This window comes from Neovison vison, chromosome 4 (genome assembly GCF_020171115.1).
Source record: "Neovison vison isolate M4711 chromosome 4, ASM_NN_V1, whole genome shotgun sequence".
Taxonomy (NCBI): domain Eukaryota; kingdom Metazoa; phylum Chordata; class Mammalia; order Carnivora; family Mustelidae; genus Neogale; species Neogale vison.
The window spans coordinates 164,608,806-164,669,753 of record NC_058094.1 but is presented as its reverse complement, the minus strand read 5'-3'; the positions used below and the strand labels follow the sequence as shown (position 1 = coordinate 164,669,753).

General features: G+C 41.2%; 1 protein-coding gene across 2 annotated transcripts; it reads left to right on the top strand.

The window, feature by feature from the left end:
- Positions 1–2,014: 2,014 nt before the first annotated feature.
- Positions 2,015–16,856, top strand: ASNS (asparagine synthetase (glutamine-hydrolyzing)). Of its 2 annotated transcripts, none has more exons than XM_044246087.1 (13): positions 2,015–2,117; positions 4,381–4,416; positions 5,001–5,272; positions 9,504–9,741; positions 10,912–11,097; positions 11,320–11,421; positions 11,868–11,995; positions 13,070–13,196; positions 13,733–13,839; positions 14,291–14,391; positions 15,471–15,552; positions 15,641–15,796; positions 16,512–16,856. In XM_044246087.1, exons 3-13 carry the CDS (start codon positions 5,024–5,026, stop codon positions 16,719–16,721), a joined length of 1,686 nt encoding a protein of 561 aa, XP_044102022.1. In that variant the 5' UTR covers positions 2,015–2,117; positions 4,381–4,416; positions 5,001–5,023; the 3' UTR covers positions 16,722–16,856. The 2 variants fall into 2 exon arrangements, with proteins under 2 accessions (XP_044102022.1, XP_044102023.1); XM_044246088.1 differs by lacking the exon at positions 2,015–2,117 and adding an exon at positions 2,464–2,743.
- The last annotated feature ends 44,092 nt before the right edge of the window (positions 16,857–60,948 follow it).

The following is a 60,948-nucleotide window of genomic DNA, read 5'->3' as shown; positions in this document are numbered from 1 at the left end:
AGGGTGATGTAGGGAAGTGTTTAATTACTATATTACACACCTGAAATAACACTGTATGTTAGCTAACTGGAATTAAAATTAAAACTTACACTAAAAAAAGAAAAACGGCTTCTGAGGACAAGTCTTTCCCTGTACGGCATAACAAATCTGAGGGCAATACTGGTACCAGTTCAACGATGCCTTTAAAATAGAGAGTTTTCCCTTTCAAATTCTCAGTGCAGGAAATAAAAAGGAGAAAGGTAATGATCCAATATAGGAGTGGGGATGAAATGTGGAAAAAGTATATTTAATCCTGAATATAAGTCATTCGTGTGTAGCAAAAATAAGAGAGGCTATGTGAGCTCCTTGCCCTTCTGTCAGTGTCTCTGGTTTGACGCAGTGTCTCTGGTATGAGCCAGCTTTTCTTGTTAATCTAGTCCACAGGCAGAATATGATTAGAAGAGCACATCTTGTGGATCCAGGCAAACCCAATTTCACATCCTGGATCTCCAAGTATTAGGTGGGTGAATCTGGATAATTCTAACTGGTGTAATGTAAAAAGATCCAGATTGCAAAGTTATTTTGAGTTTCAAAAAGACAGATTGATGTTGTGTGGAATGAAAAAAAATTTTCTTCTTGGGTGCTATGGCTCCAAAGAATGCTCATCACTTTAGTGTTTAGAATTTCAGCGCTGGAATGACCCCAGTAACCTCTAACTTCCTTTCAAAGATGGAAACCCAGAGAGGTTATAGGACATGCCTATGGTCATAGAAGAAGTTAGTGGTATAATTCAGACTGGAATTCCATTCTTTCCAGAAAGTGACATTTGTCAATGACAAAATAGGAGGAGGAATCAAATTGAACCGAATACAGGTTTGAGAATCTACCTAGTGGTATCCATTGAGCTGATGATGAGACTCAAAGGTGAAGTCAGGTGCCACCAGGAAGGTGGCATTCCAGTAGAAGGAGAATATAACCACATCACAAGTCTAACGATGATCCAACACAAAATACAAATACACTGAGCTGTCTGTCCAGAGGAAGGAGGAATTATGTCTGAGGTAGAAGACATAGTGAAATCTATATAGTAGTTAATAAAAAGATATCCTTCCAGCTCTTCTTGTCTGCCCCCTTGTTTATTAATAGAACAGATATTTCTTTATCCACATCTATGTATCAGATGCTCTCTTAGTAGTTAAGGAGAAACTAAAGTACAGGTTTCCCTGTTATCTCGAAGTAGAGCATTCCTAGGAAAACATTTGATAGGCAGAAATGACATAAAATGAAGAAGCAGTTATCATGAATTTACATGGAAAATTTGAGTTTTCTCAGACCCCAAAATCACATCTCTTAGGCCTTTCTGATACCTAAGGACACATCCTGCTAATGAATGCACAAAATGAACAGATAAAGCACGGATGCCCATAGACGTTGCTCAAGGCTACGGCCCCTTGACTCTGAGTGTAGTTCTGGGGAAGGAACGCCTCGGTGCCCTCCTTGCTGTTCCATCCACGGTGCCTCTGTTCTGGCTGGCTGCAAACTAAATGCTGAATGCTATTTTTGCTTCTTGCCTTTTCCCCCAAAGAAAAAAATCCTCTTTGGATTTCTTTCAGGTAGCGAAAACAGGTACTAATGTGGGTCTTTTGTAAAAGCAAGGTGGCATACCATGAACTTTAGAAAAGCAGTTGATACCTGGATGCCTAAAAACTTTGTAATTAACGATATGAGGGAGATCTGCTGCAGAGGGGCTGCTGCAATCAATTTAGTGATGATTTCCCCAAGAATGAACCAAGTGCAGAAGACCCCCTAATTGTCAGGGCAGCAGGTAAGGTCCTGGTCCTAGGTGTCAGTGGGGCACCTGGCTGGACCTCTGAGACTATCCTTCAGCAGGTGCACTAACACTTTAAGGAGCTGGAAAGCCGCAGTTCCTCCTTGGTCCCCGCTCCTCCTCCGCCCAGCCAAGGTCTGGCATTGTGGGCCACGCCCCTGCGCGCTGGTTGGTCCTCACAGACATGATGAAACTTCCCGCAAGCATTACAGGAGCGAGGCCCGTATAAAGTCACAGGAAGCCCGCCGCCCGGCCCGCCTCTGCAGCTTCTACCTGGCATCCCCTCGCTGTTCTCTCCGTCCGAGCCCAGGTAAGCCAGGCTCTACCGACCAGCGCAGCGCCCTCCCAGCGGGCCCCGGGGCCACCCCTGGAGGGCCGCCCCTGGAGGAGAGAGGAGGAGGTGACGCTGCAGCCTCGCTTGCACAGCGGAGGGCAGAAGCGGATGCAGGCGCCCGCCCGCGCCGCGGCTCCAGCGGGTAAAGGGGGCGGGGCCGATTGTTGCGCACCTGGGAGCTAGCCGAGAAGAAAGACTAGGATCTAGGTTTTCGGAGCGAGGGATCAAGTGAAAGACGGAGGGGAGGCCGGGCTGCGGCCCACTTTGGCCCCTATAAATTCTTACAGTTTTTTTTTTTTTTTTGTATTATATTGCGTGGAAGCCTGTGGAAATTTTCGCAGTCTGGGCGCTCTGCGGTGGACCCGCCAGAGGGTGCACGTGGCTGGAGCTCAGTTGGAGTTTCGCGCTGTCTCTTGGTCGGGGTCTCCCAGCGTCGGTCAAAGCCTAAGGGGTCTGCACTTAGCCCCTCACCTCTGGCTTCCCACACCTTTTGGCTCCCCTCTCCTTTCCCCGTCCCCCTACCCCAGACTACAAGACTCAACAAGTGACTTGATGAACCAACCCCACCTAGGAGAGATCTGTTCAGGGCGACGGGCGGAGCGGTATGGAAAAAAGCAAAAGAACTAACATTTCTTTCTCAATGGTATCCATTCTGTAGGGCTGGTTTCAGATTAATGTTACTATTTTGAAGAAAAAGACCGTTTTCTGCTGGGCCCTTGGCCTATATTATTCCTTCATGGGCCATTGTCCTGGGTGCCTTGACTTAACAATTTAAAAGCACTCATAACTCTTTTTTTCATTGATTGGCCACATTACTGTAAGATTAGTTAAAAGTAACTTAAGTCTTGAACTTGTGCAGGAGTTGGTTGCTGATACCTTAATGTAAAATAAAACAATATGGTGAAGTTTTTAGTTGGTAAGCAGCATGGAAATCAAATGCACGGAAGCAGCACTGTCCAATTCAGTCCGCATGTAACTATCGAGAACTTGAAATGCTGACTCGCCCGAATTAAGGTGTGTTAAGTGTAAAACACACCAGATGTTGACGACTTAATAAAGGCAATGTAAAGTATCTTGTCAATAATTTGTTATACTGATTATATTGAAATACCTTTTTTGGTGCATTGTGTTAAATTATATTTAAAGTTGTCTTCCCTTTTTCTCTTTTCTTTTTTAATGGGCCTACTGGTATTTTTACAATTCCATATTGGCTTACATTTCTGGACGGCACTGTTCTAAAAGTTTATGAGGAAGTGCAGAAAATTACAGGGAACAGGTAATAGCAGTAGGAAAAAACATTGTAAGTAGGACCTTTGCAAGTAAGCCCAAGTCCAACAAAAATAGGTAGTAGTTTTAATGTGCTTTTTCCTGCTGGGAAAGGCAAGTGTGCTTCACTAATGTGTGTTTCCCTTCTTTCCCCTCCGTTTTAGTGCTTAGTGTGTGTTCCTTATGCAGGTTTAATAATGGGATTCGCTAAGTGGCATTAGGAAGACTGGTAAATGATTCACTAATGACCTCTTGTGATTTTCAAAGCAATTTCTCAGGCCATTTTTAACTGGTATAGAGGAAAAGATACATGGCTTATCAGTCATCTCACTTAAATCTACGTGAATTTCTCAAATGTCTTATTAGAGCCTATTTGGCAAAGTGCATGGAAGGGACTGCATAGGACATTTCCAAGTTGTTTGAGTCACTATTAATTTTTGTTAGTTTGATGTGGTCTCATTAGAAAGCTAAACAAAGCTTTGGTTCATTTAGATGCAAACGCCCTGAGAGGATTACCCAAAGTGACTGATGTAACTTGAATATATGTATATATTTTCTTGAGAATTTTTGTCCCAAATTAGGTTTGCTGCAAATTTGCAGTCAAGATACCCAAATAAGTTTCTAAGTGTGAGATATTTTGGTAAAATAACTGTTTTGAGTTGGCAGCAGCTAAATAAAATGGCCCTTTATTTCACAGTTGAGAATATGAAATTGCAAGGAAATGTCCATCGGAATTGTTTGCTTTTTGGCCTATAGGGATTGCCACGTTGTTTTTCAGAGATGTCGGTGTTTGTGTCCTATCTGCTTTGCTTTCCTATGAACCAAGACAACTTTAAGACAAAATACTTGAGAACATTTGTGTCATTTAGGACATTTGGATGGTGAACATTACGTATTTCTGTCAACTTAAAATGCTTTTTGTTATACAGCCAAGATATCTGATATCAGACATGCCTTTCTTTTTTCTCTTTAGAATTTCTTTCATCACGTTTGAGTAAATCACTTAGAGGTAAGCAAGAAGTTGTGAAATGCTTATAATGGTTGTGTATCTTAACACTTGAGCAATATATATGATCTTTTTTACCCGCTAGACTCGATGTGCAGTTGGTATAGGTAAAGACAGGACGTTTAATTGTCAAAGAGACCCGAGAGGGGACTGTATTAGTAATTTGGGGAGTCTCTTGGATTTTTGAGGGCTTCTGAGGTTCTGAGATGGAGAGAGTGGGACGGGGATCTCTCACTAGGTTGGAGCCAGCCCGCATATGTATCTGACCTTAGGAAGTAAACCTCGAGTGTGGCCTCGCTCCCCCAAGCTCTAGCTGGCCAATTCCATGGTGAGAGAGATGCAGGCATTGACGGGGTGCCAGACTGCTACTGCTGGATGGAAAGATCATGCGTCTTTTCTGAATACTTGTATGTAAATTAAATCATTCTCAACTCCTCTGTGCCTGCCAACCTAGTGGAAAATTGCTGTAGACGAGATAGTTTAAATGTCAGTCTTTGAAGTGGTTGATACCAGTTTTTGGAATCAAGATTTAATACAGACTTGGATTGGGTATTGAATATTTAACTGGCCTGCTCTTTTCTCCATAGAAAGCCCATAGCCCCATTGCACCATGTGTGGGATTTGGGCCCTCTTTGGCAGTGATGACTGCCTTTCTGTGCAGTGCCTGAGTGCTATGAAGATTGCACACAGGGGTCCAGATGCATTTCGTTTCGAGAATGTTAATGGATATACCAATTGCTGCTTTGGATTTCATCGGTTGGCTGTGGTTGACCAGCTGTTTGGAATGCAGCCAATTCGAGTAAAGAAATATCCTTATCTCTGGCTCTGTTACAACGGTGAAATCTACAACCACAAGAAGGTAAATAAAACAAAACCAGAAGGTATCTGAATGTGATTAAACCTCAGAGCTAGTTGGTTATAAACTTTTATGTACTTCATGTAAAGCTTTTTACTTCTCCAACAATTTCCATGTTCATTATCTCATTTGCTCCAATTATAAGGATGATGCACTGAGACTCAAGAGGTCAAATGAGTTGGACACACACACACACAAATGAGGATTACAATTCTTTAACTCTCAGTACTTTTTTTTCCTATTATTAATTTGAATATTAATCAGAGCCCGTGTTTGGTGCTGGGGATACAATAGTAGGTATGAGAGGTAGTTCTGCACTCTGATGGAGCTTATTCCATTACCAAGCAAAGAAAAAAAATCCCTGTACCTATGACTGATATTCTGAAAATATGGATGATAGGGGAGATCCAGTGATCAGAGAAGACCTCTGGAGGAACTGCCACCTGAACCGATACCTGATGCACCATGATCAACTAGGGGGGCTGGGAAGAACTTCTCCTGCAGAGGGAATAGCATGTATAGAAGTCTGAGGAAGGAAGCAGTCCTGGGATTGTCAGATGTGAACAAGGGGTAAGGTGGGCAAGGTGGGGTGAGGGTGGACAGGACCCGATCAAGCAGGACTTGGTAAGGAGTTAGAATATCATTCTAAGAGCTGTAAGACAGGAGGACTTTAGGGCAGGTATAGAGTTCAGTAGTTGAGAGGTCATCATCCTTGTAGCTTTTATATGAGGCTGCCCTCAATGATATTTATTATCATAAGTGCATTTATTATCATTAAGTGCATACTGCACTTAAATAGAACGGCAAGACAGAAGGGTGGCCAGAGGAAACAGTGCGGGAAGTGATTTTCTAGCAGCATTAAAATTGGAACAGCTTTCTAATCTGGGGAAAGCTTACTCAAGATGAGAGTGGTAAGAGGGGGGAAATTCTGACCCCAGGAAGACACATTGGCTAAGAGCTTTCCAATCTGGAATTATTTGGCTAGTGTTTCATACATCTTTTAAATCTAAAATTTCCAAGTGATTTTTTGTTCGCCACCCTCCTCCCCGGCTTTTATTTTTGAGAATTTCAAACATATATTAAAAACAAAAAAACCCAAAAGTAAGAACCTAGATTGTATAACTATTAATGTTTTGCCCTATTTGACTTATTTTTCTCTTTCTGTATATACACCTAGGCATTAATTTTTTGGCTGAATCATGTTAGTATGCTACAAATATTGTGATACTTTACTCCTAAATATATAAGCACTTATCTCTTCAAAATTAGGGCATTCCTCTACCTAACACCAATATTGTTAAACCTAAGAATCAATACTATAATTTAATACTCAGTTCATACTAAATTACTGCGAGTTGGCCAAGAATTTCTTTTTTTTTTTTTTAAGTTTTTATTTTTTTGGCGAGGGAGGGTGGAAGAAGGGCAGAGGGAGAGAGAGAATCTTAAGCAGATTCCTTGCCCAGCAAGGAACCCCACATGAGGCTTGATCTCACAACCCTGAGATTACAACCTGAGTGGAAATTAAGAGTCTAGATGCTTAACCCACTGAGCCACCCAAACACCTCTGTCAAGAACATCTTTATAGTTGCTTTGTTTTGTTTGAAGCCAGACATCATTCACACTGTTTCTTGGTATTTTTTGAGTCTTGTTATGTCATGTCAATCATTCACAAATAAGGATTTACATTCTAGTCACCCTTTGGATGTTTTTATCTCTGGACAGTGGCTTTTGCCATTGTTGTCTGCTTATAGGAATAATCTACTTTTTTTTTTTAAGATTTTATTTATTTATTAGAGAGAGAGAGCACGAGAGGTGGGAGGGTTAGAGGGAAAAGCAGACTCCCCACTGAGCAGAGAGCCCGATGTGAGACTCGATCCTGGGATCCCAGGATCATGACTTGAGCTGAAGATCGTTGCTTAACCAACTGAGCCACCCAGGCGCCCAGAATTCTCTACTTTTAATAGGCTTCTCATTAGAGAAGTTTTATAGTTAACTCAGCAGATTCCTTTCATACATTTCTTAAGAGCATATTATACACAGGCATCATTTTTCTAGGTGCTTGGAGATGAAATGGTGAACAAAAAAGTAAGAATGGATTTCACAGCAGTGAGAGTTCAGGAAGGAACAGTTGACTCCTTTCTTACTAAGCCAAGTTAGTACCATACACGTGAGAATGCTGGGTTGGATTATGGCACTATTAACCTTTCACCTTAAATGACATAGGAAATACCTTGTTGAACTTGAACAACATTTCTGCTTTTACATATTTTATTTAGAAGTTAGAAAATGGTATTTCAAAAGTGTTTTTATTCTAAATTCATCAAATACGTTGTATTTTCAAAAGCATAGACATTCCATTACTTCTACTAGTCATCTAAGTGTATGCAGCGTGAGCAGCCAGAAATTAGACGAAAGAGGAGGATGGCCATTTTCGGTTTACGTAAAGTCTGCTGCAACGGAAACTCCAAAGCCCCTTTCTTTCTTTCTTTCTTTATTTATTTATAACAAAAAGAAAACTGACTCTTGCTAATAAAAGATAGCTAGAGGTGTGCTGGGCATGGAGGAAGAATAAATGAAGGAGAGGAGGACTCTGAGTAGAGGCTGGGGCAGGGAGGAGTCTCTGCGGGGAGCATAAGGGGCTTGCAAACAGCAAGTTGGAGGGCAGTGTGATATCTGTGTGGGGGACAAGAGAACGGGGGCTTTTATCTCCGTGCAGCTTTTACCGAGTGTTTTTTTCAGGAGACTGGAAAGCGGTACCTGGGAGTCATTAAGCAATAACTTTCCTGCAGGGTTTAGCTCAGGAGCAGTGCTGACTTGGTGGCAGTGGTGGGATAGATTGAGGGAAGACCTTGCTCACCAAAATCACTGACTGCTTTAGGGTATACTCATCCTTCAGATGCCTAAGCCCAAAAGGGTCCACAGAAGACTGCTTTCCAAGCCCCACCTGCTAGTGCCAGGGACTCCCCTGAGAGTCTCTCAGAGTAGGGGGAGGGCAACAGGAAGTGGCTCTGTAGTCCCTGGAGGCAGCCAAAGCCCATTTTGGGGGTCATTCTGAGTGCCCAGAGACAGTTTCACAAATCCTAGAGTATGTTTAATTGTGAAGCATGTTTATAGGTCATATGTAGACAAACATTTTAGAAATATGTTTTAAATATCAAAACGTACCTAGGATTTCCACCTTATTTTGTTCATGTGAACCTCTTCTCTCTCCACTGTCAGCCAAAAATAGGAGTAAGTTCACAGAAAGAGCAACTCCAAGGACTTCACCCTCACAGTTTGCAGTGGTGATGGAGAGCCACAGGGTCCGGGTGTCCTGTAATCAAACCCTCTCCCTGTGCACTTGGTGTGATCGTGACCATCACTTTGCTGTGCCTTTGGGGCATGTGGGCTTCTAATGTGCCTCTGTCATTTTGTCTCTCAGTGAGAAGTAGCTTTAATGCCACTGCAGTGGTAGGAGGACTGAATATCACAGTCCTCCCCTGGGGGCCAGCAGGTTTGTTTAGATCATGTGTCTTTATCATTGTGATGGAATCATCTATTTGCTGGGGATCATACAGACTATGTTTGTCCTTTAAAAAAAAAAAAAAAAAAAAGATTTTACTTACTTATTTGACAGAGAGGGAGAGAGAAAGAGAGCACGCACAAGTAGGAGGAGGAGCCAAGGGGGAGGGAAAATCAAATTTCCTGCTTAGCAGGGAACCTAACATGGGGCTCCATCCCAGGACCCCAGGCCAAAGGCAGATGCTTAACCTACTGAGCCACCTAGATGGCCATTTGTCCTTTTGCTTTCCATTTTCATAGGCAGGTTTTGGAGACTGAACTGGAACAACCTTAGCTGATACTCTGTTCCAAAGTCAAAGTATTACAGTGTGGAAGCACACTAAAAAGTGTCATGGCAACTGGGGGCAACCTATTTGCTTCAACTTACATATAAATATGTATGTATTACAGACATAGCACATATCTAAGGTGACTTTCTGTCCACGCATGACTCTTTGGATGCATTGCCTTCATCAGAATGTAACTAAAATTTTCACGGGTTTAGCTTTATGTTACAAAGAATTTGCAGAATTGTGACTTCAAACAAGTTATATTTTGGTAATGCCATGATTCTTCTAAATCACTGAAGTGCATGCTTCTAGAACGTAGAAATACTGAACCAACTTTGCAGTGAAAAACTATTTGTGAGTGCACACAGATTCTAACATGTTGCTTTTGCTGCTGTTTTTCAAAGCTGCAACAACATTTTGAATTTGAATACCAGACCAAAGTGGATGGTGAGATAATCCTTCATCTATATGACAAAGGAGGAATTGAGCAAACAGTTAGTATGTTGGATGGGGTGTTTGCATTCATTTTATTGGATACTGCCACTAAGAAAGTGTTCCTGGGCAGAGATACTTACGGAGTCAGGCCTTTGTTTAAAGCCATGACGGAAGATGGATTTTTGGCCGTGTGTTCAGAAGCTAAAGGTAATTAGAGAATTTTTCTGTAGGTTTTCATTATTGCTCTGGTTTTGTGTTTCCCTCTAGATCCTATTTGCAATTCCCTTGGTGGGCAGTCCAGAGGTTTTCAAGCAACTATTTGTCAGTGCTTTTAGAATAATGTATCTAAAACTAATCTGTTCATGGTATTCCCTGGTTAAAACTTTTTTTTTTTTTTTTAAAGATTTTATTTATTTATTTGACAGAGAAAGATTACAAGTAGGCAGAGAGGCAGGCAGAGAGAGAGAGGAGGAAGCAGGCTCCCTGCCGAGCAGAGAGCCCAATACGGGACTCGATCCCAGGACCCTGAGCTCATGACCTGAGCCGAAGGCAGCGGCTTAACCCACTGAGCCACCCAGGTGCCCCAGGTTAAAACTTTTTTTAATTAACTCCTCACCTCCCATAGGGGTTGTATGGCTCTGTTGCAGTCTGCTGGGTAGTGATGGGATCTGGGTCCAGTCTGGTCTTTGAATTCAGTATGACAGATTACTGGGCTGACACACTCAAATTGTAAATCATAATGAGTATTTGATAGGCTGTTCCTACTTAGAACAGAACATCGATTTTGTATCAAAGATCATGGTGGTGTCAATTTGGTTACTCACTGTGAAAATTTATTGAGGAAATTTAGATTATACTGTTAATACACAGTATATAATAACTAGTAAAGGGATAGATACCCGACTTAATGTCCAACTTTAAAGTACCTCATACTGGATTTATTTGCTTGTCAAAGGTCCAGGAACCACAGCTGTTTTCTTAAAATACCTCAAAGAAATGACAGCCAGGATATCGTAAAATGAATAATTTCAAGTCCCTCTCCTTGCTTAGTGTATCTTTTGTTTTTATACTTAATTTATTATAGAAAATAGGTTTTCTTGATCTGAAATTTCAGCATGGGAGAAGAAAGGGAACATTGGAGATTTTCCTATTGCTCTGAAATACTAGAAATCAGTGTAGCCTTGTTCAACATCTCTGTACCATTGTGATCTCTCTTGTAAGTAGATAGTAAGATTAGGTTAATTTTCCCCTGTTTTGCTGATATAATAGACATGTGTTTGTACGAAAAAGGGAAGTAGGAATTTAGAGGACAGTAAGTTACCTGTGAGAGTTAGTGTGAATGGTAGCATGAGTAAAATTCTTTTTTGGAATTTGTAGGCCTTGTTAACCTGAAGCACTCCACAACTCCTTTTTTAAAAGTGGAGCCTTTTCTCCCGGGACACTATGAAGTTTTGGATTTAAAGCCCAATGGCAAAGTTGCCTCCGTGGAAATGGTCAAATACCATCACTGCAGAGAAGAGCCTCTGCATGCCCTCTACGACAACGTGGAGAAGCTGTTCCCAGGTACTAGAGCAAACGCCCACCGGAAATGATACTTTCCTGTCACTAGAACGGGTCACGTGTGAAGAGCTATTTCCTGTTTCATGTGGATGTGGCGCACTGGGCTTTGGCAAAGTCCCCAGTTGAGCACGTCATCATGATAGATAGATGAGTGTGTACCTCGTTTCAGTAAATAATTCAGCCCAAGATTTTCTGGAACCATTTGCTTACTTTATGTGATTGTAGGTTTTGAGATAGAAACCGTGAAGAATAACCTGCGGATCCTTTTTGACAATGCCATCAAGAAACGCTTGATGACAGACCGAAGGATTGGCTGCCTTTTATCAGGTGAAGGCTGTTAAAACACCTAACTATACTGAATGTGTATTTAAGTAAATGGCTTGTAGCCATCCCTGAGATTTTGACGATAGAATATTGAGGGTTTAATCTTTCTCTCCATCAGAGGATGAAAATGTTTTACATAAGCTGCATTTAATAGTCACACTAATACAGCAACGTCTGCTTACATTACAATTACTGGGATGAGCGAGCTAATAAACATTCTTCAGAATCGTGTCTAGTGATTTTTTTTTTTTAACCAATTCAATTACTGCAACCATTATCTCGGGTTATATATATTAGATTGTTTTCTTTGATTAAAGTTGATTTTTAGTTTATAAAACTTGGGGATTTTAAATGGCAAAACTCTCGTCTTGGGGCTTCACAGGATTGTAAATCCTACCTGCTCCTCTTACACAAGGCAGGTAACCCGTGTACTTCCGGTCTCGCTACAGGGGGCTTAGATTCCAGTTTGGTTGCTGCCACCCTGTTAAAGCAGCTAAAAGAGGCCCACGTTCAGTACCCTCTCCAGACATTTGCAATTGGTATGGAAGACAGTACTGATTTACTGGCTGCTAGGAAGGTAAGACACTGTCTCTGCCCATTATGTAATTCAGACAGACGTGTTAGCATAACAATCAGCCCCATAATTAATGATTCTGTGCTTCTGCTCCTGTATTGACTCAGGAAATTATTTTAAATTTAAATATATTAAAATGGAATGAAATGCCTGTTGAATATCAACAGTGTTGCACGCTGTTCTCTAGATAATTCTACCAAGGCCCATGCAGGCCTCATAAAAACCTAACGATAATAATTCTTCTTGAACATAATGGCATGGTATAGTGGTTAGGACTGCACGCTGTGGAGCCTGACCACTGGTTTCAAATCCTACTTCCACCATGTAATTCCTCATTTGTGTAATGGGAGTAATAGTAACTACTGTGGGATAGTTTTGTGGTGAAAATGATGTAATTCGTCTAAAATGCATAGGATAGAACACAGCATGTAGTAAGTACCCTGTAAATGTTAGCTGTTTTTTTGTTTTGTTTTGTTTTTTAATAAAGCATCGTGTGTTAGGATTATGGGCAGGGGGGACCTTCTACATATTCAGTGTTTAGGAGACCTTTTTCCTAGTCTGGAAGAGCTTATGTAGAGTGGAAGAGAAAGAGCTAGAATGCAGTCTCAAGCAAGCTGATCAATGCTGAAAGAATCCAAAATAACCAAAGAAAAAAAAGGGGAGGTGGCATTTCCTTTAGGAATAATATCCTGAATGTAATATAAAACATTACTGGAGGGCCAGTGAGGGCCAAGTTTATAGTGGGGCCCTGTCAGACTAGAGAGAAAGGAGGGGGGTCTCTTAGGGGTGTAGGTCACACTAACTGTGCAGTACTCTGGACAGTTAGGTGGAAGTGTTGGAGTGGGAAGAGCTGATGGGCCGTCTGCCTCTTAGCTGAGTCGTGGCACAGACTGGAGGAGGCCAGGAAACCTGACTGGGGAACCTTGTATGCGGTGGCCTGGAGAATCATTGCCTCCTATTTTGCCTGGTTTGTTTTTCACTGTTGTTAACTTACTGCGTTGTGAACTACTGTCATGTTTCCTTCTCAAAGGCAGTTCTTTTAAGTCACAAGTATATGGATGTTTCTTAAATAATCAGGTGGCAAATCACATTGGGAGTGAACACCATGAAGTCCTCTTTAATTCTGAGGAAGGCATTCAGGTCTTGGATGAAGTCATATTTTCCTTGGAAACTTACGATATTACGACCGTTCGTGCTTCAGTAGGTAAGGTGTTTTAGGACATTAAAAAAATTTTTTTTCTAAAGATTTTATTTAGTTGAGAGCGAGAATGAGAGAGAGAGAGAGTGCACGCATGAGAGGGAAGAGGTCAGAGGGCGAAGCAGACTCACGGCTGAGCAGGGAGCCCGATGTAGGCCCCGATCCCAGGACTCCAGGATCATGACCCAAGCTGAAGGCAGTCGCTTAACCAACTGAGCCACCCAGGCGCCCCTCAAAAACATTTTTAATACTAAAAAAAAAAAAGGTATAAGGGTTAAAAGATTATTTTAAACAATAGTTTAAAACAAAGTACTTAAGAACAAATGCAAATAATTCTAGAATGGTTTTGGGCTATTTCATGGCAGCAGTACAGCTTCTACATTAGGTACATTAAAATGGCTTATAGATAAAAAGTCGTTATTTTGGAAGCCAGTATATAAATACAGAGTTTAAGTAAAACTCAGTAGCTTCTGTAAGCCAAAGAGAAAGCATTTTTGGTGGAGAGTTACGTTGATGTGAACAATTTCTCTCTCTCTTCCAAGGTATGTACTTAGTTTCCAAGTACATTCGGAAGAACACAGATAGCGTGGTGATCTTCTCCGGGGAAGGCTCAGATGAGCTGACGCAGGGTTACATATATTTCCACAAGGTAAGCGTTCTGAGATGGAGGGATATTGGTGCGAGGCTAGGAAAAGTGAACTGTTTGACTGCTTGCTGTCCTCTCTTGTCACTGTAGCCCTAACAGTGTCTTGTGATGTAGATGAGGAAACCGATTCCTGTCTGCTTTGTCAGGGGAGAAATAATCTGCATTCTTGGGGACCGGTTGAGCATGAGAATCACCGTTCTGATACTTGTTACTATCGTGCGGCAGCATGGTTATTGCCCACAGTGTCCGTTTCATTGCCTGACCTCAACCGTTTGGTGTGAAGGGGGGCCTGGTGTAGCAAGCAGGGACTCCCTTCCCCAGACCTTGCGTAGCTTTTTGTCTTACCGTGCTTAGAGCAGAAATGTGGGAGAGAGAGAGAAACACAGGCTGTTCCGTGAGCACAAAGCCAAGCTGTTGGTGTATTTGTAACTTCACCTGCTTGTTTGTCAAACAGGCTCCTTCTCCTGAAAAAGCCGAGGAGGAGAGTGAGAGGCTTCTGAAGGAACTCTACTTGTTCGATGTGCTCCGGGCAGACCGCACCACTGCTGCCCACGGGTAACTCAGTAGCTAAGAAGCAGTAGTAAAGATAGCCTTAAAAATCAAACAGTTCGGTGGCTGGTTATTTCTTTCAGTTGGTTAATATGTTGCAAAGTAGGACTTTTCAAGAGAAAATGAAGCTCTTCTCATTCAGAGTGTTACTGTGGTTCTGATGAGGGGACTGTAGGTTTAGACAGACTTTCTGCCTTTAAACACCGCCCCACTCCACTGCCATTGGAATGGAGAGGGAAGGCAGATGCAGCTCTTCCTAAGCCTTTTTAAGAGAAGTAAAAATTACACACCCCCATGAAACAAGGGTTGAGTGCCTGTTGGATGCTGTGTGGTCACAGGGCGGTCAAGATCCAAGAGGGCTGATTGGATTCCAGCAGGTTTCTATGAGACCATTTCTGGATGCCTAAAGTCGCTTTTTAGCTGGTCATGTTGGAGAATTCAAGACTCGTACTGTACATGATAGAAAACTGACATCAAATGTCTTAGTTGCATCTACCAAATCACACTGAGGCTGGGAAATAATAAAATACGGTGTGGGGAATGAACTGAATCCGTGGTTATTATCATATCCATTTGTCTTACCCAGAGTCACCAGGATTCAGGAAACATAATGCAGCCTTCGATGAAACACTGTAGATCAGTGGTTTATATTGAATGTTGTATGAAAACTAGTTATTTAGTAGTCAACAATTTTGAATTCTTACTGTTTTTAGTAAGATGAGAGATGGGCTCACCTATAAAAGATGTTGAGGCAGGAAGGTATAGGAAAAGTACATTCTCAACGATCTGGTCACTCATGATTCTTGCCTTTTTCTGCTTTTTGAGATGTGCACTTAGTTGTTTGTAGAAGGGAAAGTCAAATTATTGTCAGTTTGCCTCACTCCCTAGATAGTAAGCATCCCGTTTTGAATGAAGATTTTTGGGTTCACACAATAGTGTAGGATAATCAGGAGGACTGCAAAAATGACTTTATTGTCTTAACATTACTTAGAGGCTGGTTGATTTGCCAAGAAACTCTCAAGGACAGTCTGAACAGACAGGCATTAACTCTCCATTTTGATTTAGATTTTCTTTTTTCCTTTAAGCCTTGAATTGAGAGTCCCTTTCTTGGATCATCGATTTTCTTCCTATTACTTGTCTCTGCCACCAGATATGAGGATTCCTAAGGTAGGTGAATCAATCCAAGATAAAAAACTGTCCATTGATATCAAATATATTTGGAACTTTTACTAACAATCCTTTGTTTTCATGTCAGAATGGGATAGAAAAACATCTCCTGAGAGAGACCTTTGAGGACTCCAATCTGATACCTAAAGACATTCTCTGGCGGCCAAAAGAAGCCTTCAGTGATGGAATAACCTCAGTTAAGAATTCCTGGTTTAGGATTTTACAGGACTATATTGAACATCAGGTATAATGTCTTTAAAAATATTGTCTGGGGGCGCCTGGGTGGCTCAGTGGGTTAAAGCCTCTGCCTTCAGCTCAGGTCATGGTCTCAGGGCCCTGGGATTGAGCCCCACATCAGGCTCTCTGCTCGGCGGGGAGCCTGTTTCTTCCTCTCCCTGCCTGCTTCTCTGACTACTTGTAATCTCTGTCTATCAAATAAATAAATAAAATCTTTAAAATATATATATATATTGTCTGGAAGAGGACAGTGTGGAAATAGAATTGTAATCGCTGTTCATTTTGTGTTTAGCTTAAATGTTTTGTGTGTTGGAGAAATTCTCGGTAAACAATGCTTTTGTAAGAATTTCACAAGATTTACATAGCATGAAGGATTATGTAGTAACATCTAGAATTGAAAGAGCGAGAGTCTTACCCATTATCACTGACCTTCATTTACCACATCATTGTGTGCCTGCTGGGGGTCAGACATTAATAGGCATGAAAGAATAAAACTCAGAGCTACCCTCTGTTATAGACATTCACAAAAATGTTCTTTAAAAGTCACTGCAGCTGTGTATATTCTGGTATTTCAGCATATTCTAAGTGAAGGGTGATTCAAAGGGTCTCTTGGGCAATTACAGTCATGCCTTTTCATATCTTTGGTTGTTGCCATGAAGCCACGTTCAATATAAGGGTTTCTATGCCGTCTAAAAAACCTTTTTGTTTTTATGCTCTTCCAGGTTGATGATGCAATGATGGCAGCAGCAGCCCAAAAGTTTCCCTTCAACACTCCTAAAACCAAAGAAGGCTATTACTACCGTCAGATCTTTGAGCGCCACTACCCCGGCCGGGCCGACTGGCTGACCCATTACTGGATGCCAAGGTGGATCAACGCCACTGACCCTTCGGCCCGCACTCTGGCCCATTACAAGGCTGCTGCCAAAGCCTAGGTGCCCTCTGCACTCAGCCCTGCCAGGACACCTCCTCTTGTGAAGGGTTGGGGGCTCCAGGGCAGGAAGGGGAGTGGCAAGCATCAACCACTCGGGCTCATTGGGCATGAAAAAAATAAAAGTCTTAAATTGGAACCATTGCTATAGTTGCTTCTGCTCACGCAGCCCCTTTAGTAGAGGTAACCAGAAACTGAGCGGCTTTTACTGTTTACCAGTAAGGTAGAGAGTGAGCCTGGGAAAGGGGGGAGCTGGCTGACATTTGCAGGCATTAGCAGCTGCTCTAAGGCCGCTTTAGAAGACTTGGGCCCTGTGCCAACATGGCTCCCTTCCCATCCCGGCCTCCTCTTAGTGTGGCCTTCTCCCGGCCTCCCTCTGGCCTTTCTGTATTCCCAGCAGCTGGCCAGACGGCCTCTGCTGTGCCGAGGCCATCCATCCTCATCGTAGGCGGCCATGACAGCTCTATTTTATAAAATAGCAATTCTTACTTTCTGTTTTCTGTGGTGCCAACACCTTTTCTGCAGCTACTGTTCTAGGTCAGAGGTCAGCGGACTCTCAAGGGGCAGTAGGATTGCAAGCTTTGCAGACATCTGTTGGAACTGCTGGACTCCACGACTGCAGTGTAAAAGCCAGAGCCAATAGGCAAATAAGCGGGGATGGCTGTGTTCCAGAGTTCGTAAGCTCAGGCAGTGGGCTGGATTTGGCCTGTGGGCCCTAGTTCGTAGAGCCCTGTTGTAGAGAAACAACTCAAACCAAGCATTTGTGATGAAAGGAGAAAGCATTCTAAGCCTAAGCAAGAAAGAGTATAACAAGGAAACATTCAATGAATGGGTAGAAGATGCTCAGTTGAATGCTCATTGGTAGTGTAGGGATAACATTTTGAAATACATTATAAAGTTGGATCCCATTTAGTAGCAATTTTTTTTTTTTTGAAAGATTTTATTTATTTATTTGACAGATCACAAGTAGGCAGAGAGGCAGGCAGAGAGAGAGAGGAGGAAGCAGGCTCCCTGCTGAGCAGAGAGCCTGATCCGGGGCTCGATCCCAGGACCCAGAGATCATGACCTGAGCCGAAGGCAGCGGCTTAACCCACTGAGCCACCCAGGTGCCCTAGTAGCAACTTTTGAAGAGGTAAGTGCTGGCACGCAGGTCATCATAAAATGCTTGATGGGGGCGCCTGTGAATGGCTCAGTCAGTTAAGTGTCTGCCTTTGGTTCAGGTCATGATCCCGGGGTCCTGGGATCGAGCCCCGAATGGCCTCCTTGTTCAGTGGGGACTCTGCTTCTCCCTCTGCCTGCTGCTCCCCCTGCTTGTACATGTACTCTCTAATTAATAAAATCTTAAACTGCTTGATGGGAAGATCAAGCAGTCCAGGAGTTGAGCTTGGAAGTTGGAAGATGGGGACTGTCTGAGGCAACAGGCCCTCACTTATAATCTTCAAACATCTCTGGAAAGCTGAGGAAATGTCCTGAGTTAATACTGGGCGAGTCAGTAACAATCCTGTATTTGCAGGTGCTCCCAGTGCTCACACCTAGCATGACTGGGCTCTAGGCAAACCTATTCCTGGCCTAGGCACAGCCTGCCAAGCTAAGGGACACCAAGAGTGCAAGGGAAACAGGGTAGTGACTCGGCAGCATACATGAGGAGTAAGGGGTCCTGTAAACCATGAACCGCTAGTTTTTGAGCGTCGGAATTTGGTCCCTAGAGTCCCTAGAGAGCCGGCGTACACAATACCACCTGACAGGAGAGGTAGCTGGTGCGGCGAGCTTCCTAGGCGTGAATTTAGTCCTGCAGGTCACCCCTAACTACAGCAATTCGTTGGATGTCAAACAGATGCACAAGCTCCAGGGAAGGTTCTTGGCATGTGATATAATCTTTGCCTCTTTCACAACAAAAATTATAAAAGGTTGGAAGAAATGGCAACCTCTGGGGCATTTGCGCATGACTCAACAATTAGGTACCGGCCAAGCGGTCTGCCTGGCCTACCCTGATACCGGTGACTCAGGGCTAAGGACACATGTACTTTATAATCCACACAGCACTGCTAGCAACAGATAACCCAGTCCCTCACCAGAAACTAGAAGTTTTTTCACTCCTATTTGCTGTTTCAGTCTCGCCCAAGTCCCCTAGGGACTGATGTACCCCTTCAGAGGTCTGTTTCACTTGCCTTCATACATACTGAGACCGGTACTTGGAGTTTGGGACATGAGAGATTGCGTAGAAAAAGAGAAACCACCCAAGATCGAACATTGCTTCCAAGATCTTGCAGATCTCTTGCTATAAAGGCACAGTTGTACTCAGGCAAGTCTATGATCTTGGTTAAACAGGCTGCAAAGTTTATTAAATCCTCTACAGGGGAATGATGAAAGGGAACTCTCAGCCTTAGCCGACTGGTGTCAGACCATTGAGGGAAGGTCTTGAGCCTGTGGGGGTAGAGTGTGCTCCTTCAATCCTCCCGTCTTGGGGTTGTCAGAGTCTGGTCTGGAGTCTTGAGAGAACAGATCCTCGACTTTTGTCCCCAGGAGAGGGAAGAGCTGGCCACAGAAAGGTGGTTCCATAGGACTCTGGACCTGTACCGGGGATCAGTCACGAACACCAAGCACGTAACTACCAACTGTTCTGAGCACCTACTCTGAGTCTTCAGCTGAGGCCTCAGTCTTGGGATAAACCATTCCTACATGCTATGTCCAATTCCCGATTCATAATTCCTTCAGTGTAATAAATGGAGGTGTGACACCATTTCTTACATAGGTTCAGTAACTGGAACAGATACGCCCCGGTACCACTATTTTATACAGGTTAAATCAACTGCTCAGTCATTCAGCTAATCGCTAAGTGGTGGAGCTCCAAGTCATGGACGGACTGGCTCCAGAGCCTTTGTGGTGTCCATTGCTGGCTGTCAGGATGCAACCACAGCCCGGGTCTCTGCTGTGAAGTAGACTGAGGGGAAGGACCCCTCTCAGCTTGAGAGCAAGGTTACATTACACACAGGAAGCTAAGTATTTTCTAAAATGGGATAAATTAGATGATGATAAGATTCCAAATTTTCAGTGCGTTGCCACAACTGAAGTTTTTTCTTGCCGAAACCGTATGTTCATCCGGGTCTATGGGGCTCTGCTCGTCATTGAGGAGGGGTATAATCACTTTGGGACCCAGGCTGAAGGAGCATCATCGTGACACATGCTACCATGACCAGCAAGGCGGGGGGATAGGGAAAATGAGGAATCATGTACCAAAACTCGGAACTTCCACCCCGAAGTGGCATATTATTTTTTCTTACACGTTCGGTGCCAAAGCAAGCCATGTGGCCGCACCTGACTTCAAAGGTAGGCGTACCAGAAAGGAGAGCGGTGCTAATGACTCCCCAAATCTACCTCAGTCACCAAATATTCAGCTTGCTTCCTTTCCTATATCCACATATACTTTGAAGGGGGAAGGCTAATCGCCAGCAAAACAACTGATTTGACTCACACCATTGTAATGATGGCTACCCAGAACACTGACCAGCCTTCCTGGATCTGACCCATACTGCTCGAAAAGCTCAGTCAATCTTCACAACAGCCCTGTGAGTTATGTACTATTGAGCTGATCCAGCTTTGCGGACGAGTAAATGATACTCAGCTATTCTGTCATATGCCCAAGTTCACACAACTAATAATTAATCAAAGTGGGATATTTGTTCCCAGGTCCCAGGGTTGTACTTAACCCCTACTCTGTGTTACCTTTCAAAAGATTATAGAATTATTTGCATGGAAAAAAATCCTCCAAAATTTTTCTCCAGTTCTTTATTTTTAATGGGATCATATGCTCCATTTCATGAGTAGCTCATAAGTTATTTAGCACATCTAATTTACACATGAGAATTTTTTTAATTTTAAAAATGTTTGGTGAAACACAGCAGCATACATCACTTGTGTAACTGAAATCTTGTGGGATTGAGAGCTAATATGACTTAGATCTTATGTGAACTCTTACCTGATTTCAACCCTCGCGAGGCAGTAAAATGATGCCAAGAAATTAGTTCAGAGTCCTTTGGGCAACTTGGAGAATTTTTAATAATGCTAGAAACATCTATACTCAAATTGTTGGTGTATTTTAGAAACTGGTTGTTAACGGTAGAAAATATTTATTTGATTTTTGAGGACAAATATAATACATGACACCACAAGGTGGCAGCCGCAACACACTGATTTTTCTCTCCAGGCAATTTAATGCATTTCTCCAACGTAGTGGTGGGGACAAATTATTTTACTCCAAGTTAAAGAGATAACATGTTCACTTCATAAAATAAACCCCAGCAGGGAGCTCAACAATTTCTTATAGTTAATTAGTGAACAGTTGTAACTTGCTAAAAGCATATGACTGTTGTACAGGCCAGTAGGAGCTTATATATTTATTTTTCTGAAACTTTCACGTCCCTCCTTTGAGCCACCTTGCAAAAAATATGTCCTTAGAAGGAAAGCTCTTTTGTACAGTGAGAGGGAAGAAGGAATGAAGACAACCCCAAATCTGTTTTCATTTGCCTTTTGAATATAGTCAGTTTACACGGAAACTGTCATTTTATAACTGCCTGGGGCAGCGAGCCCTGAGTCTCTCGGTGTATTCTAAGCCAGCCCAAAGACAAAACCTTGTACTGAACACTATGTCCTGATGGCAGTCAGCCTAACACTGATCTAAGACCACACAAGGTCTCTACAGTAATCCTGAGAGGTACCCACTGCTGTCATCCCCATTTTATGGACCAAAAAAATGGAATGTACAGACAGCCTAGACCTTGAAAGAGAGGTCCACTTGTGCCCAGTGCAGTAATCTGTTGATTATAATGAATACCACAGAAAAGAGTTCTAGATTAGAGGCAACAAAAACTTGCTGAGCCTCATACAATAACCACCATGCCATGCAGGAAGTGACTTGGCGAGGTCTTACAAACCTAAGTAGGAACTTCTGTTCTCTAACTTTACACTTTGAGGTTGAGCTCGCCAGTAGAGGTTTTAGTGAGAATATTAGAAATTCTGGAGCGGGGGTTTTGAAAGTGGAAAGTTAAGGAGGAACTCTGGAGCTGTGCTTGTCTGTTTCAGGGGGTGAGAAGAAAACACAGTAGAAAAGAATGTTTCAGGGCACCTGGGTGACTCAGTTGATTGAGTGCCTGACTCTTGATTTTGGCTCAGTCATGATCTCAAGGTCATGAGATTGAGCCCCATGTCTGCGCGCAGCATGGAGTCTGTTTGAGATTCTCTGTCTCCCTCTCCTGCTGCCCCTCACCCCACACATGCATGCGTGCTCGCCCTTGCCCACCCTCTCTCTTTCTCGATTGAGTTTTTTTAAAAAGAAGGAAAAAAAGAATGATTCATAACTGGGTAAAGTGGCAGGGTTTCTGACGCTATGCATCAAGTGATCAGATCAAATTTTATGAACTACTGGTTTGGGATCTTTGCTAAAACACACCAAACGTAACATTATCTCAATCCTATTATGTTATCACTCAATGAAGCCTCATTCTGTTTTACTTGTCACCGGGGTGGTCTGGGTTGTATGTCTCGCAAATGGCCACAAGGTGGAGCAAGAACAATATTCAACCAAATAATCTCCCACAATATTTTGGGAGGAATTTTTTGGTCCATTTTAACTCTGAGTTCTATGTTCGTTGTGTGTACATATTTGTGGCTTAGCACTGTTTTGTGGGACTATATTAAAACCACAACCCCCAGGTAACAACCTTGTAAACATCTTTGTCATACTGTGCCATGCAATAGGTCCTATACCATCACCAAAATTACACAGTAGCTGAGAAGGAAAGTTCCTAAGCAGAACCTCTAAGTTTTCACCACAAAGAATTCTTTTCTTTGTAACTGTATAAGGTGATGGATGTTGACTAACCTTGTCATGACAATCACTTTAAATAGATGTATTTCAAGCCATGATGAAACGTATACATGTCGTGGCCAAACTTACACAAAGTTATACAATGTTGTATGTCAGTTATAGCTCAATATGAGTGAAAAAATAGCTAAGAGGAGCCAGGCAGGTGTTAATGGTGAAGCCAGTCTGGCCTGGGACTGGATTTCTGTGCCCAATAGCAAAGAAAAACCAGGCTCATGTACAGGTTACAGCTGCTGATGAAATTCTAGAATACACCTGAGGTTCGGTGGGGTGAGGTCTGGAGCCAACGACCAAGAAAGAATGCTTGAGACATCTTTGGTGCAAAATGGTGGTTTATTAAAGCATGGAGACAGGACCCGTGGGCAGGAAGAGCAGCTGCCCCGGGTTGTGAGATGTAGCAGGTTCTGTAGGTCAGGGGTGGGGGAAGTAAGGAAAAGGGAGGTTTCAGTAGAACTTTCTTATGCTAAAGGACACCTACAAGATACCGGATACCAGAGGCCTTGCCATTGCCAAGGTCGTTTTGCCCTCTAGCAAGGTATTAACGTTAAGATGGGTGGGAAATTCCTAAAGACTGTCCCAACCAGGAGTGGGGGTGGGCGAAGGTTGGAGGGTGTCAGCTTTTGCTTTGTCCACAGCCAGCCTTCTGTTCCTTCATCAGCTGCCACTTACACCCAACCATGCTATGGGCAATATTGCTGTTCTTTTCTGTGAGAGAACCAGCAATCTAGATTTTTAAATCTCTTGATGTGGCAGTTTTGATCTTAAATGGTGACATAGAAAGCTCCAGAACTCAGCTCCCACCAAGTCTACGGCTACACAAGGAACAATTCCCTCTGAAACAAATCTAGCTGAGAGACTCCTACAAGTCAGTTAAACAAAGGGGGTCGAAACCACTCACGTTGAAAAGGGTTGGAAAAGCTGCCCCAGGCTATCATCATAAGCGCCATCCAGCACAGTGACGTACAATTGGGAGGGAACTCACAACTAGGTTTCTTCCTGAGAGGTAGAGGCTTTGGGACCCACATCTGAGACCTCAATTTTTAAGGCTTCCACCTGAGGGATGGGCTCCCCAAAACACCAACTCTGAAAGTCAGTGAGGCTTGTGTCCATGAGACCCATAAGATTAGAGCAACTGAAGAAGCAGTTTTGAAATGGCTCATTAAGGCTCATCAAGGCTATCTCCACAGTGCTCAGCACAGAAAAAGCAGACACAACACTTGTCTCTCAGTCTTTTCCTAAAAGAGATATATTTGCAAATCTTAAAAAAAGCTGCAGCCTGAGGGTCAGGCTCCTCATTTAGCATGTATCTAGAGGATTGGCAATGGGGGAGGCCATCTCCTTGTTCTCCCTGTGCTCTGCTGTAGACCACCCTCAGGTCCTTGGGAAGAGCTGGTGTATACGTATGGTGCCCTGGCTTTTGCCTGTTACCCGGATGACGCACCTTTTGACTGCCTGGTTCTGATGGCACAGATTCAGTGGGACTGTTAGAAACAAAGAAATGTCTCAACCCAGCTGTCTAACCTCCCTCCATGCAGAGGCAGTAGACGGAAGCTCCTTTCCCTGTCTTCCCCTGAAAGAGGTCTATTTGATTATTTTAAAGGCCACTGCCTGGGAGCCCAACTTCTAATCAGCATAGGTGTAGGCACTGACTGAGATCCTCCCCTTGTTAGCACTCCCTCAACTGCTGGGACATTAAGAACATAGAAGGCTGTTTAGATAATCACAAAGGTTTGAAAGATAACCAAGAGCTCTCTGTCTAGGCGGGTAGACAAGATTCACCACCTAGCCTACTGGAAAAAACTTTGTCAAGACCAAGACAGAGATGTTCTGTCTAATGCACAGAAATCAACACAGAGAGCTAACAAAACGAAGAAATTGGAAATATGATCCCCAGAAGCAGACCTTAACTAATACGTGGTTCAAAATAATGGTCATAAAGATACTGGGGTGAGGAGAACAATGCATGAAGAAAGAGAATTTTCTATCTCAACAAAGAAAGAAAAAATGTTAAGTACCAAAGAGAAATCACAGAGCTGAAGAGTACAATAAGTAAAGTGGAAAATTTAATAGAGGGGTCCAATAATCACCTAGATGGAATGGGAGAAAGGATTAGCAAACTAGAAGACAGGGCAGTAGTGTTTATAAAAATCAGAGGGGTAAAAAGGGAAAAAAAAAAAAAAGGATGAAAAGGAGTGGAAAGAGCTTGGGACATCATTAAGTGGACTGATATTCACATTATAAAGTTCCCAAAAGGAGAGGAGATAGAAAGGAGCAGACAGTTTATTTGAAAAAATAATGTCTGAAAACTCTTCCAACTTGGGGAAAGAAACAGACATCCAGATCCAGGAAGCTCTGAGAGTTTCCAGTAAGATGAACTGAAAAAGACCCACATCAAGACACATTCTAACTAAATTGTCAGTAGTTAAAAACAAGATGACATCAGGAAGATGGATGGCTAAGAGGTTCCAGTGATTGTCTTCCCTTACACACACACACACACACACACACACAGAGTAAACCAAAGGAAATAGTTCAGGGAAAGCTTTGGCCTCCAAAGTAGCAGCAAAACCCTGCAGAGATTAAAAAAAAAAAAAAAAAAAGGGTGGGTGTATTACTTGTGTTACAGTCAAGAGCAGTTTGACACCCAGAAGGACGAATTCAGAAGAATTTTATCCCACTGGAAAGAGCAGAGCAGGAGAACCCCAGCACGCCTTATCGCTGAGTTACAAAGGTCTCCCAGAGTCTTCGCCATGGCTAATTCCAGTTGACAGAGCTGCCTCAGAGCCCCCCTCCAACTCCACAAAGGCTAGAGCTGCTCCTGCTCTGGGACCTGCCCTCCAGCTGCTGCCGTGCTCCCGTCTCCAGGAGTGGGAAGCCACAGTACCTCTCTCACCATACAGAGGGCCACAACAGCTACTCCTTTGCTTTCTGCTCAACTCCCAGGCTGCGGTTTTGTCCCATCATTATCAGAGCAGCCTGCTGCTATTCTAAGCTCCACACTCTGGGTCCCAAGTCATTCTTTATCAGTGATGAGGGAGCAGGAGGCTGGCTGAAGACAAAGCAAGAGCTGGCACCTTGCACCCCCTCTCCATCAGCTCCCCCTCGGTAATATGTGTACCATTCCTCAGGCATCCCTGACTGCCATAAGAAACAAATAGTTAACTTGCAGAGATCACAATCCTGCAAGACCCGGAGTCTCCCTTGTTTTACAAACGTCCTAGAGATCTACTAACAAAAAAGTTACCTTATCAATAGCACAATTTCCAGAGGCAAAAAACTCAGTTCCTCAAGCCCTACTGTCACCCTCTCCTCCATAAACAAAACTGAAGGAGGCTGAGGTAGAAGGAAATGTAAATATAGTTAAATCTCTTCTGAACCTAACTCTCATTAACAAAGACACTTGATAGCAGGATTGTGACATCCCATCAAGAATCACCCAACTATCTTGATGTTAATGGCTGGCTAAAAGACAACTTTGATCTAGCCAGGCCCTCTTTAGCATATGAAAGCTCCGTTGACACCTCCCTTCCCCGCCCCTTCCCCCAACTGCAGGGTACATAACCTGCCATCCCTCACAACCCCTGGCAGCAGCTCTTCCTGCCCACGGGTCCTGTCCCCATGCTTTAATAAACCACCATTTTGCACCAAGGATGTCTCAAGAATTCTTTCTTGGTCATCGGCTCCAGACCTCAGCCCACTGAACCTCACCTAGGTTCTAGAACTTCATCATCAGGACCATCCTGTCTTAGCCCAACCCCCCACCCCACAGGTTCCAGGTCATGGTCTTCCATTTCTGGAAGACCCTCATTTCCGGAAATGGTCTGCCACTGCTGACCCCAACCCAGGTTGCAACTCAGCCACATTGCTGGTGCTGCTGCTGTGCTGAGACCCTTGCCCCATCCCCGTTCACAGCTCTGAACCCTCCTTGTTGGGACTGGGCTGCTGTCTCCCTGAACCTCACCGCCTTGGTCCCAGGTCATGGCTGTGAGCTGTAATTTCCAGAGTGCTTCTGTTGCCCTGAACCTCACCCCTCAGACCCCAGTTTCTGGCTCTGAACTCTCATTGTCAGAACTGTGCTGCCACTGCTCTGAGCTTAGCTCCCCAAGTCCCAGTATGTGGCTTCAGCAAAGAACCACCAGGGTTCTGCTGCTGCTATCTTTTGACTGCCCCTGGGGCCAAAGTTGGGACTTGGACCTACTATCTCCAGGCTGTGCTGCTACAGCCCCCTACCCTCTGGGCCTTAGCCACTGCTGCATCTTTTCATCCCAGGACCCATGCCACTGCTGCATCTCATCCTCCTTTGGCCAGAGTCACTTCAGTGAGCCCCCAAGCCCCCAGGTCTTGATTTCACGGGAGACCTATACATGCCCACCACTTAGCTACCAGTGCCACACTGATAGCAAGCACATATGTGCTCCAGGACTGGGGTGCTATGGTAGTTCCATGTTGCCAGAGCCCAGGACTCTGGCTCTGATACTGCTCTGAGCACCAACAGGCCAGGCCAGGTGCTGAGAAAGGTCCCCTTGACTAGAATGTCCTTAATGGGGCAAGAAAAGGAACAGAAAGATCCCAGAAGCTTTTGCTTCTGATGCTCCCATAGCTCTCTTTGCCTCTGACACCTGTAGGGTCTCCACAGTATTGGCCACAGAAAGTTCCTATAGTCTGACCAATGCTATCCTCAGCTGATGAACCTGCATGGAGACTATGCCACTCACCTTCTCAGGAACCAAAGATGCTGCAACCCACCCAGCCAACACCCTCACAGCCACCCCCCAAGTGAAAGTCTTTTTCCACGAGAGACATAATGAAAAGGCTGGAAGAGGTGACTGTACCCATCAAAGCAAAACCATCAGAAAGATAAAGTCAGAAAACAGAACACTACCAAAGGACAACAGTTTTCTAGTTACTGACCTCATCTCCCCAAAAAGGAGATCTGTGAGTTATCCGGAAAAGAATTCAAAATAATTATTTTAAGAAAGCTTAGCGAGATTCATGAGAACATAAGTCATGAACAAAATAAAATAGAAACAGGGAAGAAATAAAAAAAAAAACCCACCATTCTGGAGATGAAAATTACAATGAATGCAATGAAAAAAAATGCAACAGAGAACTTCAACAGCAGGCACAATTAAGCAGAAAAAAGGATCCATGAGTTTGAAGACAGATCTCTTGATTCTACCCAGTTGGAGGAAATTCAAGAAATTAGAAGGAAAAGAGTGAAGATAGCCTATCTGAATTATGGGAAACCAACAAGTAAAATAATATTCGTACTATGGGAATCTTTCGAAGAGAACAGAGGGAGAAAGGGAAGAAATCTAATTTAAAGGAAAAATAGCTGAATTTCCCAAACGTAGAAAGCAATGTAAGCATCTAGGTACCCGAAGGTCAAAGATTCCCCCAAACACTCTAAGCACAAAGATATCTATCTTCACCAAGACACATTATAATTAGGCTCTCAAATATCAAGGACAGAGCTTTTAAGACAGCAAGAGATCAAAGAATTACCAGATACAAAGGGATCCTGATAAGGCAATCAGCAGGTTTATCTGCAGAAAGCTTACAGGCCAGGAAAGAGTAGAAGGATAGGTTCAAAATAATCAAAGGAAAAACAAAAAAACAAAAAAAACAACAACTTATGAAAGGTCCAGTAAAACTCTCATTGAAAAATAAAGGCAAGATAAAGACATTTCCAAACAAATAAAAGCTGTGGGAATTTCTCACCAATAGACCTGCCAGGAAAAAAGAAAAAGTCCTGGAAGGAGTTAAAGCTGAAATGAAAGGACACCAAATAGCAACATGAAATAGCAGCATGAAAACATATGAAAATATAAAATTCACTGGCAAAGAAATGAAAGGACACCAAATAGCAACATGAAATAGCAGCATGAAAACATATGAAAATATAAAATTCACTGGCAAAGAAACATAGATAGCCAAATTTAGCTCTAATACTCCAATGGTGGTGAGTAAATCACTTCAAACTCTAATATAGGTTCAGACACAAAAGTGTTAAAATAATTATTACTATAATGTTACATCAATGGATACACAATATAAAAAGATATTAACTGGTGCCCCAACATCAATTGTGGGGGGCATGTAAATGAGTAGAAGTTTTTAATGCAATTGAAGTTAAGCTGTTATTAGCTTTAAACAAAAGGTTGTTACGGTAAGATGTATTATAAAAGCCTCTGGTAACCATAGAGCAAAAACCTGTAAGAGACACAGATGATAAAGAAAAAGAGCCAGAGCACACTAGAACAAATAATCACTGACTCACAAAGAAAAAGAGCAAGATATGAAGAAAGGAACAAAAGGACTATGAAACTATCAGAAAGCAATTAACAAAATGGCAGTAGTACGTTCTTACCTATCAAAATTGATGCTAAGTATAAATGGCTTGAATACTCCAATTAAAAGACACAGTGACTAAATGAATTATATGGTGTCTGTAAGAGACTCCCTTAAACTTTATAGATGTTCATTGGCTGAAAATGAAAGGAATGAGAAAGATAATCCATGCAAATGGAAACCGTAAGAGAGCAAGAGTAACTACACTGAAAACATGCTTTAAAAAGACAGGAAGTCAAAAATTATAACAGGAATTTTTTTAAAAAGGTCATTATATAAATAATTAAGTTCATTTCATCAGGAAGATATAGCAATTGTAAACATCTAGGTACCTAATATGAGAATACCAAATTATATAAAATGACTATTAATAGGTCTCAAGGATAAAACAGACAGAAGTGCAGTAATAGGGAACTTCAATATCCTATTTTCAACAATGGATAGATCATCCAGACAGAAAATCAATAAGGAAATAATGGATTTGAATGACACTTTTGACCAAATGGACCTATCAGACATATACCAGAATATTCCATCTGACAGCAGCAGAAGACACACTCTTCTCAAGTGCACATGAAACATTTTCCAGGTTAGATTACATGATGGGCCACAAAACAAGTCTTACTAAAATTAGGAGGATTAAAACCATACCAAGTATCTTCTCCTGTGACAATGGTGTAAAAATAGAAGTGAGTGATAGGATGAAAGCTGGAAAGTTCACAATTGTGGGAGATTGAACAACGTGTTACTGAAAAACTAATGAGTCAAAGAAGAATCAAAAGGGAAATCAACAAAAATCTAAAAACAAATGAAAATGGAAGCACAATATTTCAGAACCTATAGGGTACTGCAAAAGTACTTCTAAGAGGGAAATTTCTAGTAATGAACACCTATATTAAGAAAAAACAGAGAGGGGCACCTGGGTGGCTCAGTGGGTTGAGCCTCTGCCTTTAGCCCAGGTCATGATCTCATGATCTCATGATCTCAGGGTCCTGGGATCGAGCTCTGCATCGGGCTCTCTGCTTGGCGGGGAGCCTGCTTCCCCCTCTTTCTCCGCCTGCCTTTCTGCCTACTTGTGATCTCTCTGTCAAATAAATAAATAAAATCTTTAAAAAAAAAAAGAAAGAAAAAAGAAAGATCTCAAATAAACAAACTTACATCTCAGGAAACTAAAAAAGAAGAACAAACTAAGCTTAATGTAAGCAAAACAATAAAGATCAGAACATAAAGAAATGGAGATCAGAAAATGGCAATGAAATTATGAGCTGGTTTTTTGAAAGAAAAAAATGAACAAAATTTCAGCTAGGTTAACTAAGACAAAAGGATAGAGGACTCAAATAAATAAAATCGGAAATGAAAGAGGAGACTTTACAGCTGAAACCACAAAAACACAAAGGATTATGAGACACTACTGTGAATAATTACACACTTTAAACTGGATACCCTAGGATAAATAGGTGGGTAACTTCTTGGGAAAACACAACCTATCAAGACTGCACCATGAAGAAATATTAAGTTTGAACAAATTACTAGTAAGGAGATTGAATTAGCAATCAAAAATTCCCAACAAAGAAAAGCCCAGGCCTAGATGGTTTTAGTGGTACATTTTACCAAACATTCAAAGAATTATTAGCATCAATCCATTTCAAACTCTTCCAAAAATTTGAAGAGAAAGAAACACGCCCAAACTCATTTTACAAGGCCAGCATTACCCTGATACTAAAGCCAGATAAGAATGCTACAAAAAAAGATAATTACTGGCCAATTTCCCTCAGGAACACAGATGCAAAAGTTCTCAAAAAGTATTACTGAGGGGCGCCTAGGTGGCTCAGTGGGTTAAGGCATCTGCCTTTGGCTCAGGTCATGATTCCAGGGCCCTGGGATCGAGCCCCACATCGGGCTCTCTGCTCAGCAGGGAGCCTGCTTCCCTTCCTCTCTCTCTGCCTGCCTCTCTGCCTACTTGTGATCTCGTCTGTCAAATAAATAACAAATAAGATCTTAAAAAAAAAAAAAGTATTGCTGAACTGCTTTCAACATATTAAGATGATCATTCACCATGATTAAGTGGGAATTATCCCTGGGATGCAAGGAAAATTCAACATCCTCATATCAATCAACATGGTTGTGACCACATTAGAAAGTGAAGGATAAAAGTCATATGAGCATCACAATAAACGCAAAAAAGTATCTGACAAAATACAATTTTATGATTAAAAACACTCAGCAGAAAAAAAAAAACAAAAAACAAACAAAAAAAACACTCAGCAGGGCGCCTGGGTGGCTCAGTGGGCGCCTGGGTGGCTCAGTGGGTTAAGCTGCTGCCTTCGGCTCAGGTCATGATCTCAGGGTCCGGGGATCGAGTCCCGCATCGGGCTCTCTGCTCAGCAGGGAGCCTGCTTCCCTCTCTCTCTCTCTGCCTGCCTCTCCGTCTACTTGTGATTTCTCTCTGTCAAATAAATAAATAAAATCTTTAAAAAAAAATAAAATAAAAAATAAAAACACTCAGCAAATTGAGTAAGAAGTCATGTTCCTCAACATTAAAGGCCACATACAAAAAGCACACAGTTAACATCATGTGCAATAATGAAATGCGAAAATCCTTTCCTCTAAATTAGGAATAAGACAAAGATGCTCACGCTCACCATTTCTATTCAACATAGTACTGAAAATCATAGTTGTGGCAATTAGGTGAGAAAAAGAAATAAAAACATCTATATCAGAAAGAAAAAAAATAAAATAGTCCCCACAGATACCATGTTTATATACATAAAACCCTAAAGACTTCATGATAAAACTATTAGAATAAATTTAGTAAATTTGTAGTATATAAAGTCAACATACAGAAATCGGTTCCATTTCCATATGCTAAAAACAATCTAAAAGAATAATTAAGAAAGCAACCCCACTTACAATCACGTTAGTTAAGCCGCTGCCTTCGGCTCAGGTCATGATCTCAGGGTCCTGGGATCGAGTCCCGCATTGGGCTCTCTGCTCAGCAGGGAGCCTGCTTCCCTCTCTCTCTCTCTCTCTCTGCCTGCCTCTCCATCTACTTGTGATCTCTCTCTGTCAAATAAATAAATAAAATCTTAAAAAAAAAATTCAGTACTTGGGAATAAATTTAAATAAGGAGGTGAATGACCTGCACATGGGACACTCTAAGACATTGATGAAAGAGACTGAAGAAGACACATAAATGAAAACATATCCTACTTTCTTAAATTAATATTATAAAAATATCCATACTACCCAAAGTGTTCTACAAATCCAGTGCAATCCCAATTAATATCCCAATGGTAGTTTTCACAGAAATAGAGAAAACTTTCCTAAATTTCTTTTGAACTTACAGAATACCCTGGATGGCCACTGTGAATTTGAGAAAGAAGAACAAGGCTGGACTCATCATGCTTCATGATTTCAAATTGTATTATGAGGGAATGTAATTGAAAGAGTAAGGTACTGGCATAAAAACATACATAGAGACTACACATAAACCTATGCATATATAATCAGCTAAGTTTTAACAAGAAAGCCAATAAAAAATGAGTAGAGGATGGAGAGGCTCTTCAATAAAAGGTGCTGAGAAAACTGGATATCCACATACAAAAGAATGAAAATGAAGCTGGACCACTGTTTTATCCAACTCCTAAAATTCAATTTGAAATGGATCAAAGACTTCACTGTAAGACCTGAAACCATAAAACTCCTAGGAAAAAAAACAGAGAGAAAATTCTTGACATTGATCTTGGCAATGATTTCTTGGATAAGACCCCAAAAAGCACAGGCAAAAAAAAAACAAACAAACAAACCCAAAACAAACAAGAGGGACTACATCAAACTAGAAAGCTTCTGCACAGCAAAGGAAGCTATTAATAAAATGAAATTTTATTATTCATTTTATAATAAAATGAAAAGACAATCTACATATAGACAGAATTTATACAACTCCGTAGCAAATGATCTGGTTAAAAATTGGGCAGAGGATCTGAATAGACAAGAGTTCCAAAGAAGATAGACAGATGGTTGACAGGGACTTGAAAAAGTGTCGACCATCACTGATCATCAACAAAATGCAAATCAAGATTATAATAAGTTACCACCTCACATCTGTTAGCATGGCCATCATCAAAAGATGAGATAATAAGTGTGGATAAGGTATAGAGAAAAAGAAACTCTTAGGTGCTCTGTTGGTGGGAATGTAAACTGTTGCAACCACTGTGGAAAACAGGGTGGAGGTTTATCAAAAAATTAAAAATAGAACTACCCTGATCCAGCAATTCTGGTTATATGTTTAATAGAAAGGAAATCCCTATCTGGAACAGTTGTCTACACTCCCACAGTCACTGCAACATTATTTACAATAGCCACGGTATGGAAACAACCTAAGTGTCTATCAACGGATAAATGCAAAAGAAATTGGGGGATATATATATATATTTATTTCATCCACAGGAAAGAAGGAAATCCTACCACTTTTGGTAACATAGAAGGACCTGGAAGGCATTATGCTTAGTGAAACAAGGCAGAAATAACAAATGCTGTATGATCTCATTTATATGTGGAATCTAATAAAAATCAAATTCTTAGAAGAACAGATGGGTGGTTGCCAAAGGTAAGAGATGGGGGTGTGTGGGAAGAAATGAATGAAGATGGTCAAAAGGTACAAACTTCTAGTTATAAGCTGATTAAGTGCCAGGAATATAATGTGTAGTAGCAGGGTGACTATAATTAATAATAGCATATTGTATTTTTGAAACTTGCAAAGAGAATACATCTGAACTTTTTTCTTACGTGAAGTGAGGAATGTCGCCTGATCTTACTAGGGTAACCATTTCACGATATATACGTACAGCAAGCCATTATGGTATGCACTGTAAATACAATATACCGTTGTACTTCATCGTATAGTACACAATCACAATTGCACAACTAAAAATATCGTGTTACATGTCACATACATCTCAATAAAATGAGAGAAAAATCCCTTGATTTTTAAATGTTGATTAAAACGTTTAATAATTTCAAGCCAAACAAAACATGTCCCATGGACTACGTTAATCAGTATAAATTAATCCATACATTAATCTATATGAAATAACTCAACACAAAGATCGGTGACCTTCTGACTACTTTTCTTGATATGAAGTCCAGCACGTTGTTAACGACAAGAAGGAATTTTTTTTTTTTTGTAGATTTATTTTACTCATTCATTCAGTTAGGCCTTCAACAGTCTGTATTTAAGACCTTGTGACAGATGCGGGGCTACTGAGGGGTGGCAGAACATGAGGCCCCTCAAAATAGGTCACTTCCGGCAAAGGGATTATTTTGAGCTAAATGTAACTTGGAAAACGGCAGGTGCAAGAGGATCACACTGACCTTTGCTTTTTTTTTTTTTTCAATTTATTTATTTTCAGAAAAACATTATTCATTATTTTTTCACCACACCCAGTGCTGACCTTTGCTTTTACTTCCTAAAAGCAGGAGAGGATACTCCAGGGTAAAAGCTGCCCTCCTTATATATATTCGGAAGAGAAAAACATTCTTATCAGGAGAGACAGAGAGCTGAGGTTGAGAAAAGTTAAGTACAAACAGACTTTGTCAAAATAACTCTTATCTTCCTTTAGTCTCCCCAGGACATTTGTTCCCTTTTCACAATCTCTAACTACTCTTTGCTCAACCTCGTACATATAAACACTTGTGCCTTTCTGGGTTTTGGGTCTTCATTTTTTTGTGGAAACTGCTATGGACAAGTAAGATTAAATTTGTATGTTTTCCTCTTGAGATTTCCTAGGAAGAGCCGTAAATGTGTCTTGATGGTTGTAACAAACTCCTTTCAAGCACACCTGAGTTTATGTGAATGAGGGGACTTTTAGAAAACACCTGAAGATGGGGGCTGGCTACCAGGGCACCAAACAAGTGATTAGAGGATGAGAACTTTCAGTCCTACCCTCCCCCCACACTGAGGGAGGGGAACAGGCCTGGAGGTTGAATCAATTGCCAAAAGTCACTGACTTGATCAATTGTGCCTATGTAATGATGCCTCTATAAAAATCCCAAAAGACAGAGTTCAGACAGTTTCCGGGTCAGTGAACCAGTATGCATCCATATATTATGCCCCAAACTCCACAGGGATAGAGGCATTTGAGTTTGGGACCCTGCCATAGGTGTTTCTTCAACTAGCTATTGATTCATATCCTTGCTATCCTCTGTAATAAACTGGTAATCTAGAAAATAACTTTCCTTGGTTCTGAGAGCCATTCTAGCAAGTTCATCAAACTCAAGGAGGGGGTCATGGGGTCTGGTTTATAGCTGATCAGTCAGACTACAGGTGAACAATCTGAATTTGGGAAAGGCATCTGAAGTGGGGGGCGGTCTTGTGGAACAGAGATCCTAATCTGTGGGATCTGATGCCATCTTCAGGTGGAAGGTGTCAGAGTTGAGTTACATTTGTGGGACAGCTGGTCAGTGTCTACAAAGAATTAGAGAATTGCTCGGTTGTATGGGGAGAAGACCCCCCCCCAAGGGAATTGATATCAGAATTGAAATGTCCGGGGCGCCTGGGTGGCTCAGTGGGTGAAAGCCACTGCCTTTGGCTCAGGTCATGATCCCAGGGTCCTGGGATCAAGCCCTGCATCGGGCTCCCTGCTCAGCAGGGAGCCTGCTTCCTCCTCTCTCTCTGCCTGCCTCTCTGCCTACTTGTGATCTCTGTCTGTCAAATAAATAAATAAAATCTTAAAAAAAAAAAAAAAGATTTGAAATGTCCTTGGAGCCTGGCTTTGTGACTAATGAGAATGTTCTCTCTGGTTTCCACAGCTGGGGTGCACAGGTTATTGGACGTGTATCAGGTGGTTAGTTAGCTGGCAGGGCACCCTGAACACAAAATGACAAGCAGAATACTCTTTGCCAGACCATGCTAGTTCTCAGGGGAGTTTGCCTTAATAAAGGGGTCTCGGTAGATAAGGGGCCTTAGTCATCTCCACCTTAGTTGCCTTGTTAGCTCTTACAGTCTCATCCTAGTATTGCCTGTCCAGTATCATAGTCGAGCAGGTCTATGACTGGACCATCATGTCCATAGGAGAACCAGAGAGAAGTTTTCACAAACATGAACTATTCTTAGGGTCTGTGACAATGAAGGTCTTTACTTTCTTAAGCTATTGTTCAGGAGTAACTCTGGAGCTTGGATGGGGCTATAGCTTTGCCTCTTCTATAAGGAAGCCTCTTGTGTCCATAGTTAAGTCATAGAAAGGCTTATTGCTTTGGAATCACATTGAAATAGATATACTTCTGGGGTGTCTGGGTGGCACGGTCTGTTAAGCATCTGACTCCTGGTTTCAGCTCAGGTCATGATCTCAGGGCTGTGACGTCAGTGTTGTGAGATCAAGCCCTGTGTCTGGCTTTGTGCTCAGCATGGAGTTTGCTTAAGACTTTCTCTCCCTCTGTCCCTTTGCCCCTTTGCCTTTCTGCCTCCGGCCTCCCCTGTCCCTCTGCCCCCTGCCCCTCTACCCCTCTCTCTTGTTCTTTCTCTAAAATAAATAAATCTTTTTCTAAAAAAAAAAAAAAGGAAAAAGGGAAAAAGAAAGAAAAAAAAATAGGTATACCTTTGAAGACTTTGGCTTTTCAATCTAAAATGTTAGCTTTCAAGGTGCCTGGTTGGCTCAGTGGGCTAAAGCCTCTGCCTTCGGCTCAGGTCATGATCCCAGGGTCCTGGGATCGAGCCCCACATTGGGCTCTCTGCTCAGCAGGGAGCCTGCTTCCTCCTCTCTCTGCCTGACTCTCTGCCTACTTGTGATCTCTCTCTGTCAAATAAATAAATAAAATCTTAAAAAAAAAATGTTAGCTTTCATCCTAAGCAAATATCCTATTAACACCTATGAGAAAATCAGATTGAAAAAGGGGGAGAAAAAGAAAAAGACACCAGAGAATGCCTTGGCTGGTTTAAGATTCCCTTGACAAGGGTAGGTGGCAGAGATCAGACTAACAGCAAAAATTAAGAAATAGGTATACCTTTGAAGACTTTGGCTTTTCTATCTAAAAGAAAGGTTAGCTTTCATCCTAAGCAAATATCCTATTAACACCTATGAGACCCATTAAAAAAAAATTAAGAAATGCCAAAGACACTCAAGCAAGCCTGAAACCTACATAGCCCTGATAGCTCCCCACCCCTCCCCCCGAAAAAGTTTTGACAAATTCACTGAGAACATGCAGGAGACCATGGCCAGCTTTAATGTCTCATGAAATTTTCATGAGTAATTCAAGCAAATGGTTAAAAACAAGTAAATTAAAAAAAAAAAAAAATAAAAAAAAAATAAAAAAACAAAACAAAAAAAACCAAGTAAATTAAATAAATGTAGGTAGGATAAAGTTTATAAATGAACTTTTCAACAATAATTGGGTTTTTACAATGTGTTTAGATAAAAATGTTTTCTGAAATATTTTTGGTAACTTGAAATCTTACAATTATACTAAATTAAATCTGGTAACTCGAAATCTTACAGTTATACTCAATTAAATAAATAATGGATATTCACTGACTATCTAGATCATTTCCAAATAAGATAAAATGCTGAAATATTAATTGCTAATGTATAGTTTGCCTACCTTTGGCTTTTTATTTGAGAGAGAAAATATATTTCTATCGGTAAACATGTTTTTCACCACACTGAAAAATTATACTATGAGGAAGCACATACCTCTAGAAGTTAAGAAAGGCTTATTCATAAATTTGATAATCTACTACAGAATGCTGATAGATGAGAAACAGTTCACAACTACTTAATTCCTGGTTTTCACCAGAAATTAGGGAATTCTAATAAATATATGTAAATAAAACTACCAAGAATAATGAAGGTAGAGGAAAGAAACCATATATAAAGTTTCAAGAAAAATGTGATGTGTTTGTGGTATGGGAAAATAGGAGGTGTAAATGTTTTGTTAGGGAAGAGTCAAGTCATTTTGTTTTAGTTAAGGATAATTAAAGGTTGTTTAAAAATTTTTTAAAAGGAAAATAAAGGACAAAAAAAAAACCTAACTGAATACTGTTTTTCTGAAAATAAATAAATTGGAAAAAAAACAAAAAACAAAACCCTAACTGGATATAAAAAGAAAGAGAGAGAAGAAAATTCTGTGTGGTCAAGCCGACTAAAATTTAATGAATTTATTAAAAGGGTTTTCAAAAAATGAGGTTCAATATCAGTTCTCTGTCTACACAACACTAGAATTTAATTTCCTTTCTTAGTTAAAAAACAACAACAAAAAAGTTTTCCTAGGTTGTTGTAAAAGACTTTCTTTACCTGTTGAATAATCTGCCTAGAAAATGCAGTGTCTGTGTTTTATCAAAATAATTTCCTGTGCTTCATGTTGTCTTTATTGGGTCTTTGATAATTTGAGACAACAGAGTCTTCTCAATATTGAAAGAGCTAAGGTTTTCTTTACAATCATGTAATCTTCAATACTTACCTTTGAGATCTTCTATTATCACTTTGTTACACAGATAGCTAACAATTGTTTCACAGTGATCTGTAATCTTATTTGATTAAGAGTTCAGTCTTTTGACATTTTTGACAAACTTCCCAATTCAAATTGTAAGTAAACTATTTTTGACTTCAAACTGACTTCGAGATTGCCCAGAGGGTCCCTGGAAAATCCCAGAAGACTTTGTAAAAAAGAAGAGAGATTTAAACTAACTAGGTTTATTTAATATGTTCGAATACATGAGAAACACTGTCAAATAAGAAGTAATGTTAAATCTTTAGATTATATTTGTATGGGCATTTGTTACCAATATAAAGTTTTCAGAAATTAGGGGCGCCTGGGTGGCTCAGTGGGTTAAGCCACTGCCTTCGGCTAGGGTCATGATCTCATGGTCCTGGGATGGAGGCTCTCTCTACTCAGCAGGAGCCTTCTCCCCCCCCCACCATCTCCCCACCCCCACCTGCCTCTCTGCCTACTTGTGATCTCTGTCTCTGTCATAAATAAATTAAAAAAAGAAATTATATGCAAATTGAATTATATCCAAATTCACAGAAATATGTCAAAGTCTTTATACTGGGTAATAAATGATTCCAGTTATCTGGGAATGTTGTATGCCAAAAAACATAACCAAATTTCTTTGTCAATTGCATTATAATGAACCCTCACCAGATCTTTAACCATGTCTATTTTTGACTCTTGAAATTCAAAAACTTCTGCTTTACTCTGATGCTTTTCTGAAGGCTTTTGCCATCAACCATAGGCAAAAAGCGCTCCACCTTAAAAGAGATACATAGAAAGGTCTCTGACAATTATTACAGTGTCCAGGTTCCTGATAACTTCAAAATCATACCGGTGAACTGGTTGAGAATTTTAAGCATTCTAATAAAGAAACTGAAGAATTCAGAAAACTGCTAACCCAAGATCAAGCAGAGCAAGAGTTGATTATGGGCGGGAGTGGGGGTGTGAGGGGGTGCACTGGGTGGCTCCTTCATTAAGTCATTAAGAGTCTGCGTTTGGCTCAGATCGCGATTCCAGGGTCCTGGGATTGAGCCCTGGGATGGAGCTCCCTGCTCAGTGAGCCTGCTTCTCCCTCTCCTTCTGCCTGCCGCTCCCCCTGCTTTTGTTCTCTGTCAAATAAAAAATAATAATTAAAAAGAAAAAGAGAGAGATTACATGGGACTAAGTGAATTGATGAGGATGATGATACCTTCTACTGGTTTTTTTTGTTTGAAACACTATGGCTTCTTTAGTGTTTTGTGTTCCAGATTTAAGGAAACCTTTTTTTTTTTTCCTCCTTTTCACTTAAGCTAAATGTAAATTGCAACAATTTAGTAGACTACACCTTTGTTAACAAAATGAAACATTTATTTTTCTCTCTAGCTGGTTCCTCTTGAATTCAGAAGCCCTTATTGAATATTCTTATTTTCATGGAAATATAAAAATTTGCATAAGTTAAATAAAAATCTGTTCCCCTTATAACAGGACACAATTGGGAGCATCAGTTATATTACCAAGGCTCTGACAGGAATGTCATAGTTGAAAACAATGTGCACAGAATCAAATAGGACCAGATTAAGAAACGGCTTTTGAGGTGATGGGCCAATGCTTACAAAACACTCTTGGACTACTGGCCTTGTACTTGGCTTAGCGGGTTCTCAGCCTCAAGGATTTGAAAAGGCTACTGCCTGGCAGGTTCAGGAACCTCAAAATATCTTGCAAACCTAAAGAACTCATCCCAATCTGTAGGTAATGAAAGTGAAGTCTGGTGGCATGTTCCTAATGTAGTTTCTTAGCCTCAAAAGGCTTTTAAAAGTCCAATCTGAGATTCCTCACGAAAAGTTCCAGTAAAGCAGACTTAAAAGGAGCGTATAGGACAGACACATCACTATTGTTGCTTCACTTAGGTAAATTATCAGAAGAACTTTAAGGAGACTAGACTTATTTTGCAAACAGATTAGTTTTATTTAGATTATCTTTCATAAAACCGGGAGTGATCACAGGGCACAAATCCTACATTTCAATAAAAACTATAGCATAGCCTTGTGGTTTGTTGAACAGTGTCATGGTCACGGACTTTGAACTTTTTTTCCTCTTTGGAAACTGTCTCCTGCCATTTGTGCATTTTGTCAGTAAGTAACATTTCCAGTTTTCCTCTTATACTCCAGACTTGACATCACTGAGAAGTATGACTGCCTTTTTTCTGAGGTCGGGCCAACTGAGACTGAGTGACAGGATAAGAACATCAAAGAAATCCCCACAACAGATCATATAGGAGCAACCTTTACCCCTCCTGGTACCTCAACCACTCAGAAAGTTCATCAGAGCACCCAATGCCATTCCCAGAAATATTCTCCCTGCAAACCAAAGAAAATTCATCGGATTGCCACTGCCTGTCCTTGTCTTAGGGTCTAAAGAAGTTTTCAACCCAAGATCTAAAAACCTTCTTGACGGATGGTCCTCTGAAATCAAAACTGAGCTGGTAGTTTCTTCTAATCATGAACATTTGCTTTTCTTTTGTTTCCTAGAAATGCTCCTCATAAAATGCCTGATTACTCACACCATACCCAGGCCTGATTTAGACAGGCCTTCTGAAATAAGACACAGCTGTTAGACTGAATGGACCCTTTCCCAGGACTAACAGACCAGCTCAGTGACACACGCAACAATCTAACAACTCAGCTTCCGGTCTGGGAGACTCCTTGGGAGGAGTTTCAAAGGGAGGGAAAGAAGGGGACCAGAACAGGCCACCCCAAAATATGCCATTTTAACATAAAGATTGTTTTGAGCTAAATGCATTTGAAAAAACAACAGGTTTAAAAACATAATGACCTTCCCTTTTTCTTTCTGAAAGCAGGAGATAAAACTCCCATGTGAAAGAGACTCTTTCTATGCCAGGAGGAACAAAATATTCTTATCACCAGCGACAGAGAGTTGAGGTTGAGAGAAATCCGTATGAATAGACTTTGCTAAAATAATAGTCATAGAATTAGGAGGCAGCAACAGGCAAGACATATACCACCATCAGGCTGCTGGAAGAAAGCTGGCTTTGTAAGGTGCAAGAAAGACACAAACACCACCACCTACGACCGTAACAACTTCCAGGACATACAAGTCAGTCCGTGTTTCAATTTTGACCTGACGGCGGTGTATTTGTCAAGGTAGGCAGATCGAATATATTCTGTTGCAGAGTTGTATTTGTTTGATTTACAGCTTTTGATCATTTAGGTGTATGAGGGACTCCATTTTAGACGGTCTTCCCAGTTCCATAAATTTTGACGAGGTCAAAGTGATGGTATTTGTGGAGGTGACAATTTCCTCCTTGAACCCTGCGGCGCTAGGGAGAGGAGAGTCACGCTTGTGAGAGATGTCTGAGGCTTTCTTTTCCAGACTCTAGGGGATAACTAGAGAAAAACAAAAGCGGGCGATAATGGGAATAGGACTGGCCAAATGATCTCTTCTCTGCTCCCTCTCAAGTTCAAAATCTCCCCCACCCTCTGCTTCGTGCCGACATTGCGGAGAAAAGTGAGGATGGCTGGGATAGAGGCAACAGAGAAGACTGTAAGAACGGACAGGACCCAAGAGAAGTGTTGAGACTTGCTTACTTTTTGCCAAAAGAGTAGCCGTCTATCAAAATGGAGGTATTGGGAGGAAGACCTGGAAGTGGTGGGGAGAAGAGAGAAACACGGGGCACAGAAAGAAAATGCAAAGGGTGTTTTTCAGTGTTCTAGGTGGGGTCACAGCCAGCAGATTTAGGCAGTGAGGTCAGCGCTTTCTTAAGGTGGAAAGGTTGAAAAAGCTAGAGAGTGTGTGTGCATATGTGCGTTTTAGGGAGGTGAGAGGCAGGGACATTGATTTTCCATTCCCAACTCCTATATCCCTACTATTTCTATTTTCTCGCTGGAAATTCTGGTAAAGATCTGCTTGACTCTGTATGTGTGTGTGCCCATCAGAAAAGGAAACAGAGTAATCCTTTAACCTCTGCTTTCCCCTTCTTCAACCGCTTCTCCCCACCTTCAAGAGCAGGTGTTAGAGATGCATTCCTGCAAAGACTTACACATCATCCCCCTAGAGAGGAGAAGCCTAATGGGATCGAAGATGTGAAATGCAAAGTTGGCCAACCCTCCTCTCTGCCCTCATGGGGCCCAAAGCAGAGCATGCCATCTAAAGTGATGTGCAAGTTGATCTATTGGAGTACAAGAAAAATAGAACTTCTATTTTAAAAAATTGTCTCAGGGCACCTGGTGGCTCAGTGGGTTAAAGCCTTCGGCTCAGGTCATGATCCCAGGGTCCTGGGATAGAGCCCCCGCATCAGGCTTTCTGCTCAGTGGTGAGCCTGCTTCACTTCCTCTCTCTCTGCCTACTTGTGATCTCTGTCGAATAAATAAATAAAAATCTTTAAAAAAAATTGTCTCTTTAAAATTTGTGTTCATCATTTACAAAATGTTTGACATATCGGTACACTAACACATCCATATAACATGCTCTCAATTTCTTTACTGATGATCAAACATTTGAAGACCATGCTTTTAGTAGATAAGGTCCAAACTCCCTTTGCACATTCTGCCAGAAGCTCTGGCATGATTAGGCTAGCACATGCCTTGTCTTTCATGCTTAAGCAGTTCCAAACTTCTACAGTTCTGGCACATACCAGGAAGTGATGAGAGCAGAGGATAGGACAAGAAGAAAGCTAAGCAAAGGCAGTTTCTCCTAAGTCTATTTTCAGCTTGTTCCCACTGGGGAAGTGTATGGCACCACAAAGTTATCCCACCTTTCCACAAGGGGGCCAGGCTTTGGTCTGCCTATATCAGTCGGCCCTGGGCTCCTGATGCCCTTCAAGGAAGGCAAAACATTTCAGACACTTCAGGTGAGTGAGAGCTCCCATCAGCGGAAGGTAATTCTCTGGAGAAACTACAGCTCTGAGCTATTAGCAGCTAGCTTTCTCAGCAGTTGGGAAGTTTTTTGTGGGCCCATCTGATTTCAGGGGATACGGTAGATGAAGTACCAACGGCATTGCTATACTTTGCCACATGGATATCTCCAAATCTGTCGTGAGCTTTACAGGAATGATACTCATGTGAGAACACTGCTATTGTATTTTCGGTCAACACACTAATTGCAAACTTAGTAACTTACAGTCTTGTGTTGTTGTCTTTCCTTTAAACATTATTATTTTAGTTAGCTAATCTTTCCAAAACCTGTTCCCACCGCCCCCTCCCAAATACTTTAGTCTCTATGTCTTCCTTTAAAACTGTATAATTTCTTTTTACCTTTAGGATTTATCTCGATGCCACTTTCTCTGGGAAGCCTTCCCTGGTCCTTCTAAAAGCTGGGATGCTTTTCTACCATTCAGTTCTCTTCAACACCTCGTATATTCCGGAGTCATTACAGGATTAGCCCACTGTGTGACTAAATCAATCAGGGCTCGGTCAGGAAAAGAGAAGCCACTCCATGTTTTCTGGGCTTACAGGATTTGCTACAGGAACGAGAGGCTTCTTTGACCACTGGAAGAGCTGAGGAAGTCATGAAGGTGGGAGAGCCCCGGGGAGGGAGGCCAACTCGGAAGACCTGGCAGGAAGTCACAGGCAGGGCGGTTCTCCGAAACTCACCAGGAAGATGCTACACTCCGAGAAGCACTCTCCTGTGCTCTGGGCACCTCAGTGACCCAGGTGGTCCCCAAGAGCTCAGCAGGGAGCCTCTCTGAATCCCTTCTGTTCCTGAGTCTGGCGGCAGTTGCCTCTACAGTATACAGCTCCTCTTTCTGTTCCCAAATCTCCAGCAACTTCCTTCTACAGGAAGCTCCAGTCCCGGAGAAGGGTATTTTTGAGACCAAATCTTAAAGGTAATGACGGCGCTGGTGCTGAGCGGGCCACAGATTATCCAGGGCAGGGTCGCGTGACAGATTATGAATTCCTTCAAAGCTCCGGAATGAACCTCAATCATCTTTACATTTTTTCAGTGTTTAATTCCAGTTCCTGGGAATTAGAGGCACTCAGTAAATGTTCATGAAGTGATTGAATAAGTGAGTGAGAGGACAGTGGCTCCCTGAAACCAGTGCTTTGGGCTGGGTTGTACCAAAAAATGTGATGGGGATGCCTGGGTGACTCAGTTGGTTAAGCAGCAGACTCTTGATTTTGGCTCAGCTCATGATATTGGGGATTGTGAGGTGGAGCCCTGCCTGGACTCCAGGTTGGCATGGAGCCTGCTTCAAGATTCTCTCTCTCCCTCTCCCTCTGTTTCTCTCCCGCAATCTCTCTCTCTCTCTCAAAAAAAAAAAAAAAAAAAAAAAGATGTTATGAAAGATCAATGATCATCTCCAAAGAACATTTAATTTTTTAATCATTTTAATTTTTAATTGAAGTATGACATACAATATTATATTAGTTTCAGGTATACAACAGTGATTCCACAATTATATACATTATGAAAAGCTCCCCACACTTAGTTACCATTTGTCACCATACAAACTTAAAATATTATTGTCTATATGCCCTATGCTGGGCTTTTCATCCCTGTGACTTATTTATTTATTTATTTATAAAATGTTATTTATTTATATGACAGGCAGAGATCTCAAGTAGGCAGAGAGGCAGGCAGAGAGAGAGAGAGGGAAGCAGGCTCCCCACTGAGCAGAGAGCCCGATGTAGGCTCCATCCCAGCACCCTGGGATCATGACCTGAACCAAAGGCAGAGGCTTAACCCACTGAGGCACCCAGGTGCCCTGACTTATTTATTTTGTAACTGGAAGTTTGTACCCCCTGATCTCCTTCACCTATTTCACTCACCCCTCCTGCACCTTCTCTCCTCTGGCCACCACTAGTTTGTTTTCCATATTTATGTATCCACTTGTTTTTTTTTGTTCACTTGTATTGTTTTTTAGATTCCACATGTGAATTCATATGGAATTTGTATTTCTCTGGTTACTTTACTAAGCCTCTAGATCCATCCATGTTGTCTCACATGGCAAGATTTCATTCCTTTTTACAGCTGAGTAATATTTCATTGTGTATTTATACCACATCTTCCAGAAGAACTTCATATTTGGTGACATATGGTAGCGATAGTAGCGATTCAGGAATCTATGTTTCCTGAACTGACAGGAACTGTCACGTTTCTGGAATCTAAAATCCTAGGTAGGAGGGAGTCTTCACAATCAGGGAACTGGCCAACCCAATCCTGGCAATGTTATCTCTGCGGGTTCTTTCTTCCTTCTCTCCAGTGCTCAAGAGCTATGTGCATATTAAATAAGCCACCACTAGGTGGGACTCTTGCTTGAGAGTTCTAGATGATCATTGATTGTTTCCAGGCAGGGAATTGACTGAAATGGAGACAAATGTTACAACTTCACAAAAGCAATTAAACTGTCCCTCAAAACTATAACTATAAAATTGAGGTCAGTTGACGTAAGATACATATGTATCAAATAAGAGCAGCTGCAAATATAACAATCCAAGAGCCTAACATCATTTCTGTAACACTTCCCCCACTTCAGAGTTACAACACAACTGGTGCTAGAATCTTGTTCTCTTCCGTGTTCCCAGGAGCTCTTTTCCCCCGTTACCCTTTTCTTGCTTCCTATGAGGGGGGATGATTCAGAGCCTTATTGTTTTCTGAAATATCAGAGGAGGGTAGGAAAACACTTTTTTCCCCAACAGGTGAATATTAGTTCAAATTATGGCCAAGAAACTGCTGATCATGATAAATAAAGGCAAAATTCCTACAGCATGTATAATAAACTTCCCTTTTAAGATCTAAACATTTCTAACTCAATTAAGGCTTTCCCTATGATTTCCCACACTTTTTTTTAAAGTACAAAAGTAATACATATTCATTGAATAAACCCAGAAAATAAAGATAATCAAAAAAGATAAAAAATCCTTAATTCCAGCTCCAATAAGCAATAAATATTTTAGTGACTGTTTTCATGGTCCTTTGTTAATTATTCACTTATATTTCTGATTGACTTGGTACACTCTTAATACAAACTCTATGTGCCAGGCCCCATGCTAGGTATGGGTTTGCAAAGAAAAACAAGGTATGCTGTCTCTACAAGAGATACATTGTACCTCTCTTTCTTTCTCTGAATGCCAAAAGAGGCTCTTATCTGGAAATACCGGATTAAACTATCACCCAAGGATATCTCTTAAAAAATGTATCTTCTTGAAAACATTATACCAAAACATATTTCCTATTGATATGGTAATATTTTCTCCAAATATTTCTCCAACATTTTCTCCAGTATGGAGAAAACAATGCAAACAAATAAATGGAATGCATCAATTTCCTGCCCTAATAATAGGTAATATAGGCTTGAGCTGAGTATGGGCACCAGACAGATATTCAGCAGATGAAGTTGAAATAAATGAAATGGATTTGTCAACTGTGAGTAGTACTGTTACAAAATAATTCTACTGGGGGACACATCTATCCCCATCCTCGTCTTGCTTTCCATTCTACATTCTCAAGTAAAGATTGTGACCTCAGGATTGCCAATGGAACTGTTTTTGCTCAATATTATTCTTCTGTTTGCTCTGGGTACTGTTCATTCCAATGTAAATATGGAGAGCAGGAAATAACCAAGTCTGTTGTTATCTATGAATGCATTGTTCCCTGGAAATACAATTATTTTGTTCATTTGAAATTGCCTTTGATCAAGCAAATTGGTAGAAGCCAGTTTTTTGTTGTTGTTGTTGTTGTTGTTGTTGTTGCCTGCAGATGGCAGTGATTATTAACTTGTCATTCTGAATACAAAGGGTTGGTTCTACCCAGCTTCTATCTAAAGGGCTATCTTAATGGCAAGGTTTATTGTGTTCTGATAAAAATTAGTAAGATTCACATAGTACCTTGGAAGGAGGGAGCTCAGTTTATATGCTTTACATGATGTCATTTAAAATATTAGGCAACCAGATGTGGAACACAAAAGGGTTATTAAACTGACATATGAGAAACATTAAATAGTGATTAAAAAAAGTTTAAGAGCAGGAATTGTTATTGTGGCCACACTTAAGTAATGCATCTTAGAAAATGAGATTCCAAAATATAAATTGTGATAAATTTTGAGCTTTAAGTTTTAGCTCCAAAACAGGATGTGGCGGTCATGGGTGATTGTTCCTTGAAGACATTGGCAAGGTACGTTCTGGAATGCAGACAACAGTGTCACCCAAATGGAAGGAATCATGAGAAAGGCAATGGGACTCAAACTGCAAACACCACCTTCCTCTTACATGAGCTCTTGGATAATATGTGCAGTTTTAAAGTCATAAGGAAGATATAATGGAGCTGAAAAAATGTGGGAAGAGTTGGCTAAAACAGTTCAGGGAATTGAGTAGGAATCATGTGCCTGTCTACTCAAAAGGTGGCTGTCCATCATAAAGGGGTGGGAATGTGATGAGAATCATTCTTTCAGAGTCATGCGGCACTGCTTTACCTGTGAAGGGGTTAATATAGGGCATGTCAAGAGAAGTGTTACTTTCAAGTGGGTACACTCACAGAGTCTGAATATGGAGAGTTTGGAGAAGATGGAAACACAAACAAGTTTAAAGTGAGGTACCCAGACATGTTATTTTCTAACACATTACAAAGGGATGAAAATGGAAGTTTTGGGGATACGACCTTTCTCCTCCGAGGCTGAAGGAACTGAGTGAAGATAGCTCTGCTTTTCCAGAAACTACTCCAGTTATGAGACAGACCATTTGAGCAGGAAGGACTTCAAGACAAACTCAGTGCCGATATATTCTTATTTTCATCAGAATTACACATCAGGTTAGAAAGGTAAATCCAAAGCATTGTACTTTCATGAAAATGTACAGACATTGGATAGTCTTACTGGACGTACTTGGAGGAGATAAGTTCTTTTTGTAGATACCAGAGATCGGTGCATTAAATGCAATGACATTAGATTTGTAATTCTATGGCTTCTTCTTTGAAAAGAGAGGAAAATGAACATCAAGATTATGAATGGGGAAAAAAAGAGATTATAAAGTGGATGAACCTGAATATGAAATGTTCTTATTTGACAAAGCTATCTGGACAGAGGAGCTGCTGATTTTATTCATTTCTTTTGTTTCTCTCTCCAAGCCAAAATTTTCTCATTATTGATCCAAAACTATTTATCAAGCCTTACTCTTAAACATGCATTATAGGCCAAGAAAAAAAAATACATGTTTATTTAGTGGGTAAATTATGATAGTTAATGGTAAGACAGAGAAGATAAAAATCATAGTTTCCATCTTCACATGGGCAGGGAGGAAATAATGAGCAAGAGAGGAACAGAATTGAAGAGATACTGATTTACTAAAGAAATAACTATAATATAATGTTTTATACATCTCCCTAAGTACTGCTGTAACATCATTCTACAAATTTTGAAATGTGGTTTTATTTTCATTCTGTTCAACACACATATTTCCCTTTTGACTTCTTCAGTCCATGAGTTTCTTAGATGTGTTTCAGTTTTTAAATATTTGGGCATTTTCCAGATTTCTTTCTGTTGTTGATTTAATTCCTCTGGAATTAAATTCTTAATTGAATTTCCATTCTGGAAATCATTTTGCATGTTTTAAACTCTTTTAAATTCATTAAGAATTTTTTTTCTGGTCTGTTTTAAAATTTAAAACAAATGTTTTGGCAAATAACTGTACAGAATGGGAATCTTTGGATTTGGATAGTCACTTTGTACATTGTCAAGTTAAGTAAAGCTAGCTGCTGTAACAAACAAACCCCAATCTTAGTTGCTTAACATAATACATACTTTATCTTTTTCATAGTCCAAAGTATGTTTGATGGGCAGCTTTTCCTGTGATGATTTAGGTACCCAGGCTCTTATATTTAGTGGTTCTGTTATCCTCTAGGGTAGTCTCAAATTTCCACTTGGAACAAACCTCTGTGTTTTGTTGCCTAATGAGTAAAGAAAAGGAACATGGAAGATCACAGTGAAAGTAGAAGTCAAGGCTGGAAATCAGCAAAATACTCATTTTAAGAAAATCAAAACTATTGGCCAGCCAATCAAATAATAAGAAAGCTGATAGGAAATAGCTTTTCTGTCAAAGGGAAAGAGATTTTTACCTAAAATGCTGAATAATTTCATCTTCCTTCAGATTCAATATTTCTGATACAGAGTAGTCTTCGGTATTGGCTTTGTCCATTTAAAAGGGGCTTAAATAATTTTCTCCCTATCGAGATCCCCTACTTCCTAGAAAAAACACTTTTTCTGGTTTTTGTATTGTTTTCTTGTTTATTTGATTCCCTCCATCATTTTTTCCTCATTCCCTCATTCCTCTTTCCCCATACAGGTGGTATATTCTTTTTTTTTTTTTTTAAGATTTTATTTATTTATTTGACACAGAGAGATCACAAGTAGGCAGAGAGAAAGGCAGAGAGAGAGAGGGGGAACCAGGCTCCCTACTGAGCAGAGAGCCCAGTGAGGGACTCAATCCCAGGACCCTGAGATCATAACCTGAGCCGAAGGCAATGGCTTAACCCACTGAGCCACCCAGGCACCCACTGGTGGTATATTCTTTTTTTTTTTTTTTTTAATAAACATATAATATATTTTTATCCCCAGGGTACAGGTCTGTGAATCGCCAGGTTTACACACTTCACAGCACTCACCATAGGACATACTCTCCCCCAGTGTCCATAACCCCACCCCCACTTCTCCCAATCCCCCTCCCCCCATCAACCCTCAGTTTGTTTTGTGTGATTAAGAGTCACTTATGGTTTGTCTCCCTCCCAATCCCATCTTGTTTCATTTATTCTTCTCCTACCCCCTTCACCCCCCATGTTGCATCTCCACTACCTCATATCAGGGAGATCATATGATAGTTGTCTTTCTCCGGTTGACTTATTTCACTAAGCATGATACGCTCTACTTCCATCCACGTTGTCGCAAATGGCAAGATTTCATTTCTTTTGATGGCTCCATAGTATTCCATTGTGTATATATACCACCTCTTCTTTATCCATTCATCTGTTGATGGACATCTAGGTTCTTTCCATAGTTTGGCTATTGTGGACATTGCTGCTATAAACATTCGGGTGCACGTGCCCCTTCGGATCACTACGTTTGTATCTTTAGGGTAAATACCCAGTAGTGCAATTGCTGGGTCATAGGGCAGTTCTATTTTTAACATTTTGAGGAACCTCCATGTTGTTTTCCAGAGTGGTTGCACCAGCTTGTGTTCCCACCAACAGTGTAGGAGGGTTCCCCTTTCTCCACATCCTCGCCAGCATCTGTCATTTCCTGACTTGTTGATTTTAGCCATTCTGACTGGTGTGAGGTGATATCTCATTGTGGTTTTGATTTGTATTTCCCTGATGCCGAGTGATATGGAGCACTTTTTCATGTGTCTGTTGGCCATCTGGATGTCTTCTTTGCAGAAGCGTCTGTTCATGTCCTCTGCCCATTTCTTGATTGGATTATTTGTTCTTTGGGTGTTGAGTTTGCTAAGTTCTTTATAGATTTTGGACACTAGTCCTTTATCTGATATGTTATTTGCAAATATCTTCTCCCATTCTGTCAGTTGTCTTTTGGTTTTGTTAACTGTTTCCTTTGCTGTGCAAAAGCTTTTGATCTTGATAAAATCCCAATAGTTCATTTTTGCCCTTGCTTCCCTTGCCTTTGGCGATGTTCCTAGGAAGATGTTGCTGCGGCTGAGGTCGAAGAGGTTGCTGCCTGAGTTCTCCTCAAGGATTTTGATGGATTCCTTTCTCACATTGAGGTCCTTCATCCATTTTGAGTCTACTTTCGTGTGTGGTGTAAGGAAATGGTCCAATTTCATTTTTCTGCATGTGGCTGTCCAATTTTCCCAATACCATTTTTTGAAGAGGTTGTCTTTTTTCCATTGGACATTCTTTCCTACTTTGTCGAAGATTAGTTGACGATAGAGTTGAGGGTCTATTTCTGGGCTTTCTATTCTGTTCCATTGATCTATGTGTCTTTTTTTTTTTTTTTTAAAGATTTTATTTATTTATTTGACAGAGAAAGATCACAAGGAGGTAGAGAGGGAGTCAGATAGAGAGAGGGAAGCAGGCTCCCTGCTGAGCAGAGAGCCTGATGCGGGACCCGATCCCAGGACCCTGAGATCATGACCTGAGTCAAAGGCAGCAGCTTAACCCACTGAGCCACCCAGGCACCCCTATGTGTCTGTTTTTGTGCCAGTACCATGCTGTCTTGATAATGACAGCTTTGTAATAGAGCTTGAAGTCCGGAATTGTGATGCCACCAACTTTGGCTTTGTTTTTCAATATCCCCTTGGCTATTCGAGGTCTTTTCTGGTTCCATATAAATTTTAAAATTATTTGTTCCATTTCTTTGAAAAAGATGGATGGTACTTTGATAGGAATTGCATTAAATGTGTAGATTGCTTTAGGTAGCATAGACATTTTCACAATATTTATTCTTCCAATCCAGGAGCATGGAACATTTTTCCATTTCTTTGTGTCTTCCTCAATTTCTTTCATGAGTACTTTATAGTTTTCTGAGTATAGAGTCTGTGCCTCTTTGGTTAGGTTTATTCCTAGGTATCTTATGGTTTTGGGTGCAATTGTAAATGGGATTGACTCCTTAATTTCTCTTTCTTCTATCTTGTTGTTGGTGTAGAGAAATGAAACTGATTTCTGTGCATTGATTTTATATCCTGACACTTTACCTAATTCCTGTACAAGTTCTAGCAGTTTTGGAGTGGAGTCTTTTGGGTTTTCCACATATAGTATCATATCATCTGCGAAGAGTGATAGTTTGACTTCTTCTTTGCCGATTTGGATGCCTTTAATTTCCTTTTGTTGTCTGATTGCTGAGGCTAGGACTTCTAGTACTATGTTGAATAGCAGTGGTGATAATGGACATCCCTGCCGTGTTCCTGACCTTAGTGGAAAAGTTTTCAGTTTTTCTCCATTGAGAATGATATTTGCGGTGGGTTTTTCATAAATGGCTTTGGTAATATTGAGGTATGTGCCCTCTATCCCTACACTTTGCAAAGTTTTGATCAGGAAGGGATGCTGTTCTTTGTCAAATGCTTTTTCAGCATCTATTGAGAGTATCATTTGGTTCTTGTTCTTTCTTTTATTGATGTGTTGTATCACATTGATTGATTTGCAGATGTTGAACCAACCTTGCAGCCCTGGAATAAATCCCACTTGGTCATGGTGAATAATCCTTTTTAATGTACTGTTGAATCCTATTGGCTAGTATTTTGGTGAGAATTTTTGCATCTGTGTTCATCAAGGATATTGGTCTATAGCTCTCTTTTTTGATGGGATCCTTGTCTGGTTTTGGGATCAAGGTGATGCTGGCCTTATAAAATGAGTTTGGAAGTTTTCCTTCCATTTCTATTTTTTGGAACAGTTTTAGGAGAATAGGAATTAGTTCTTCTTTAAATGTTTGGTAGAATTCCCCCGGGAAGCCGTCTGGCCCTGGGCTTTTGTTTGTTTGGAGATTTTTTAATGACTGTTTCAATCTCCTTACTGGTTATGGGTCTGTTCAGGCTTTCTATTTCTTCCTGGTTCAGTTGTGGTAGTTTATATGTTTCTAGGATGCATCCATTTCGTCCAGATTGTAAAATTTGTTGGTGTAGAGTTGCTCATAGTATGTTCTTATAATTGTTTGTATTTCTTTGGTGTTAGTTGTGATCTCTCCTCTTTCATTCATGATTTTATTTATTTGGGTCCTTTCTCTTTTCTTTTTGATAAGTCTGGCCAGGGGTTTATCAATTTTATTAATTCTTTCAAAGAACCAGCTCCTAGTTTCATTGATTTGTTCTATTGTTTTTTTTGGTTTCTATTTCATTGATTTCTGCTCTGATCTTTATGATTTCTCTTCTCCTGCTGGGCTTAGGGTTTCTTTCTTGTTCTTTCTCCAGCTCCTTTAGGTGTAGGGTTAGGTTGTGAACCTGAGACTTTCTTGTTTCTTGAGAAAGGCTTGTACCGCTATATATTTTCCTCTCAGGACTGCCTTTGTTGTGTCCCACAGATTTTGAACCGTTGTATTTTCATTATCATTTGTTTCCATGATTTTTTTCAATTCTTCTTTAATTTCCCGGTTGACCCATTCATTCTTTAGAAGGATGCTGTTTAGTCTCCATGTATTTGGGTTCTTTCCAAACTTCCTCTTGTGGTTGAGTTCTAGCTTCAGAGCATTGTGGTCTGAAAATATGCAGGGTATGATCCTAATCTTTTGATACCGGTTGAGTCCTGATTTAGGACCGAGGATGTGATTTATTCTGGAGAATGTTCCATGTGCACTAGAGAAGAATGTGTATTCTGTTGTTTTGGGATGTAATGTTCTGAATATATCTGTGACATCCATCTGGTCCAGTGTGTCATTTAAGGCCTTTATTTCCTTGTTGATCTTTTGCTTAAATGATCTGTCCTTTTCAGTGAGGGGAGTGTTAAAGTCCCCTACTATTATTGTATTATTGTTGATGTATTTCTTTGATTTTGTTATTAATTGGTTTATATAGTTGGCTGCTCCCTCGTTGGGGGCATAGATATTTAAAATTGTTAGATCTTCTTGTTGGACAGACCCTTTGAGTATGATATAGTGTCCTTCCTCATCTCTTATTACAGTCTTTGGCTTAAAATCTAATTGATCTGATATAAGGATTGCCACTCCTGCTTTCTTCTGATGTCCCTTAGCATGGTAAATTCTTTCCCACCCACTCACTTTAAATCTGGAGGTGTCTTCGGGCTTAAAATGAGTTTCTTGTAGGCAACATATAGTTGGGTTTTGTTTTTTTATCCATTCTGATACCCTGTGTCTTTTGATTGGGGCATTTAGCCCATTAACATTCAGGATAACTATTGAGAGATATGAATTTAGTGCCATTGTATTGCCTGTAAGGTGACTGTTACTGTTTATTGTCTCTGATCCTTTCTGATCTACCACTTGTAGGCTCTCTCTTTGCTTAGAGGACCCCTTTCAATATTTCCTGCAGAGCTGGTTTGGTGTTTGCAAATCTTTCAGTTTTTGTTTGTCCTGGAAGCTTTTAATCTCTCCTTCTATTTTCAATGATAGCCTAGCTGGATATAGTATTCTTGGCTGCATGTTTTTCTCATTTAGTGCTCTGAATATATCATGCCAGCTCTTTCTGGCCTGCCAGGTCTCTGTGGATAAGTCAGCTGCCAATCTAATATTTTTACCATTGTATGTTACAGACTTCTTTTACCGGGCTGCTTTCAGTATTTTCTCTTTAATTTTACTATTAGGCCCACAGGGTGTGGGCCTATTCTTATTGATTTTGAGGGGGGTTCTCTGCACCTCCTGAATTTTGATGCTTGTTCCCTTTGCCATATTGGGGAAATTCTTGCCAATAATTCTCTCCAGTATACCTTCTGCTCCTCTCTCTCTTCTTCTTCTGGGATCCCAATTATTCTAATGTTGTTTCGTCTTATGGTGTCACTTATCTCTCGAATTCTCCCCTTGTGATCCAGTAGCTGTTTGTCCCTCTTTTGCTCAGCTTCTTTATTCTCTGTCATTTGGTCTTCTATATCACTAATTCTTTCTTCTGCCTCATTTATCCTAGCAGTGAGAGCCTTCATTTTTGATTGCACCTCATTAATAGCTTTTTTGATTTCAACTTGGTTAGATTTTAGTTCTTTTATTTCTCCAGAAAGGGCTTTAATATCTCCCAAGAGGGTTTCTCTAATATCTTCCATGCCTTTTTCGAGCCCAGCTAGAGCCTTGAGAATTGTCATTCTGAACTCTAGATCTGACATATTACCAATGTCTGTATTGATTAGGTCCCTAGCCTTTAGTACTGCTTCTTGTTCTTTTTTTTGGGGTGAATTTTTCCGCCTTGTCATTTTGTCCAGATAAGAGTATATGAAGGAACAAGTAAAATACTAAAAGGGTGGCAATAACCCCAGGAAAATATGTCTTAATCAAATCAGAAGAGATCCCAAATCGTGAGGGGGGAGAAAGGGGATAAAAAGAGGTTCAGAAAGAAAGAAAAAAAAGAAAGAAAGAGGGGGGACAAGATGGCGGGGTACTAGGAAGAGGCGTCTTTTCAGCTGGTACCCCAAAGTGAGCTGATTACCTACCAAAGAAATCTGATCACCCATGAAATCAGCCTGAGATCAGAATTATACACGTCTGGATCTCTACAGGGGCAGAAGACGCCAGTGAGCAGGTAAAGCGGAATGGGAACGGCGGACTGATATCGGAAGATAAACAAAAGGGGGAGGGAGCCACCAGAGGCGACCGGTGCGAAAGTAATACCCCGATACGAGCGAGAGCGCCCTGCGTCTGGGGACCAGCATTAACTTGGAGACTGGTTGAAAGTACTCCAAAAGAGCAAAGGATCGCGGGGGCAAATTGTGGGAATCGGGGAGGCTAGGGACAGGGGCTTAAGTCCCCGGTCCCAGACGGCCTCCCCGGCGCGGAGGCAGAGAGAGTGCGGCGGAGAAACCAGCTCCTGGTCCCTAAGCCGCCAGCGCGCCCCAGAGCGCGGGGTTCCGGCTCCTGTGAGGGGATGGGAGCTGCGCCGGTCTGCAGAACGCGCGCTAGCCCTACCACAAAGCTTGAGATGCGCGCGCACGTCGCTCCAGCTCTCCTGGGTTTCTAAGGCCCGGGGGCGCTTCTTGACCCGCACCATTGTTTCAAAGTCTAAGCCGAGAGCGCGCGAAACTCTTCCCCGGACAGAGGCGCGCAAAAGCCCAGCCTGCGGCTTACGGACCAGCGCCCTGTTCTCAGTGCCCCAGACGCGCGCCGGACCCACAGCCGCCTCTGAAAAGAGGTGCGCGCAAGCCGGGCACTCCCAGCCCGGGCCACGGCAAAATCTCAGTGTGCGATCGCTGCTTGGAACCTCTCTGGCGGTCAGGAGCTCCCAGACAGCCGCCACTGCCTTGGCTTTGGGGACGAGCAAAAGATCCTGCGCCCCCAGGGTCTGCAACTTGGAACCTGCACTGCCAGCGGCCAAGGGGGAATTTATTCAGCTTCTGCACCCAGACTGAGGCTTCTCTCTGAGACGGAGATCAGGAAGTGTTCCAGGGTGCACCTTGACTGCACCAGAGTTGATACATCCAGCTACATCTGTTCAGTCTTCTCCCACCAAAATGACTAGGAGGAGGAATGCCCAACAGAAGAAAAATACAGAGGATGAACCTTCTGCAATAGAGCTAACGGCTATCAACATAGACAATATGTCGGAAAGAGAATTCAGGCTAACAATTATCCAGGCAATAGCTAGGTTGGAGAAAGCCATGGATGACCAAACAGAATTGATTAGGGCCGAACTGAAAGCGACCAGACAGGATGTTCACAATGTTAGGGCGGAGCTTAAAGCCACCAGGGAGGAGGTCCACAATGCTCTCAATGAGTTCCAATCCAATCTAAACTCTCTCAAAGCTAGGGTAACTGAGACAGAAGATAGAATTAGTGATCTGGAAGACAAACAGATAGAGAGAAAGGATCAGGAGGAAGCCTGGAACAAACAGCTTAGATCCCACGAAAGCAGAATTAGGGAAATAAATGATGCCATGAAGCGTTCCAACATCAGAATTATTGGAATTCCTGAAGGGGAGGAGAAAGAAAGAAGTCTAGAAGATGTCGTGGAACAAGTCCTTCATGAAAACTTTCCGAATCTCGCGAATGAAACCAGCGTTCATGTACTAGAGGCTGAACGGTCTCCACCCAAGATTATACACTCCAAAAAAACATCACGACACCTGATAGTCAAATTGAGAAATTATAATTGTAGGTATAATCTCTTGAAAGCTGCCAGGGCAAAGAGGCTCCTTACTTACAGAGGGAAGCCCATCAGAATAACGTCAGACCTGTCCACAGAGACCTGGCAAGCCAGAAGAGGCTGGCAAGATATATTCAGGGCACTAAATGAGAAGAACATGCAGCCAAGAATACTTTATCCAGCAAGACTGACATTCAAAATGGATGGAGAGATAAAGAGTTTCCAAGACCGGCAAGGCTTAAAAGACTATGCAACCACCAAGCCGATACTGCAGGAAATATTAAGGGGGGTTCTATAAAAGAGGAAAAATCCCAAGAATAGCATTGAACAGAAATATAGAGACAGTCTACAGAAAGAAAGACTTCAAAGGTAACTCGATGTCAATAAAAACGTATCTATCAATAATCACTCTCAACGTGAATGGCCTAAATGCACCCATAAAACGGCACAGGGTTGCAGATTGGATAAAACGACAGGACCCATCCATATGCTGTCTACAAGAGACCCATTTTGAACCTAAAGATACACGCAGACTGAAAGTGAAGGGGTGGAGAAGCATCTTTCATGCCAATGGGACTCAAAAGAAGGCTGGTGTAGCGATTCTCATATCAGATAAATTAGACTTCAAACTAAAGACTGTAGTCAGAGATACAGAAGGACACTACATAATCCTTAAAGGGACTATCCACCAAGATGATCTAACAATTGTAAATATCTATGCTCCCAATATGGGAGCAGCCAATTACTTAAGAAAACTGTTAATCAAGATAAAGAGTCATATTGATATGAATACACTAATCGTAGGTGATCTTAACACGCCTCTTTCAGAATTAGACAGATCATCGAAGCAGAAACTCAACAAAGAAACAAGAGCATTGAATGACACATTGGACCAGATGGACCTCATAGATATATACAGAACATTCCACCCTAAAACAGCAGAATACTCATTCTTCTCAAGTGCACACGGAACCTTCTCCAGAATAGACCACATACTGGGTCACAAATCAGGACTCAGCCGATACCAAAAGACTGAGATTATTCCCTGCATATTCTCAGATCACAATGCTTTGAAACTGGAGCTCAATCACAAGGAAAAGTTCCGAAGGAACTCAAACACCTGGAAGCTAAAGACCACCTTACTTAAGAATGCTTGGATCAACCAGGAGATCAAAGAAGAACTGAAACAATTCATGGAAACCAATGAGAATGAAGACACTTCGGTCCAAAACCTATGGGATACAGCAAAAGCGGTCCTAAGGGGAAAATATATAGCCATCCAAGCCTTGCTCAAAAAAATTGAAAAATCCAGAACACACCAGCTGTCTCTACACCTTAAAGAACTGGAGGATCAACAACAAATCAAACCAACTCCACACATAAGAAGGGAAATCATCAAGATTAGAGCTGAGATCAATGAGGGAGAAACCAGAGATACAGTAGAACGTATCAATGAAACTAGAAGCTGGTTTTTTGAAAGAATCAATAAGATCGATAAGCCACTGGCTACACTAATCCGAAAGAAAAGAGAGAAATCCCAAATTCATAAAATTATGAATGAAAAGGGAGAGATCACAACTAACACCAAGGAAGTAGAAACAATCATCAGAAGTTATTACGAACAGTTATATGCCAATAAGCTTAGCAACCTAGATGAAATGGATGCATTCCTGGAAAAATATAAACTACCAAAATTGAACCAGGAAGAAATCAACAACCTGAATAGACCGATATCTAATAACGAGATTGAAGCAGTGATCAAAAATCTCCCAAAAAACAAGAGCCCAGGACCTGACGGATTCCCTGGGGAATTCTACCAAACCTTCCAAGAAGAAATAACACCTATTCTCCTGAAGCTGTTTCAAAAAATTGAAGCAGAAGGAAAACTTCCAGACTCTTTCTATGAAGCCAGCATTACCCTGATCCCCAAACCAGGCAAGGACCCTACCAAAAAGGAGAGTTTCAGACCAATATCACTGATGAATATGGATGCTAAGATTCTCAACAAGATCCTAGCCAACAGGATCCAACAACACATTAAAAAGATTATCCACCATGATCAGGTGGGATTCATCCCTGGGCTACAAGGATGGTTCAACATTCGTAAATCAATCAATGTGATACAACAAATTAATATGAGAAGAGAGAAGAACCACATGGTCCTCTCAATTGATGCAGAAAAAGCATTTGACAAAATCCAACATCCGTTCCTGATTAAAACGCTTCAAAGTATAGGGATAGAGGGAACATTCCTGAACCTCATCAAATCTATCTATGAAAGACCCACAGCAAATATCATCCTCAATGGGAAAAAGCTTGCAGCCTTCCCGTTGAGATCAGGAACAAGACAAGGATGCCCACTTTCACCACTCTTGTTCAACATAGTATTAGAAGTCCTAGCAACAGCAATCAGACAACAGAGAGAAATAAAAGGTATCCAAATTGGTAATGAAGAAGTCAAACTCTCTCTCTTCGCAGATGACATGATTCTTTATATGGAAAACCCAAAAGACTCCACCCCCAAACTACTAGAACTCATACAGCAATTCAGCAGTGTGGCAGGATACAAAGTCAATGTGCAGAAATCAGTGGCTTTCTTATACACTAACAATGAAAATACAAAAAGGGAAATTAGAGAATCGATTCCATTTACTATAGCACCAAGAACCATAAGATACCTGGGAATAAACCTAACTAAAGAGGTAAAGGATCTATACTTGAGGAACTATAGAACACTCATGAAAGAAATTGAAGAAGACACAAAAAGATGGAAGACCATTCCATGCTCTTGGATCGGAAGAATAAACATTGTTAAAATGTCTATACTGCCTAGAGCAATCTATACTTTTAATGCCATTCCGATCAAAATTCCACCGGCATTCTTCAAAGAGCTGGAGCAAATAATCCTAAAATTTGTATGGAATCAGAAGAGACCCCGAATCGCTAAGGAAATGTTGAAAAACAAAAATAAAGCTGGCGGCATCACCTTACCTGATTTCAAGCTTTATTACAAAGCTGTGATCACCAAGACAGCATGGTACTGGCATAAAAACAGACACATAGACCAGTGGAACAGAGTAGAGAGCCCTGATATGGACCCTAAACTCTATGGTCAATTAATCTTCGACAAAACAGGAAAAAATATACAGTGGAAAAAAGACAGTCTCTTCAATAAATGGTGCTGGGAAAACTGGACAGCTATATGTAGAAGAATGAAACTCGACCATTCTCTTACACCGTACACAAAGATCAACTCAAAATGGATAAAAGACCTCAACGTGAGACAGGAATCTATCAGAATCTTAGAGGAGAACATAGGCAGTAATCTCTTTGATATCAGCCACAGCAACTTCTTTCAAGATACGTCTCCAAAGGCAAAGGAAACAAAAGCGAAAATAAACTTCTGGGACTTCATCAAAATCAAAAGCTTCTGCACAGCAAAGGAAACAGTCAAAAAAACAAAGAGGCAACCCACGGAATGGGAGAAGATATTTGCAAATGACAGTACAGACAAAAGGTTGATATCCAGGATCTATAATGAACTCCTCAAACTCAACCCACACGAAACAGACAAACACATCAAAAAATGGGCAGAAGATATGAACAGACACTTCTCCAATCAAGACATACAAATGGCTATCAGACACATGAAAAAATGCTCATCATCATTAGCCCTCAGGGAGATTCAAATTAAAACCACATTGAGATATCACCTTACACCAGTTAGAATGGCCAAAATTAACAAAACAGGAAACAACATGTGTTGGAGAGGATGTGGAGAAAGGGGAACCCTCTTACACTGTTGGTGGGAATGCAAGTTGGTGCAGCCTCTTTGGAGAACAGTGTGGCGA

What these genes read in the sequence shown, in the direction of transcription:
- ASNS (XM_044246087.1), top strand. Translation starts at nt 5,024, where the DNA reads ATGTGTGGGATTTGGGCCCTCTTTGGCAGTGATGACTGCCTTTCTGTG. An exon ending in ATTTACTGGCTGCTAGGAAG is followed by an intron (nt 11,996 to 13,069) that starts GTAAGACACTGT and finishes TTAAATAATCAG; the next exon opens with GTGGCAAATCACATTGGGAG. An exon ending in GTTACATATATTTCCACAAG is followed by an intron (nt 13,840 to 14,290) that starts GTAAGCGTTCTG and finishes TTTGTCAAACAG; the next exon opens with GCTCCTTCTCCTGAAAAAGC.